This window comes from Triticum aestivum, chromosome 6A, assembly GCF_018294505.1.
Source record: "Triticum aestivum cultivar Chinese Spring chromosome 6A, IWGSC CS RefSeq v2.1, whole genome shotgun sequence".
Classification (NCBI taxonomy): Eukaryota; Viridiplantae; Streptophyta; class Magnoliopsida; order Poales; family Poaceae; genus Triticum; species Triticum aestivum.
This window is the reverse complement of record NC_057809.1, coordinates 214,206,159-214,278,247: the sequence shown is the minus strand read 5'-3', so window position 1 is coordinate 214,278,247 and position 72,089 is coordinate 214,206,159. Positions and strand designations below refer to the sequence as shown.

Genomic DNA, 72,089 nt, shown 5'->3' with positions numbered 1-72,089 from the left:
GAATTTGGTCAGGCTGGGTTGGCTGGCTCCTGTGCTTACCCCTGCGTTCCCGATTGTCCGGCTAGGCGGTAAAGGGAGCACCTCTGTGATTGTTACTATCGGGTCATCCGAATTAGTACCTCAGACTGGGTGAAGCCGAAAGCTAGCGATCTTAAAGGATATAATTGGTCGGCAACGATGGAAGTGAAAATTTTGGTACATTAATACCATAGAGTTTGGGAACTTTCCCTAAACTAAATCCTCAATATCCCCGCCCCACATTGATTGGAGGTGAGGTTTCATGATCATGATCAGCATGACAGCCTAAAGGAAGAAACCGATAGCGGGATTATTTTATTTGGAAGATGTTTCATATCTCTCTGCGTACCTTTGTTTATAGAACCGTATGGCCGGATTGCCTTGTTTTCCATAAATCTTTGACCTTATAACGGCTTTATAAAGTAGGACAAACACTCTGCGGCTTCTGGACGAGGAGGTTGAAGCCGATGGTCGGTCAACAAAGTTTGTACAGTGCGGATCCGAGCATTAATGATGTAAAGTACTTGGATACATAGAATCATTACACATAATTTGTGAATTTACTCTAGATATCAATCCTTAATTCGGCCACCCGTGCCCGCATTAAGGCTCAGGGGCTACTGGGCTTCAGGCTTATCGTTCACTAATATTAAAGGGGCATATCGATCCCCTGATCTGGTATTGCCACCCGACCAGTGTCTCGGGGGCTACTGCATTGCCTATTCAATGCAGAAAATTCAAAGTGCTCAGTGTTCGGCTGGACTGGACTATGCGCAAATGGGTCTTCGGACAACAATAGGTACCATCTGGGACTTATCCGGCATCAAGCTAATATATTACGATGACTTCTCAAAACCCTCTCTCAAGGGCCCGTTCGCCGATCACTATTTCCTCTAATATATTACATCGCGTTTCTATTCCTAAGTATGTTGCCGAGATGGGGATTGATCCTCAGGCTGATTTTACGAATTGACCTGAGTCTCAGGGGCTACTAGGGTCAGCTATTTGATTTTATCGTTCAGGTGCATCTCGGATATTAGGCCAACATGCACCTTGAGGGCTACTGGCTATACATCTCGGCAGATAATACATTCGGAATCAAATTCATAACAATCAGCCCATGCCGGGGTGGTGCACCACCTCGGATATAGTCTGGTGTTGGTGCTCGACCGCAAAAGATACCTCAGAAGCAGTCCGGCATAAAGCTCAGTCGCAAGTGGCTGGCTCCATAGAGGGCATCTCCAGCATTAAGCGCGTTTGAACCCTTTTAACTTTTTTAAGACCAAGGTAATCTATGACACCTCGGATACAGTCCGGCGTTGGAGCTCGGATACATTCTAGCGTTGAAACTCAGAAGCGGTCCGGCATTGGTGCTCAGCAGCAAAAGATGCCTTGAATGCAGTCCGGCGTTGGAGCTCATATGCGAGAGGACACCGCCGCACGGGAAACACTTCAAACCCGAGGTGGGCGTAAAAATAACAAGGCATTGATAACGGCCGATAACTTAAAGGGGCTCCTCGGATACCCAACGTGTAAACTCTTAGGACTCACTTTGGCGATCCTCAAGATCGAAGATGGGAAGATTTGTTGAACCAGTTTTCAAGACCGACGACCGAAGATGAAGAGCAGTTTGGAAGAATCGACGAGCCTTCCCAATTTGAAGACCGGTTCAGGGGGCTACTGACGGTGTCCTAGACTAGGGGATACTCACCACGTCGTCTCCTGGCAAGGTGGATCGGGCCGAGGACCCCCATGGCGGTTTACTCATGGGCCACTTCGGGCAGCCTATGCCGCATTCAAGGAATATTCCACAAGACTTGATGATCAAGACAAGGACTCCTCTCCACCAACGTATTCAACTAGGACTCTTGTTATCCTAGGCCTCCGGTACATTATATAAGCTGAGGACAGGCTAGTCGATAGATTATTATGACATTATTCATCATACCCTCAGGTTTTAGACCATAACATATGATCTCGGGGTAGATCAACTCTGTACTTGATACTCCATGAATATAAACAAGAGGAGGGCGTAGGGTTTTACCTCCATCAAGAGGGCCCAAACCTGGGTAAAACATCGTCTCCTTCATTCTTGTTACCATTGATCCGAGAATCCATAGCTCGGGACCCCCTACCCCGAGATCTTCCGGTTTTGACACCGACAACCACCACACACGCCTAGAATCACAACGGTAAGGCTGCACCACCACCTTGGGTATGAGATAATGACCATGTCCCTGAACTGGTATTAAATATTCTCCTATTTGAAGGTAGATACACTCCTGATGTATATCTTACTTGAGAGTTAGAAATTGAACAACATTTTGCATGCTCACAATATCCCGAGGATAGACGTGTTGCTCATGTTGTTTGTGAATTCACTAGTTTTGCTTCTGTTTGGTGGTCTGAACATTGTAGATTGTATCATGATAATATCCCCACTACTTGGGCTTCTTTGAAAACTTCTATGCGTACTCATTGGGTTCCACTATATTATCAACGTGAACTTGATCATTAAAGGTGCACGTTGCCGCGCCAGTCTAATTTGGCACAATAATGTTAGTGATAGATGAAATTATATTAGAGATATTTTACTCTAACAAAATTGGGATACATATTATGATATAACATGTAACTTAATAATATTTTTACAAAAAGAGAATTTAGTGCTCTATTAGTATCTCGATGCTTGAGCACTTGTGCATCACGATGCCCGTCTATTTTCCGGTAGATTACAAGGAATTTCTTTAAATATATACAATGAAACATATATCAAATGTGTGATGTAAAATGAATCACCAAAGAATGATCATATATAGGTGTGTTCTAGCAATGCCCGTCTATTTTTTTACAAGGAATTTCTTTAAATATATATAATTAAATATATATCAAATGTCTCATGTAAGATAAATCACCAAAGAATGATCATATATAGGTGTGTTCTAACATGCTAGGAGTTTTAGCAAAAACACAGACAACTCTGAAGATGACACATGATCAGCCTTGAATGAACTCTCTTAGCACTAAAACGATAAGCTCATGATCACGTTGCTTAGTTTCTCTTGCTAATTGTCCTTGGTTGTTTGACCTTCTGATTGTAAGGCACACATTTTTCCTTAGTTTTAATGGAGTTTATAAATTGGTGGTTGTGTACAGTGATAAATTCATCATAATCTAGTAGTTTCAATTCTCCTACATCAAACAATTATACTAAGCAACAAAACAATACATATACCAAGGCTAAGTTCAATACTATGATATGTGCTTTGTGCAAATATATGTTAGTACAACTATGAACCGAGACCAAGCAGCCAGCTCACCTCCTCAGCAAACAGCCTGATCTCAAGCGCCATCACATGCATAGTCTACATCACACCTAGAACTCCTAAAGAATTGCTACAAGCAAAACCACATCAAATTCTCGAAATTTCGAATTAATTTATCTAAATTGTTCCTAAAGAATGTATAGAGTGAGACAATACACACCTTGCAGTCTTCGCTAAGTACAGTCAGTAGATCGGGATTGGATTCGCCACCAGCTTCCGTGCTCTCTTCTCAAACCAGCATATCGTGATTGCATTTGCCGCCGCCGCTCCTGCGCCCACTTGTCGATGACTCCTGGAGGACCATGCTGCTCGCTGCGGCTTAACACGATGGCAGCAGTGCCCACTGGCGTCCCCACATAGGAAGGACCTCTTTATCAAAGGGGCATCCACCGCCAGCGGCATCTCCATTACCCATGAGGGTTGTGAGTGCGGTACTACACCTTTGCACTTTCCTTGCAAATCGGTGTCACCTCGCTCAAGGTGGCGGTGCACCAAGGATTCACCCTCGATCTTGAGAAGAGAGGAACCGGAAGGATGGGTGTGGGGATCGATGGAGTTGGTCAAGGCGGCGGCGTTCCCTCTTTCTCCCGTAGCTTGTTCTCCCGAGCAGAGTGCCTGTATTGAATCAATATGTCTACTTTTTTACCTAATTGGGTTTATTCCGCTTGCAGGCCTAATTAACCAGAATACTCGGAATTTGCCGCCGGAGTAGCTGCCCTATAGGACAGAATCTTACAATCAGAAATGACCCATACTCGAAAACAGAAGGCCAAAATAGCTAAGTGCGTGAGAGGGCTCGCATTACGCTCGGTTTTACTATCCTTAATTATTTCAAAAATTACAACACTTAAGATAAGGAAAAAATTCTGTAGAGAAATATTATCAGGAATTACAAACTGACATGATTAGATGTGGTATTATTGAGGATAATGAATCTATGCTTGCATATTTTATGGGTGGGTTAAATAAAGAAATTCAAACCATCTTAGAGTATAAGGATTATAACAATATCATTGGTTTTATTCCATCTTTCTTGCAAAGCTGAACATGAAGTGTACAATCGACAGGCATTGGCGCACCCTATTTTTTCTACAGGTCGATCTTCATCATGCACACCACGTACATCATGTACTTCCACACGTTTTGCTGCAGGGCTGCCTACTTCAGCCACCAGCTCCAACCATGATACAAAAAACATGCACCACCACCATCATCCGCCAAGAGCACACCTTCCGGTCCCGCGCAGAGTTCTTCTTCATCCATGGCATCAACAGGGCAGACACATGATAGCATATGTTAGTGTTGCAAGGGTGGAGGTCACTATGCGAGAGAATGTCCATCCAAGCGTGTGATGATTGCTACTGAGGATGGTGGGTATGAGTCCACTAGAGTGATTATGATGAGGAGACTTTGACTCTTATTGTGAGTGAAGAACAAGGTGGCGATGATTCTGAATAGGAGACACAATACATGGCTACTAAAAACGCTGACAAGTATGAAAGTTTAGTTGCTCAACGTGTTTTGAGTGTGCAGGTAACACAAACTGAGCAAAATCAGAGGCACAATTTGTTCCATACAAAGGGAATTGTGAAGGAACTTTCTGTTTGCATCATCACTGATGGAGGGAGTTGCAACGACTTGGCTAGCATGGAGATGGTGGAGAAGTTGTCTCTCACCACCAGACCACATCCTCATCCTTACTACATGCAATGGTACAACAACATCGACAAGGTTAAGGCAACACCTATTATTCGTGTGCGTTTTAGTATCGCTACATATGTTGATTCTGATGTGGTACCCATGCAAGCATGCTTTTTATTACTTGGTAGATCATGGTAATTCGATAAAAAATATGTACACCATTGTAGAAAAATTTGGTATACTCTTATTCATAAGGATAAACATATTACTTTGCTTCATATGTCTCCTCAACACATTTTGAAAGATGATCTTACTAGAGCTAGTAAAGCAAAACAGGAGCAAAATAAGAGTGAAAAGCATATTCTGGCAAAAGTAAATGAGCAACAAAATAAGCATAACAAACCATAATCTAGTGTTGCCTCTGAAATTAAATTCAAAAGTGGATGTTTACTTGCCACCAAATCTGATATTGATGATCTAGATTTTAGCAAATCTGTTTGCTATGTTTTTGTGTGCAAAGAGGCATTGTTTTTATTTGAGGACGTAGCCTCCCTCTTTGCATCCTGCTATGACTAACATTTTGCAGGAGTTCACTGGCGTATTTTCACAAGACGTGCCACCGGGATTACCACCTATTCAAGAGATTGAGCAACAAATTGACTTAATTCCCGGTGCCTCGCTGCCCAGCCATGCACCATACCGTACCAATCCAGAGGAGATGAAGGAGATTATCCGTCAAGCACAAGAGCTTCTCGACAAAGGTTATATACGTGAATCCCTTAGTCCTTGTGTTGTTCCTATTATTCAAGTGCCAAAAAAGGATGGTACATCGCATATGTGTGTTCATTGTAGAGCCATTAATAATATTACTATTCGATCCTATTCCTAGGTTACATGATATTCTTGATGAATTAAGCAGCTCTACCATATTCTCTGAAGTTGATTTATGTAGTGGATATTGAAGGAAATATGCCCTAGAGGCAATAACAAAGTTGTTATTTATATTTCCTTATATCATGACAAATGTTTATTATTCATGCTAAAATTTCATTAACCGGAAACTTAGTACATGTGTGAATACATAGACAAACAGAGTGTCACTAGTATGCCTCTACTAGACTAGCTCGTTGAATCAATGATGGTTATGTTTCCTAACCATAGACATGAGTTGTCATTTGATTAACGGGATCACATCATTAGAGAATGATGTGATTGACTTGACCCATCCATTAGCTTAGCACGATGATCGTTTAGTTTGTTGCTATTGCTTTCTCCATAACTTATACATGTTCCTAGGACTATGAGATCATGCAACTCCCGAATACCGGAGGAACACTTAGTGTGCTACCAAAAGTCACAACGTAACTGGGTGACTATAAAGATGCTCTACAGGTGTCTCCAATGGTGTTTGTTGAGTTGGCATAGATCGAGATTAGGATTTGTCACTCCGAGTATCAGAGAGGTATCTCTAGGCCCTCACGATAATGCACATCACTATAAGCCTGGCAAGCAATGTGACTAATGAGTTAGTTGCGGGGTGATGCATTACGGGACGAGTAAATAGACTTGCCGGTAACGATATTGAACTAGGTATTGAGATACCGACGATCGAATCTCAGGCAAGTAACATACCGATGACAAAGGGAACAACGTATGTTGTTGTGCGGTTTGACCGATAAAGATCTTCGTAGAATATGTGGGAGCCAATATGAACATCCAGGTTCTGCTATTGGTTATTGACCGGAGACGTGTCTCGGTCATGTCTACATAGTTCTTGAACCCGTAGGGTCCGCACGCTTAATGTTTGGAGACGATCGGTATTATGAGTTTATGTGTTTTGATGTACTGAAGGTAGTTCGGAGTCCCGGATGTGATCATGGACATGACGAGGAGTCTCGAAATGGTCGAGACATAAAGATTGATATATTGGATGACTATGTTTGGACACCGGAAAGGTTTCGAGAGAGTTCGGGCATATACCGGAGTACCGGGGGGTTACCGAAATCCCCCGGGGAGTCAATGGGCCTTAATGGGCCATAGTGTAAAGGAGGAGGAGGAGGAGGCCAAGGTGGGGCGCGCCCCCCAAAGCCCAATCCGAATTGGGAGGGGGTCCGGCCCCTCTTTCCTTCTCTCCTTCTCCCCCTTCCTTCCCTCTCCTACTTCAACTAGGAAAGGAGGAATCCTACTCCCATCGGGAGTAGGACTCCCCCCTTGGGCGCGCCTAGGAGGACGGCCCTCTCCCCCTCCTCCACTCCTTTATATACGGGGGGAGGGGGCACCCCATAGATAGACAAGTTGATCATTGATCCCTTAGCCGTGTGCGGTGCCCCCCTCCACCATAATCCACCTCGGTCATATCGTAGCGGTGCTTAGGCGAAGCCCCGTTCCGGTAGCATCATCATCACCGTCATCACGCCGTCGTGATGACGAAGCTCTCCCTTGACACTCAGCTGGATGGAGAGTTCATGAGACGTCACCGAGCTGAACGTGTGCAGATCGCGGAGGTGCCGTACTTTAGGTACTATGATCGGTCGGATCGTGAAGACGTACGACTACATCAACCGCGTTGTCATAATGCTTCCTCTTACGGTCTATGAAGGTACGTGGACAACACTCTTCCCCTCTCATTGCTATGCATCACCATGATAGATCTTGCATGTGTGTAGGAAATATTTTGAAATTGCTGCATTCCCCAACAGTGGGATCCGAGTCAGGTCTATGCGTAAATGTTATATGCACAAGTAGAACACAAAGGAGTTGTGGGCGTGGGTATATACATATTGCTTGCCGTCACAGTTGTTTCTTGATTCGGCGGTATTGTTGGATGAAGCGGCCCAGTCCGACATTACGCGTACGCTTACGCGAGACTGGTTCTACCGACGTGCTTCGCACACAGGTGGCTGGTGGGTGTCAGTTTCTCCAACTTTAGTTGAATCGGACTCAATGAACAGGGTTCTTTTTGAAGATCAAAAAGCAATCACTATATCGCGTTTTGGTTTTTGATGCGTAGGTAAGAACAGTTCTTACTTAGCCCGTAGCAGCCACGTAAAACTTGCAACAACAAAGTAGAGGACGTCTAACTTGTTTTTGCAGGGCATGTTGTGATGTGATATGGTCAAGACATGATGATAAATTTTATTGTATGAGATGATCATGTTTTGTAACACAGTTATCGGCAACTGGCATGAGCCATATGGTTGTCGCTTTATTGTATGAAATGCAATCGCCATGTAATTGCTTTACTTTATCACTAAGCGGTAGCGATAGTCATAGAAGCAATAGTTGGCGAGACGACAATGATGCTTAGATGGAGATCAAGGTGTCAAGCCAGTGACGATGGTGATCATGATGGTGCTTTGGAGATGGATATCAAAGGCACAAGATGATGATGTTCATATCATATCACTTATATTGATTGCATGTGATGTTTATCCTTTATGCATCTTATTTTGCTTAGTTCGGCAATAGCATTATAAAGTGATCTCTCACTAAATTTCAAGGTATAAGTGTTCTCCCTGAGTATGCACCGTTGCTATAGTTCGTCGCGCCGAGACACCACGTGATGATCGGGTGTGATAAGCTCTGCGTTCACATACAACGGGTGCAAGCCAGTTTTGCACATGCAGAATACCCGGGTTAAACTTGGCGAGCCTAGCATATGCAAATATGGCCTCGGAACACTGAGACCGAAAGGTCGAGCGTGAATCATATAGTAGATATGATCAACATAGTGATGTTCACCATTGAAAACTACTCCATCTCACGTGATAATCGGACATGGTTTAGTTGATATGGATCACGTGATCACTTAGATGATTAGAGATATGTCTATCTAAGTGGGAGTTCTTAAGTAATTTGATTAATTGAACTTTAATTTATCATGAACTTAGTACTTGATAGTATTTTTCATATCTATGTAGTTGTAGATAGATGGCCTGTGTTGTTGTTCCGATGAATTAATGCGTTCCTAGACAAAGCTAAGTTGAAAGATGATGGTAGTAACTAGTGTTGGGTTCTACGGTAGGGTGCTTAGACTGCAAATTAAAATTTCCTAAGCGCAAAGCAACCAAGAACATGCTACGGGAGATGGATCACAGTTCATTACCACTAGACACGCAGTGCCGTGCAACAGAAGGAGAGTTGGGGTAGCGTGTTCGCGTGGATCGTCTCCTCCTCGTCCAATCTCCCTCGTACAGCCGGTCGTCGGTTGCCACGTACAGGTTCGCCGGAGCGGCACAAGTGCACCACCTCTAACGGTATCCACGCGTGCAGGAGGAACGTCATGTGGCGGACTGCTAGGTCCGATCACACAACCGGCAGCGAGTGGAGGTGTCTATTCGCAACACATGCAAACCGTAGTGACAGCGCCGAAGCGATCAATCGCGTGAGTGTGTGGCACCTCCACTTTATATAGGCGTCCGTCGCGGGCTCAAGGCGGGCCTCACACGGACCCTAAAGCCCATAAGTCTACTCGGCCACAATCCGAATACAGCTCGGATCACATCCGACCAGTGTCCTCGGATCCGACCTCGTAGGTTCCTTCCCTTAAACGCACGACCCCTTAGGTTCAAGCCGGCTTGGTCGCAGTTCGGATCACCTCCGAACTACATAGTTGGTAGCGGCCTCTAGCAAGGCATGCCGAACACCAAACAGACTATGAAGTTGGTTAGGCAAACCTGTACATCACACTTCCATTCCTTTTGCCACACGATATATGTTGTCGGGCTCAAGGCGAGTCTGTCATCCTTGTGCTAGCCCGACCTCTTTCTCGTTCCAGTGATGCCGACCACAAACCACATTATCTCATAATACTTGTCGCATGGCCATGCTTATCCTGGTTGGATCACACGAGGGGGCCAGAGTATATCTCTCCTGATCGGAGGGGCAAATCCCATCTTGCTCGACCATATCTCGCAGCATGGGTCTGGACAAGCCCGAAACCTACCTATGTAACTACCCAGTCACGGAGTAGCATTTGGTTGGCCCAAAGCAAGTCTGTTACCATCCCGAGTGCATGCGCCAGCTCAGGTCTTAGGACATAGAACGTATGTTGTAGTAGAGACTCACAGATGACATATCGCTGCTCTCATAGTTGGGTCTGTCCGACTCGGACCTTATCTCAACTCGGATCTGACTATGTCGAATCCGACCAGATCCTTCCAAGTCCATATTATCCGGTTAGCATCCAATGCCCCATGGCTAGTGAGACCAAGCCATCGACCGTGTCATATGCTAGTCTAGATGGATGCGCGTCCACACAACCCTTTCGACTAGGGACCTTTTAGGACTTTCATCATACAATGCATAGTCCCACAAACAAGTCATGTACTTGCTAATACACATCATTGATAATGTCCAAGGACTATCTTTCTTCATAAACACATAGGAAATATCATCATACATGATTGCCTCTAGGGCATATCTCCAACAACTACACAGACTGGATCCGTAACTTGAGGATTATCCTCATTGCTGCACAGAAGAATTACGTCCTGGAAGCACCGCTAGGTGACAAACCCGCTGCAGGAGCAACGCCAGATGTTATGAACACCTGGCAGAGCAAAGCTGATGACTACTCGATAGTTCAGTGTGCCATGCTATATGGCTTAGAACTGGGACTTCAACGATGTTTTGAACGTCATGGAGCATATGAGATGTTCCAGGAGTTGAAGTTAATATTTCAAGCAAATGCCCGGATTGAGAGATATGAAGTCTCCAATAAGTTCTATAGCTGCAAGATGGAGGAGAATAGTTCTGTCAGTGAACATATAATCAGAATGTCTGGGTACCACAACCACTTGACTCAGCTGGGAGTTAATCTTCCTGATGATATTGTCATTGACAGTGTTCTTCAATCACTGCCACCAATCTACAAGAGCTTCATGATGAACTATAATATGCAAGAGATGGATAAGACGATTCCTGAGGTCTTCGCAATGCTAAAGGATGTGGAGGTAGAAATCAAGAAGGAGCATCAAGTGTTGATGGTCAACAAGACCACTAGTTTCAAGAAAAAGGGTAAAGGGAAGAGGGGGAACTTCAAGAAGAACAACAAGTCAGTTGCTGCTCAAGTGAAGAAACCCAAGTCTGGACCTAAGCCTGAGACTAACTGCTTCTACTGCAAAGGGACTGGTCACTGGAAGCGAAACTGCCCCAACTATTTGGCAGAGAAGAAGGATGACAAAGTGAAAGGTATATTTGATATACATGTTATTGATGTGTACCTTACTAATGCTCGCAGTAGTGCATGGGTATTTGATACTGGTATAGTTGCTAACATTTGCAACTTGAAACAAGGGCTACGGATTAAGCGAAGATTGGCTAAGGACGAGGTGATGATGCGCGTAGGAAATGGTTCCAAAGTCGATGTGATTGCCGTCGGCACGCTACCTCTACATCTACCTTCGGGATTAGTTTTAGACCTAAATAATTGTTATTTGGTGCCAGCATTGAGCATGAACATTATATCTGGATCTTGTTTGATGCGAGATAGTTATTCATTTAAATCAGAGAATAATGGGTGTTCTATTTATATGAGTAATATCTTTTATGGTCATTGTTGGTGTCAAAACCGGCGGATCTCGGGTAGGGGGTCTCGAACTGTGCGTCTAAGGCAGATGGTAACAGGAGGCAGGGGACACGATGTTTACCCAGGTTCGGGCCCTCTTGATGGAGGTAATACCCTACGTCTTGCTTGATTGTTCTTGATGATATGAGTATTATAAGAGTTGATCTACCACGAGATCAAAGAGGCTAAACCCCAGAAGCTAGCCTATGGTATGATTGTATCTTGTCCTACGGACTAAACTCTCCGGTTTATATTGACATCGAAGGGGGCTAGGGTTACACAAGGTCGGTTACAAAGGAGGAGATATACATATCCGTATTGCCTAGCTTGCCTTCCACGCCAAGTAGAGTCCCATCCGGACACGGGACGAAGTCTTCAATCTCGCATCTTCATAGTCCAACAGTCCGGCTGTCCGGAGACCCCCTAATCTAGGACTCCCTTAGTAGCCCCTGAACCAGGCTTCAATGACGATGAGTCCGGCGCGCATTATTTTCTTCAGCATTGCAAGGCGGGTTCCTCCTCCGAACACTCCATAGAAGATTTTGAACACTAGAACAGTGTCTAGCTCTGCAAAACAAGTTCCACATACTACTGCAGAGAGAATAATATTTGCACAAATCTAATCTGCTGACGCCTTCTGACAGCACGACGTTATGTCATGGCTCAGTCATTATTCGAACCATTTTTCTCAACCAGCACCGCATATAACATGGGGCGGTTTTCTTGACACGTCTTGTCAAAGCAGAGATCGTGTCCCCCTTATTACGGGATTCTCATCAATACGGACGTGGGTAACCCAACCGCGCCATCAATTATGGCGCCTAGGGAATAAGCGGTTTTACCAGGCAAGTGGGGAGATGCATCGCCGCTTCCGCCCTTATAAAGGGACAAGGATTCACTCTTTTCACCCACGCCTTCTTCCACCTTGCTTACCCATTCCCGCACACTCGAGCTCTAGCGCCCAAGCTCGCGTTCCTCTTCTCAAACCACTCCAAGCATGTCCGGAGCAGGAGGCAAGTGGATGGTCTCCTCCGTCACAGAGGAGAACATCAAAAAGTTATGGGAAGCCGGATATCTAGCCGCGGATATCGCGCACCGGCTGCCAAATGCGGGGCAGATCATCCCAACGCCTGAACCCCATGAGAGGGTAGTTTTTCTTACCCATTTTGTCCGCAGACTGGGATTTCCCCTCCACCTGTTTGTCCACGGGCTCATGTTCTACTATGGGCTGGATTTTCATGATCTGGCCCCCAATTTCATCCTCAACATCTCGGCGTTTATTGTCGTGTGCGAGGCCTTCCTCCGCATCAGGCCCCACTTCGGCCTATGGCTAAAAACCTTCAATGTTAAATCGAAGGTGGTGGGTGTCCAGCAAGCAGAGTGCGGAGGCGCCATGGTGGGCAAGATGCCTAATGTCACCTGGCTCGAGGGAACCTATGTGGATACCATAAACGGGTGGCAATCGGGGTGGTTCTACATCACTGAGTCGCGCGACTCCAACTGGGAGGCGGCCCCCAAATTTTGATCCGGAATCCCCACGCGGCTCACCTCCTGGAAAGAGAAGGGTCTGTCCTGGGGTTCTTCGGTAGAGTTGACCGGACTCCAGACCTGTATCCGGAACATGACGAGCAAGAAAATCAAGCCCATCAACGTGGTCCAGGTCATGCTCTTCTGCCGGATCCTCCCGTGTCAACGACGGGCATTCGATTTGTGGGAGTTCGACTCGGCCAAGCACCAGACATTGCGAGAGCTCTATGACACGACGCACGAGGACGTTTGGAGGGTGCTGTTCAAGGGCCCCGAGATTCCTCCTTCCCTCACCAAGGACCGTGGACTCAGGCAAAACACTGCGCCAATTCGGTAAGTTTTTATATCTCTCAGGGTATTTATTTGCCCCGGTTTAGTCATATGCAGGATGTAAGCTTCTATGCCATTAACAGGACTGGATAAAGACAGCGGAGCAGCTTGATTGCCCAGCCCCCCTGCCCAAAGATCCTGCAGGCGCTCTCCTAACGGAGATGCTGACTCCGGCACAGGTGCCGGTGAAGAAGACCAAGAAGAAGGCCGCGGGGACCCCAAAGGGTCTCCGACGCAAGGTTGTATCGGACTCATCGTCCGATGACTCCGACGCGCACTCCTCCCACGAAGAAGAGGAGGAGGAAAAGGAAAGTTCTCCCCCCCCGGCCGGGGGAAACAAGAAAAGGAAGGTTGACCTATCCGGGGAGGCCGAAGGGTCCAAGTGGGGAAGGACCCTCCCTTCAGACTGCGCCACGACGGCCGCCGACTGCGGCGACGAGTGGCTACCCAGGGTCAAGCCCCTGGCAAAATCGTAAGTGTCCGGGCACCATAGTACTTCATGGTATGTTTTATTACACTGCCTCTCCTCATGCTGAACATGATTATGCAGTCCATCCCGAGCTCGTCTCGATATATCCTCGTCGAGCGGCTCTTTGGACTCGTCGGATATGAACAACGGTTCTCTCCCGACCGCTACCACCCCTCACCCTACGGACAACGCTGAGGTGTTGTCTCAAAAGAAACCGAGCCAAGGGGAGGTGGTCCTGGGGGCGCCTCGAGGCGACTTCCTGGACCCTGGGTACCAAGGGAGCAAGGCTCCTACGGGCTCCGAGTTCGGCCCTCAGCCGAACACTCCGCCGAAACCTTCGATGGTTCCGGACTCCAGCAGGCGGTCCCTCATTAAGGGGGGGCCAACCATCTGTGTCGGTGTCCTCTGTCCAACTAGAGGCACCGGACAACTTGCTGGAAGCGCTTCGCAGCGCTTCCATCGATGAAGAGCACCGCACTATCATGAGTGTGGTGGTTGAGAAGGTTCAGTCCGCCAAAAACGGACTGGCCGAAGCTTGCGCCAGCCTCCTAACAGGCTTTGAGGTAAGCAATCAAAATATAAGAAAATATTATCACATAGATAGTAGCCCCTGATGCTCTGTTCGGCGTTCGCGAAGAAAAGCCTAATAGAGGATCAAATGATAACTCAGGAGTCTAATTAGAGTATGTCTATGTGTATGTGCAGGCTTCACTGTTGGCCGCTGCCGCACGTACTGCGGAGGTCTCTACGCTGAAGCAGGACCTGAAGCGGTCTGAGGACGAGCTCGGCCTTACCAAGAGGCAGCTTGAAGAGAGCAAAGGTAAGAAATACCCCTGTCTATATAGTTAAAAAGAAATTCAGTTGTAAAGTAATAGGATCATCATGGGTTTGCCAGGGGCCATGACCGAAGTGGCGACCCTGAGGAAGGCATTGTCCGAGGCCGAAGACAAAGCGGCCAAGGAGCGCATTGAACGAGATAAGCAAGAAGCCCGAGTAGGCGAGGTGCAGCAAGAGCTCGAGGCTCTCACCAAAAAGCACGAGTCCTTGGAGCTTGACTCTAAGACGCGAGAGTCCGAGCTCGCGCAGGCGCTTGAAAGCATCCGGAGCGCCAAGGCCGAAGCCCACAAGGCCCTCCAGGAGATTGACGCGGTGAAGAAGATAGCAGCGGGTAAGGCATTCATTATGCAAAGCAAGCACGTGAAGGAGACTTTCCTTTTTCTTACCCGAGTTCGGAGCTCTCCAGGAGCGTTTGCAGATCTTCCCCGCGGTGTACTGGATGCCGCGGAGGTTTACCGGGCTGAGGAGGGGAGCTCAACGAAGAAGTTGTTCTGGTCTCAGTATACTGGGACCGAACACCCCGTACCCTTGAGCGACCAGCTGAAGCAGTTGGTCGAGCTTCATAAGGCGGCCGAACAGGCCATGAGGGGCCTTATAGTCTGGATGTGGCCTGGCGAGCCCCTGTCCGGCAGCTACTTCGGTTTGGTGAGGCGGCTTGTGGAAGCCTGCCCACGGCTTGAAGTCATCAAGTGGTCCGTCTGCATCGAGGGTGCACGCAGGGCTTTTGCCCGGGCGAAGGTGCACTGGGCGAAGTTGGACGCCGTGAAGCTGGTGAAGGAGGGGCCGCCGGAGGGCAAGGAGCATCGCTACCCCGAGAATTATTATGAGTGTGCCAAGGATGTAATTTTTGAATGAACATGCTCATGTGATCCTGTAATATGAAACGAGTTCATTTGCGTCATGCAACGCTTTCTTAATTTAAAATATTACCTTTTGTGCGGCCGTTTATAAAATCTGAGAGTTGGCCAGTCATCGGCTTCTGCCCCCATGTAACTAGTACTGGGGTGTTCGGGATAAACCTGAGCACTCTTTACCCCAATTTTGGGTCCTTCAAGGGAGGTGTTCAGTGCAACGAACCAGGCAATCGGACTATAATGTTTTATCACTCTCACATAGCCATAGAAGTCTATAATTTTAAATTTTGGCGAAGCCGCTGGTATTCGGAGGGCCGAATTTGGGGCGCTATACACGCCTAAGCCGGACAAGGCCGACTCCTCGCCCAAAGCGGAAAAAGTCTTTAAGGACTTGAGACCTCTCGAACAGCGACCAGTCTCTCGCCTTATCATGACAGTCAGTTTTTGGCTTTCTCTACTGAGGTGCTCGTCCGGAAGAACCGAGACACAATCGCAATAGTTCTCCCACCACTACCTTAGCTGATATAGCAGAACGTAAGGTACCAAAGCATGGGAGCCGGGCAACCCAACATTTGACCAAAGACATGATTCGGAGCTGATGCATATAATGCTATAAGTTCGGGGTGCCGCACTGTCGAAAGTGTTCGGACTTCTTGCGCCGTATTATGGGGTGAACGAGAACGCCTGGCGAACTGACCGTACCCGAACGTGTGGGTGCAGATTGTCGTAAATGGACATATAAGAGAAAGAGAAAAACTTAAATAATGCGATGACAGATTAATGATATGCATTGTTATTTAAATAATACATCGAAGCGTACTTGGTACAAGTAGTGCAATAAGCATAGAGTAGGACAATTTGAAATGTCCTATCCCAGGGCAAGCTATGCATAAATAATGAAAAGCAGGTATATCAATTATTACTAGAGACTACCTGGCAGTTCCCGTGTTCATCTTAGCTTCTTGCCGCCTTGGTTGTTGCTTCCGGGATGTGTCCGGCAATCGTACTGCCGAAAAGGGCTTCCAGAGAGTTAGGCCCTGAAAGAGAAAATGAATGACAAAGGTATACAGCCCCTAGTGCGGTTAAGCCACAATGCAGGGCGTGTCCTGATCGTGCCCCCGCCTATGTCCATGGTATTTTCAATGTGTAGTTATGTACGCGTGGCATAGATTTCGTTGCTTCACTAGGACTGGGACGGGGGCCGAATTGCTAGGAAAGCTCTGATCATGCCAGGCGATCCTGTTGCGGCTTGTTCTGGACTCGCTTGAAGGTGTCCGGGGGCTGTGATGCCGAATGAGTGGTCTGCCTGAACAGGCTGCTTTGTGCTTCTGCTGCAAGGGCTGCAGTGTGCTCTTCCGTATGGAGCGAGTGTTCTGTGTTTCCATTTACTGTTATGGCCCCGCGAGGTCCTAGCATCTTGAGCTTGAGGTATGCGTAATGCAGCACTGCATTGACTTTTGCAAATGGTGTCCGTCCGAGCAGTGCATGATAGCCACTGCGAAACGGGACGATGTCAAAGATTAACTCTTCGCTTCGGAAGTTGTCCGGTGATCCGAAGACCACTTCCAGTGTGATTGAGCCTGTGCAATGGGCCTCTACACCTGGGATGACGCCTTTAAAGGTGGTTTTGCTGGGTTTGATCCTCGAGAGATCGATACCCATTTTTTGCATTGTATCCTGATAAAGCAGGTTCAGGCTGCTGCCGCCGTCCATAAGGACTCGAGTGAGGTGAAATCCGTCAATGATGGGGTCTAGGACCAGTGCGGCGGATCCGCCATGACAGATGCTAGTGGGGTGGTCCCTGCGATCGAAGGTGATCGAGAAAGCAGACCATGGGTTGAACTTTGGGGCGATGGGCTCCATCACATAGACATCCCTTAGTGCATGCTTCTGCTCCCTCATGGGAATGTGGGTTGCGTATATCATGTTCACTGTCTTCACTTGTGGGGGAAACCCCTTCTGTCCTCCTGTGTTAGGCGGCTGGGGCTCCTCCTCGTCGTCGCTATGCAGCCCCTTGTCCTTGTTTTCGGCATTTAACTTGCCGGCCTGCTTGAACACCCAGCATTCTCTGTTGGTGTGATTGGCTGGCTTGTCGGGGTGCCGTGGATTTGACACGAGCGATCCAGTATGCGATCCAGACTAGATGGAGCCGGAGTATTTCTATTAAATGGTTTTTTCCGCTGACCGGATCTAGAGCCTCTGAATCCGGCATTGACTGGCGTATCTTCGTTGTTATCGCCGTTATTGCGGTGCTTTGGTCTGTTACGACGCTGCCTACCGTTAACATCTTTGGTATCCGAGGTATCCAGATTCCTTGATGTGTTGTTGTTGTGAGCCAGCCAGCTGTCCTCACCCACGCAAAAGCGGGTCATGAGTGTTGTGAGGGCTGCCATAGATTTCGGCTTCTCCTGGCCGAGGTGGCGGGCGAGCCACTCGTCGCGGATGTTATGCTTTAATGCCGCTAGGGCCTCTGCATCCGGACAGTCTACAATTTGGTTTTTCTTAGTCAGGAACCGTGTCCAAAATTGTCTGGCCGATTCCCCTGGCTGCGGGGTTATGTGGCTCTAGTCATCAGTATCCGGTGGCTGCACATAAGTGCCCTGGAAGTTGTCAAGGAATGCGTCTTCCAGAGGACGGAATCTGTTGGCAAGCTGTTCAGCCAATGCCGAGCTGGTCCTTTGAGTTTTAGTGGGAGGTACTTGATGGCATGTAGATCATCACCGCGAGCCATGTGGATGTGAAGGAGGAAATCTGCAATCCATACAGCAGGATCTGTTGTGCCATCGTATGATTCGATATTTACGGGTTTGAAACCCTCCGGGAATTCATGATTCATAACTTCATCAGTGAAGCATAGGGGGTGTGCGGCGCCTCTGTGCCGGGCTATATCCTGGCGCAGTTCGTATGAGTCTTGTCTGCTGTATTCGGCGCGGCTGGATTTACTCTTGGTGTATCCGATGCGACGATCATCGTCCTGTGTTGGCGCGCGTGCCCGTGTCCCGTATATTGACCTTGCGATTTTTGCCTTACTGTCCAATATGTCTCGCGGGTCCTCTGTGTTACCCCGGACCTTGGTATTTTTGATTGAGTGGCGACAAGGTGCGGGCTGAACTTCAGGCTGAAATGCCTCTCTGGCTCGGCCGCGTAGTGGCTGGTCAGCCGCATCGTACACAGGTGAATGAGGTTTCAATGCTTCCTCCTCGAGGTGAGGTAGCAACCTGCGTTTTGGGTAACTCATGGACGGGCGCTCGAGTTCATGCTCCTCGGCCACAAGGACTTCGGTCCACCTGTTTGCTAGCAAGCCTTGATCAGCTTGAAGCTGTTGCTGCTTTTTTTTCAGGCTATTTGTCATGGCCATAAGCTGGCGCTTGAAGTGCTCTTGCTCGATGGGGTCCTCAGGCACGATAAACTCGTCGTCGCCGAGGCTCGCCTCGTCTTCGGAGAGAGGAATGTAATTGTCCTCCTCCGGTTCTCCATCTGCTGCCTGCTCTAGAGGGCTAGCTTGTTCGTCCTCCAGCTCTGCATTGTGCTGGAGGGGATTGTTGTTGTCTTCAGCACTATCCGGAGTGTTATTATCTCCTGTGCCAGTATCACTGCTCTTACTGTGGAGGACTTAGAGCGGCTCCGCTGACATCGGCGCTTGGGTTGCTTCTTGGAGGGGTCATCCTCCGCTCTCTCGTCGCCATTGCCTTCTTTGGGGGTGTCCACCATGTATATATCATATGATGAGGTGGTGGTCTAGCACCCTGAGGGCGGTGGTTCCTGTTCATCTCCGGCTTCGTCGTCCATACCGTCGAAGTCTTCAGAGTCGAAGTCGAGCATGTTGGTTAAGTCGTCGACAGTGGCTACTAAGTGGGTGGTGGGTGGGCAGCGAATTTCTTCATCGTCCGCATCCCATTCTAGCCGGACATAGTTCAGCCAAGGTTCTCCAGACAGGGAGAGAGACCTTAAAGAATTTAGCACGTTGCCGAAGGGAAAGTGCTGAAAGATATCCACGGAGGTGAACTCCATGATCGGTGCCCGGTCGGATTTGACGGGCACGAATGTGAGTGGCTCGGAGTCCGTGGCCGGAGATGAACCCAGTGGTTCGGCGATACGGCTCTCGTAAGGGGTGAAGTCAGTATCTGGCTCTATCGTCATTGAGAGGGCGGCCTCCATGGCGGGGTCTATCCCTCCGCTCTCGGACGGCACGATTTGCTCGAGATTAACGGCTGGAGTAGTTGCGGATGCGATCTCCCGAACACTGTCCGATGGCAGAGTTACGTCCTGCTCGTCATGACTGTGCGGTGTATCCGACATGGGCTCGAATCCGTCGAAGATCAAGTCTCCGTGGATGTCGGCAGTGTAGTTTAAGTTTCCAAACCCGACCTGATGGCCGGGGGCGTAGCTCTCGATCTGCTCCAGATGGCCAAGCGAATTGGCCCGCAGTGCGAAGCCGCCGAATATGAAGATCTGTCCGGGGAGGAAAGCCTCACCCTGGACCGCATCGCTAGTGATGATCGAAGGATCCATCAAGCCTTATGGTGATGACACAGTGGAACTCTCAATGAAAGCACCAATGTCGGTGTCAAAACCGGTGGATCTCGGGTAGGGGGTCCCAAACTGTGCGTCTAAGGCGGATGGTAATAGGAGGCAGGGGACACGATGTTTACCCAGGTTCGGGCCCTCTTGATGGAGGTAATACCCTACATCCTGCTTGATTGTTCTTGATGATATGAGTATTACAAGAGTTGATCTACCACGAGATCAAAGAGGCTAAACCCTAGAAGCTAGCTGATACGTCTCCAACGTATCTATAATTTTTGATTGCTCCATGCTATATTATCTACTGTTTTGGACATTATTGGGTTTTATTATCCACTTTTATATTATTTTTGGGACTAACCTATTAACCGGAGGCCCAGCCCAGAATTGTTGTTTTTTGCCTGTTTTAGGGTTCCGAAGAAAAGGAATATCAAACGGAGTCCAAACGGAATGAAACCTTCGGGAACGTGATTTTCTCAACGAACAAGACCCGGGAGACTTGGACCCTACGCCAAGAAAGAAAAGAGGAGGCCACGAGGTAGGGGGCGCGCCTACCCCCCCCCCCCCAGGCGCGCCCTCCACCCTCGTGGGCCCATGTTGCTCCACCAACATACTCCTTCCTCCTATATACACCTATGTACCCCCAAACAATCAGATACAGAGCCAAAACCCTAATTCCACCGTCGTAACTATTTGTATCCACGAGATCCCATCTTGGGGCCTATTCTGGAGCTCCGCCGCAGGGGACATCGATCACTGAGGGCTTCTACATCAACACCATAGCCCCTCCGATGAAGTGTGAGTAGTTTACCTCAGACCTACGGGTCCATAGTTAGTAGCTAGATGGCTTCTTCTCTCTTTTTGGATCTCAATACAATGTTCTCCCCCTCTCTTGTGGAGAACTATTCGATGTAATCTTCTTTTTGCGGTGTGTTTGTTGAGACCGATGAATTGTGGGTTTATGATCAAGTCTATCTATGAATAATATTTGAATCTTCTCTGAATTCTTTTATGTATGATTGGTTATCTTTGCAAGTCTCTTCGAATTATCAGTTTGGTTTGGCCTACTAGATTGATCTTTCTTGCAATGGGAGAAGTGCTTAGCTTTGGGTTCAATCTTGCGGTGTCCTTTCCCAGTGACAGTAGGGGCAGCAAGGCACGTATTGTATTGTTGCCATCGAGGATAACAAGATGGGGTTTTCTTCATATTGCATGAGTCTATCCCTCTACATCATGTCATCTTGCTTAAGGCGTTACTCTGTTTTTAACTTAATACTCTAGATGCATGCTGGATAGCGGTCGATGAGTGGAGTAATAGTAGTAGATGCAGGCAGGAGTCGGTCTACTTGTCTCGGACGTGATGCCTATATACATGATCATACCTAGATATTCTCATAACTATGCTCAATTCTGTCAATTGCTCAATAGTAATTTGTTCACCCACCGTAGAATACTTATGCTCTCGAGAGAAGCCACTAGTGAAACCTATGGCCCCCGGGTCTATCTTTATCATATTAATCTCCTACTACTTAGTTATTTCCTTTGTTATTTACTTTGCCTTTATTTCACTTTGCATATTTATCACAAAAATACCAAAAATATTATCTTATCATATCTATCAGATCTCACTCTCGTAAGTGGCCTTATAGGGATTGACAACCCCTATTTGCGTTGGTTGCGAGGATTTATTTGTTTTGTGCAGGTACGAGGGACTCGCGCGTAGCCTCCTACTGGATTGATACCTTGGTTCTCAAAAACTGAGGGAAATACTTACGCTACTTTGCTGCATCATCCCTTCCTCTTCGGGGAAAACCAACGCAGTGCTCAAGAGGTAGCAAGAAGGATTTTTGGCGCCGTTGCCGGGGAGGTCTACGCAAAAGTCAACATACCAAGTACCCATCACATACCCTTATCTCCCGCATTACATTATTTGCCATTTGCCTCTCGTTTTCCTCTCCCCCACTTCACCCTTGCCGTTTTATTCGCCCTCTCTCTCTATCCTCCCTCTCTTTCTCTATTTGCCTCTTTTTGCCCGCTTGCTTTTTGTTTGCTTGTGTGTTAGTTTGCTTGCTTGTCACGATGGCTCAAGATAATACTAAATTGTGTGACTTCACCAATACCAACAACAATGATTTTATTAGCACTCCGATTGCTCCTCTTACCGATGCTGAATCTTGTGAAATTAATACTGCTTTGCTGAATCTTGTCATGAAAGATCCGTTTTCCGGCCTTCCTAGTGAAGATGCCGCTACCCATCTAAATAGCTTCGTTGATTTGTGTGACATGCAAAAGAAGAAAGATGTGGATAATGATATTGTTAAATTGAAGCTATTTCCTTTTTCGCTTAGAGATCGTGCTAAAGCTTGGTTTTCGTCTTTGCCTAAAAATAGTATTGATTCATGGAATAAGTGCAAAGATGCTTTTATCTCTAAGTATTTTCCTCCCGCTAAGATCATCTCTCTTAGAAACGATATTATGAATTTTAAGCAACTTGATCATGAACATGTTGCACAAGCTTGGGAGAGAATGAAACTAATGATACGTAATTGCCCTACTCATGGTTTAAATTTGTGGATGATTATACAAAAATTTTATGCCGGATTGAATTTTGCTTCTAGAAATCTTTTAGATTCGGCCGCGGGAGGCACTTTTATGGAAATCACTTTAGGAGAAGCTACTAAACTCCTAGATAATATTATGGTTAATTATTCTCAATGGCATACTGAAAGATCTACTAATAAAAAGGTGCATGCGATAGAAGAAATTAATGTTTTGAGTGGAAAGATGGATGAACTTATGAAATTATTTGCTAATAAGAGTGTTTCTTCTGATCCTAATGATATGCCCTTGTCTACTTTGATTGAGAATAATAATGAATCTATGGATGTGAATTTTGTTGGTAGGAACAATTTTGGTAACAACGCGTATAGAGGAAATTTCAACCCTAGGCCTTATCCTAGTAATCCCTCTAATAATTATGGTAATTCCTACAACAATTCTTATGGAAATTATAATAAGATGCCCTCTGATTTTGAATCTAATATTAAAGAATTTATTACTTCGCAAAAGAATTTTAATGCTTTGATTGAAGAAAAATTGCTTAAGATTGATGATTTGGCTAGGAACGTTGATAGAATTTCTCTTGATGTTGATTCTTTGAAACTTAGATCTATTCCACCTAAGCATGATATCAATGAGTCTCTCAAAGCCATGAGAATTTCCATTGATGAGTGCAAAGAAAGAACCGCTAGGATGCGTGCTAAGAAAGATGCCTTTATAAGAGCGTGTTCTTCTAGTTCCTATGAAAATAAAGATGAAGATCTAAAAGTTATTGATGTGTCCCCTATTAAATCTTTGTTTTGCAATATGAATCTTGATAATGATGGGACTGAATATGATCCACCTTTACCTAGAAGGCGTTCCAAGAATTCGGAATTTGTTGATCTTGATGCTAAAATTGATAAAAGTGGGATTGAAGAAATTAAAACCCTAGATGTTGCTAAACCCACTATTATGGATTTCAAGGAATTTAACTATGAAAATTGCTCTTTGATTGATTGTATTTCCTTGTTGCAATCCGTGCTAAATTCTCCTCATGCTTATAGTCAAAATAAAGCGTTTACTAAACATATCGTTGATGCCTTGATGCAATCTTATGAAGAAAAACTTGAATTGGAAGTTTCTATCCCTAGAAAACTTTATGATGAGTGGGAACCAACTATTAAAATTAAAATTAAAGATCATGAATGCTATGCTTTATGTGATTTGGGTGCTAGTGTTTCCACGATTCCAAAGACTTTGTGTGATTTGTTAGGTTTCCGTGATTTTGATGATTGCTCTCTAAACTTGCACCTTGCGGATTCCACTATTAAGAAACCTATGGGAAGAATTAATGATGTTCTTATTGTTGCAAATAGGAATTATGTGCCCGTAGATTTTATTGTTCTTGACATAGATTGCAATCCTTCATGTCCTATTATTCTTGGTAGACCTTTCCTTAGAACGATTGGTGCAATTATTGATATGAAGGAAGGAAATATTAGATTCCAATTTCCATTAAGGAAAGGCATGGAACACTTTCCTAGAAAGAAAATTAAATTACCTTATGAATCTATTATGAGAGCCACTTATGGATTGCCTACCAAAGATGGCAATACCTAGATCTATTCTTGCTTGTTATGCCTAGCTAGGGGCGTTAAACGATAGCGCTTGTTGGGAGGCAACCCAATTTTATTTTTATTCCTTGCTTTTTGCTCCTGTTTAGTAATAAATAATTTATCTAGCCTCTGTTTTGGTTGTGTTTTTTGTGTTTAATTAGTGTTTGTGCCAAGTAGAACCGTTGGGAAGACTTGGGGAAAGTCTTGTTGAACTTGCTGTAAAAAACAGAAACTTTAGCGCTCACGAGAACTGCTGCCATTTTTATTTGGAAAGTGATATTTAGTTAATTATTTTTGAAGCTGATTAATAGATAAATTCCTCACGTCCAGAAATTTATTTTAGAATTTTTGGGGTTCCAGATCTTGCGCTAGCTACAGATTACTACAGACTGTTCTGTTTTTGACAGATTCTGTTTTTCGTGTGTTGTTTGCTTATTTTGATGAATCTATGGCTAGTAAAATAGTTTATAAACCATAGAGAAGTTGGAATACAGTAGGTATAACACCAATATAAATAAATAATGAGTTCATTACAGTACCTTGAAGTGGTCTTTTATTTTCTTTCGCTAACGGAGCTCACGAGATTTTCTACTTTAAGTTTTGTGTTGTGAAGTTTTCAAGTTTTGGGTAAAGATTTGATGGATTATGGAACAAGGAGTGGCAAGAGCCTAAGCTTGGGGATGCCCATGGCACCCCCAAGATAATCTAAGGACACCTAAAAGCCAAAGCTTGGGGATGCCCCGGAAGGCATCCCCTCTTTCGTCTACTTCTATCGGTAACTTTACTTGGAGCTATATTTTTATTCGCCACATGATATGTGTTTTGCTTGGAGCGTCTTGTATGATTTGAGTCTTTGCTTTTAGTTTACCACAATCATCCTTGCTGTACACACCTTTTGAGAGAGCCATACATGATTTGGAATTTGTTAGAATACTCTATGTGCTTCGCTTATATCTTTTGAGTTATATAGTTTTGCTCTAGTACTTCACTTATATCTTTTAGAGCACGGTGGTGGATTTGTTTTATAGAAACTATTGATCTCTCATGCTTCACTTAGATTATTTTGAGAGTCTTAATAGCATGGTAATTTGCTTAAAATCCTAATATGCTAGGTATTCAAAGTTAGTAAAATTTTCTTAAGAGTGTTTTGAATACTAAGAGAAGTTTGATGCTTGATGATTGTTTTGAGATATGGAGGTAATAATATCAAAGTCGTGCTAGTTGAGTAGTTGTGAAATTGAGAAATACTTGTGTTGAAGTTTGCAAGTCCCGTAGCATGCACGTATGGTAAACGTTATGCAACAAATTTGAAACATGAGGTGTTATTTGATTGTCTTCCTTATGAGTGGCGGTCGGGGACGAGCGATGGTCTTTTCCTACCAATCTATCCCCCTAGGAGCATGCGCGTAGTACCGAGGTTTTTGATGACTTGTAGATTTTTGCAATAAGTATGTGAGTTCTTTATGACTAATGTTGAGTCCATGGATTATACGCACTCTCACCCTTCCATCCTTGCTAGCCTCTTCGGTACCGTGCATTGCCCTTTCTCACATTGAGAGTTGGCGCAAACTTCGCCGGTGCATCCAAACCCCGTGATATGATACGCTCTTTCACACATAAACCTCCTTATATCTTCCTCAAAACAGCCACCATACCTACCTATTATGGCATTTCCATAGCCATTCCGAGATATATTGCCATGCAACTTTCCATCATTCCGTTCATCATGACACATTCATTATTGTCATATTGCTTAGCATGATCATGTAGTTGACATAGTATTTGTGGCAAAGCCACCGTTCATAATTCTTTCATACATGTCACTCTTGGTCCATTGCATATCCCGGTACACCGCCGGAGGCATTCATATAGAGTCATCTTTTGTTCTAGTATCGAGTTGTAATCATTGAGTTGTAAATAAATAGAAGTGTGATGATCATCATTTTCTAGAGCATTGTCCCAAGTGAGGAAAAAAAGAGAAAAGGCCATAGAAAGGAGAAGGCCCAAAAAAAAAGAAAAAAAAAGAGAAAGGCCATAAAAAAGAGAAGGCCCAAAAAAATATAATGAGAGAAAAAGAGAGAAGGGACAATGTTACTATCCTTTGCCACACTTGTGCTTCAAAGTAGCACCTTAATCTTCATGTTAGAGAGTCTCTTGTTTTGTCACTTTCATATACTAGTGGGAATTTTTCATTATAGAACTTGGCTTGTATATTCCAACAATGGGCCTCCTCAAGTGCCCTAGGTCTTCGTGAGCAAGCAAGTTGGATGCACACCCACTAGTTTCTTTTGTTGAGCTTTCATACATTTATAGCTCTAGTGCATCCGTTGCATGGCAATCCCTACTCCTTGCATTAACATCAATCGGTGGGCATCTCCATAGCCCATTGATTAGCCTCGTTGATGTGAGACTTTCTCCTTTTTGTCTTCTCCACATAACCCCCTCATTATATTCTATTCCACCCATAGTGCTATGTCCATGGCTCGCGCTCATATATTGCGTGAAAGTTTATAGGTTTGAGATTACTAAAGTATGAAACAATTGCTTGGCTTGTCATCGGGGTTGTGCATGATGAGAGCATTCTTGTGTGACGAAAATGAAACATGACTAAACCATATGATTTTGTAGGGATGAACTTTCTTTGGCCATGTTATTTTGAGAAGACATAATTGCTTAGTTAGTATGCTTGAAGTATTATTATTTTTATGTCAATATGAACTTTTGTCTTGAATCTTTCGGATCTGAATATTCATACCACAATTAAGAAGAATTACATTAAAATTATGCCAAGTAGCACTCCGCATCAAAAATTCTGTTTTTATCATTTACCTACTCGAGGACGAGCAGGAATTAAGCTTGGGGATGCTTGATACGTCTCCAACGTATCTATAATTTTTGATTGCTCCATGCTATATTATCTACTGTTTTGGACATTATTGGGCTTTATTATCCACTTTTATATTATTTTTGGGACTAACCTATTAACCGGAGGCCCAGCCCAGAATTGCTGTTTTTTGCCTGTTTTAGGGTTTCGAAGAAAAGGAATATCAAACGGAGTCCAAACGGAATGAAACCTTCGGGAACGTGATTTTCTCAACGAACAAGACCCAGGAGACTTGGACCCTATGTCAAGAAAGAAAAGAGGAGGCCACGAGGTAGGGGCGCGCCTACCCCCCCAGGCGCGCCCTCCACCCTCGTGGGCCCATGTTGCTCCACCGACGTACTCCTTCCTCCTATATATACCTACGTACCCCCAAACGATCAGATACAGAGCCAAAACCCTAATTCCACCGCCGTAACTTTCTGTATCCATGAGATCCCATCTTGGGGCCTGTTCCAGAGCTCCGCCGGAGGGGGCATCGATCACGGAGGGCTTCTACATCAACACCATAGCCCCTCCGATGAAGTGTGAGTAGTTTACCTCAGACCTACGGGTCCATAGTTAGTAGCTAGATGGCTTCTTCTCTCTTTTTGGATCTCAATACAATGTTCTCCCCCTCTCTTGTGGAGAACTATTTGATGTAATCTTCTTTTTGCGGTGTGTTTGTTGAGACCGATGAATTGTGGGTTTATGATCGAGTCTATCTATGAATAATATTTGAATCTTCTCTGAATTCTTTTATGTATGATTGGTTATCTTTGCAAGTCTCTTCGAATTATCAGTTTGGTTTGGCCTACTAGATTGATCTTTCTTGCAATGGGAGAAGTGCTTAGCTTTGGGTTCAATCTTGCGGTGTCCTTTCCCAGTGACTGTAGGGGCAGCAAGGCACGTATTGTATTGTTGCCATCGAGTATAACAAGATGGGGTTTTCTTCATATTGCATGAGTCTATCCCTCTACATCATGTCATCCTGCTTAAGGCGTTACTCTGTTTTTAACTTAATACTCTAGATGCATGTTGGATAGCGGTCGATGAGTGGAGTAATAGTAGTAGATGCAGGCAGGAGTCGGTCTACTTCTCTCGGACGTGATGCCTATATACATGATCATACCTAGATATTCTCATAACTATGCTCAATTCTGTCAATTGCTCAATAGTAATTTGTTCACCCACCGTAGAATACTTATGCTCTCGAGAGAAGCCACTAGTGAAACCTATGGCCCTCGGGTCTATCTTTATCATATTAATCTCCTACTACTTAGTTATTTTATTTGTTATTTACTTTGCCTTTATTTTACTTTGCATCTTTATCACAAAAATACCAAAAATATTATCTTTATCATATCTATCAGATCTCACTCTCGTAAGTGGCCTTATAGGGATTGACAACCCCTATTTGCGTTGGTTGCGAGGATTTATTTGTTTTGTGCAGGTACGAGGGACTCGCGCGTAGCCTCCTACTAGATTGATACCTTGGTTGTCAAAAACTGAGGGAAATACTTACGCTATTTTGCTGCATCATCCCTTCCTCTTCGGGGAAAACCAACGCAGTGCTCAAGAGGTAGCAGTAGCCTATGGTATGATTGTATCTTGTCCTACGGACTAAACCCTCCGGTTTATATAGACACCGGAGGGGCCGAGGGTTACACAAGTTCGGTTACAAAGGAGGAGATATACATATCCGTATTTCCTAGCTTGCCTTCCACGCCAAGTAGAGTCCCATTCGGACACGGGACGAAGTCTTCAATCTCGCATCTTGATAGTCCAACAGTCCGGCCAAAGGATGTAGTCTGGCTGTCCGGAGACCCCCTAATCCAGGACTCCCTCAGTCATGCACCCTTGATGAGTGGTCTATTTTTACTAAATCTTGATAGTAGTGATACACAGGTTCATAGTATTGAAGCCAAAAGATGCAGAGTTGATAATGATAGTGCAACTTATTTGTGGCACTGCCGTTTGGGTCATATTGGTGTAAAGCGCATGAAGAAACTCCATTCTGATGGACTTCTGGAATCACTTGATTATGAATCACTTGATACTTGCGAACCATGCCTCATGAGCAAGATGACTAAAACTCCATTCTCCAGAACAATGGAGCGAGCAACAGAGTTATTGGAAACCATACATACTGATGTATGTGGTCCAATGAACATTGAGGCTCGCGGAGGATATCATTATTTTCTCACCTTCACGGATGATTTGAGCAGATATGGGTATATCTACTTAATGAAATATAAGTCTGAAACATTTGAAAAGTTCAAAGAATTTCATAATGAAGTGGAAAATCATCATAACAAGAAATAAAAGTTTCTAGGATCTGATCGTGGAGGATAATATTTGAGTTACGAGTTTGTTCTTCATTTGAAACAATGCGGAATAGTTTCGCAACTCATGCCACCCGGAACACCATAGCGTAATGGTGTGTCCGAACGTCGTAATTGTACTTTACTAGATATGGTGCGATCTATGATGTCTCTTACTGATGTACCGCTATCGTTATGGGGTTATGCTTTAGAGATGGCTGCATTCACGTTAAATAGGGCACCATCTAAATCCGTTGAGACGACACCTTATGAACCGTGGTTTGGCAAGAAACCCAAGTTGTCATTTCTTAAAGTTTGGGGTTGCGATGCTTATGTGAAAAAGCTTCAACCTGCTAAGCTCAAACCCAAATCAGAGAAATGTGTCTTTATAGGATACCCAAAGGAGACGGTTGGGTACACCTTCTATCACATATCCAAAGACAAGATATTCGTTGCTAAGAATGGATCTTTTCCACAGAAGGAGTTTCTCTCGAAAGAAGTGAGTGGGAGGAAAGTAGAAATCGATGAGGTAATTGTACCTGCTCCCTTGTTGGAAAGTAGTTCATCACTGAAATCAGTTCCAGTGAGGAAGCTAATGATGATGATCATGAAGCTTCTGATCAAGTTACTGCTGAACCTCGTAGGTCAACCAGAGTAAGATCCGCGCCAGAGTGGTATGGTAATCCTATTCTGGAGGTCATGTTACTTGACCATGATGAACCTATGAACTATGAGGAAGCGATGATGAGCCCAGATTCCGCAAAATGGCTTGAGGCCATGAAATCTGAGATGGGATCCATGTATGAGAACAAAGTGTGGACTTTGGTTGACTTGCCCGATGATCAGCAGGCGATAGAGAATAAATGGATCTTCAAGAAGAAGACTGACGCTGACGGTAATGTTACTGTCTACAAAGCTTGACTTGTTGCAAAAAGTTTTCGACAACTTCAAGGAGTTGACTACGATGAGACCTTCTCACCCGTAGCGATGCTTAAGTCCGTCCGAATCATGTTAGCAATTGCCGCATTTTATGATTATGAAATTTGGCAAATGGATGTCAAAACTGCATTCCTTAATGGATATCTTAAAGAAGAGTTGTATATGATGCAACCAGAAGGTTTTGTCGATCCAAAAGGTGCTAACAAAGTGTGCAAGCTCCAGCGATCCATTTATGGACTGGTGCAAGCCTCTCGGAGTTGGAATATACGCTTTGATAGTGTGATCAAAGCATATGGTTTTATACGGACTTTTGGAGAAGCATGTATTTACAAGAAAGTGAGTGGGAGCTCCATAGCATTTCTGATATTATATGTAGATGACATATTATTGATCGGAAATGATACTGAATTTCTAAATAGCATAAAAGGATACTTGAATAAGATTTTTTCAATGAAAGACCTCGGTGAAGTTGCTTATATATTGGGCATCAAGATCTATAGAGATAGATCAAGATGCTTAATTGGACTTTCACAAAGCACATACCTTGATAAAGTTTTGAAGAAGTTCAAAATGGATCAGGCAAAGAAAGGGTTTTTGCCTGTGTTACAAGGTGTGAAGTTGAGTCAGACTCAATGCCCGACCACTGCAGAAGATAGAGAGAAAATGAAAGTCATTCCCTATGCTTCAGCCATAGGTTCTATCATGTATGCAATGACGTGTACCAGACCTGATGTGTGCCTTGCTATTAGTTTAGTAGGGAGGTACCAAAGTAATCCAAGAGTGGATCACTGGACATCGGTCAAGAACATCCTAAAATACCTGAAAAGGACTAAGGATATGTTTCTCGTTTATGGAGGTGATAAAGAGCTTGTCCTAAACGGTTACGTTGATGCAAGCTTTGACACTGATCCAGATGACTCTAAGTCACAAACCGAATACGTATTTTTATTAAATGGTGGAGATGTCAGTTGGTGCAGTTCCAAGCAGAGCGTCGTGGCGGGATCTACGTATGAAGCGGAGTACATAGCTGCTTCGGAAGCAGCAAATGAAGGAGTCTGGATGAAGGAGTTCATATCCGACCTAGGTGTCATACCTAGTGCATCAGGTCCAATGAAAATCTTTTGTGACAATACTGGTGCAATTGCCTTGGCAAAGGAATCCAGATTTCACAAGAGAACCAAGCACATCAAGAGACGCTTCAATTCCATCCGCGATCAAGTCAAGGAGGGAGACATAGAGATTTGCAAGATACATACGGATCTGAATGTTGCAGACCCGTTGACTAAGCCTCTCTCATGAGCAAAACATGATCAGCAAAAAAACTCCATGGGTGTTAGAATCATTACAATGTAATCTAGATTATTGACTCTAGTGCAAGTGGGAGACTGAAGGAAATATGCCCTAGAGGCAATAACAAAGTTGTTGTTTATATTTCCTTATATCATGATAAATGTTTATTATTCATGCTAGAATTGTATTAACCGGAAACTTAGTACATGTGTGAATACACAGACAAACAGAGTGTCACTAGTATGCCTCTACTTGACTAGCTCGTTGAATCAATGATGGTTATGTTTCCTAACCATAGGCATGAGTTGTCATTTGATTAACGGGATCACCTCATTAGAGAATGATGTGATTGACTTGACCCATCCGTTAGCTTAGCACGATGATCGTTTAGTTTGTTGCTATTGCTTTCTCCATAACTTATACATGTTCCTATGACTATGAGATCATGCAACTCCCGAATACTGGAGGAACACTTAGTGTGCTACACAACATCACAACATAACTGGGTTACTATAAAGATGCTCTACATGTGTCTCCGATGGTGTTTGTTGAGTTGGCATAGATCGAGATTAGGATTTGTCACTCCGAGTATCGGAGAGGTATCTCTGGGCCCTCTCGGTAATGCACATCACTATAAGCCTTGCAAGAAATGTGACTAATGAGTTAGTTGCGGGATGATGCATTACGGAACGAGTAAAGAGACTTTCTGGTAACGAGATTGAACTAGGTATTGAGATACCGACGATCGAATCTCAGGCAAGTAACATACCGATGACAAAGGGAACAACATATGTTGTTATGCGGTTTGACCGATAAAGATCTTTGTAGAATATGTGGGAGCCAATATGAACATCCAGGTTCTGCTATTGGTTATTGATCAGAGACGTGTCTCGGTCATGTCTACATAGTTCTCGAACCCGTAGGATCCGCACGCTTAACGTTCGGTGATGATCGGTATTATGAGTTTATGTGTTTTGATGTACCAAAGGTAGTTCGGAGTCCCGGATGTGATCACGGACATGACGAGGAGTCTCAGAATGGTCGAGACATAAAGAACGATATATTGGATGACTATGTTTGGACATCAGAAAGGTTTCGAGAGAGTTCGGGCATATACCGGAGTACCAGGGGGTTACCGGAACCCCCTGGGGAGTCAATGGGCCTTAATGGGCCATAGTGGAAAGGAGGAGGAGGCGGCCAAGGTGGGGGCACCCCCCTCCCAAGCCCAATCCGAATTGGGAGGGGGGCCGGCCCCCCTTTCCTTCTTTCCTTCTCCCCCTTCCTTCCCTCTCCTACTCCAACTAGGGAAGGGGGAATCCTACTCCCACCGGGAGTAGGACTCCCCCCTTGGGCACGCCTAGGAGGCCAGCCCTCCCCCCTCCTCCACTCCTATATATACAGGGGGAGGGGGCACCCCATAGATAGACAAGTTGATCATTGATCCCTTAGCCATGTGCGGTGCCCCCCTCCACCATAATCCACCTCGGTCATATCGTAGCGGTGCTTAGGCGAAGCCCCATTCCGGTAGCATCATCATCACCGCCATCACGCCGTTGTGCTGACAAAGCTCTCCCTCGACACTCAGCTGGATCGAGAGTTCGTGGGACGTCACCGAGCTGAACGTGTGCAGATCGCGGAGGTGCCGTACTTTCGGTACTAGGATCGGTCGGCTCATGAAGACATTCGACTACATCAACCGTGTTGTCATAACGCTTCCGCTTACGGTCTACGAGGGTACATGGACAACACTCTTCCCCTCTCGTTGCTATGCATCACGAGAGGGGGGAGTGTGGCTACGTACCCTCGTAGACCGAAAGTGGAAGCGTTTGACAACGCAGTTGATGTAGTCAAACTTCTTCTTGTTCCGACCGATCAAGCACCGACCGTACGGCACCTCCGAGTTCTGCACACGTTCAGCTCGATGACGTCCCTCGAACTCTTGATCCAACAAAGTGTCAAGGAAGTAGATGAGTCCCGTCAGGACGATGGCATGGTGACGGTGATGGTGATGTGATCCGCGCATGGCTTCGCCTAAGCACTATGAGAATATGACCGAGGGTGTAATTTGTGAAGGGAGGCGCCGCACATGGCTAACAGATGTTGATGTGTGTTCTAGGCGCCTCCCCCTCATATATATAGGTGGGAGGGAGAGGGAGCAGCCAAGGGGGCGCCCCAAGTAGGAGGAATCCTACTTGGGGCTCTTGTCCAATTCGCCCCCCCCCTGTCCTTTTTCACCGGACGGGGAAGGAAAGAGGAGGGAGGAGGGAAGGAAGGGGGAGGCCGAATCCCTCCCCTTCCTTCTCTCTCCCCCTTTTCCTTCCCCTCTGGTGCGGCCCATATGAGGGGCGCAACAGCCCCTGTTGGCTGTTGCGTTTCCCCTCTTGGCCCATTAGGCCCATATCTTTGCCGGTGGTGCCCGGAACCCCTTTCAGATGACCCGATATGTACCCGGTACCCCCGGAACACTTCCGGTGTCCGAATACCATCGTCCTATATATCAATCTTTACCTCTTGACCATTTCGAGACTCCTTGTCATGTCTCTCATGCGGGACTCCGAACAACATTCGGACACCAAAATACATAACTCATATAACACAAAATCGTCATCGAATGTTAAGCGTGCGGGCCCTACGGGTTTGAGAACTATGTAGACATGACCGGGACACCTCTCCGGTCAATAACCAATAGCAGAACCTGGATGCTCATATTGGCTCCTACATATTCTAGAAGATCTTTATCGGTCGAACCGTTATGACAATATATGTTATTCCCTTTGTCCATCGGTATGTTACTTGCCCGAGATTCGATCGTCGGTATCTTCATACCTAGTTCAATCTCATTACCGGCAAGTCTCTTTACTCATTCTGTAATACATCATCTTGTAACTAACTCATTAGTTACTTTGCTTGCAAGAATTCTTATGATGTGCATTACCGAGAGGGCCCAGAGATACCTCTTCGATACTCGGAGTGACAAATCCTAATCTCGACCTATGCCAACCCAACAAACACCTTCAGAGATACCTGTGGAGCATCTTTATAATCACCTAGTTACGTTGTCACGTTTGATAGCACACAAGGCATTCCTCCGGTATCCGGGAGTTGCATAATCTCATAGTCGAAGGAATATGTATTTGGCATGAAGAAAGCAATAGCAATAAAAACTGAACGATCAATATACTAAGCTAACGGATGGGTCATGTCGATCACATCATTTTCCTAATGATGTGATCCCGTTATCAAATGACAACTCATGTCCATGGTTAGTAAAGCTTAACCATCTTTGATCAATGAGCTAGTCAAGTAGAGGCTCACTAGGGACTCAGTGTTTGTCTATGTATTCACACATGTATTAAGGTTTCTGGTCAATACAATTCTAGCATGAATAATAAACATTTATCATGAATAAAGAAATATAAAATAATAATTTTATTATTGCCTCTAGAGCATATTTCCTTCATGAAGAGCCACGAGGGAGCGACAAGCTCGGGGGGCGCACCCCCTAGGATTTTGGGCCCCTCAGGGCACCTCTTGACCTAATTCCGCCTCTATAAATTCTCAAATATTCCACTGACATCAGAGAGTCACCCGAAATACTTTTTCTGCTGCCGCAAGTTTCTGTTCCCACAAGATCCCATCTGGAGGCCTTCTTCGGTACTCTGCCGGAGGGGGAATCGATCACGGAGGGGATCTACATCAACCTTGCTGCCCTTCCGATGATGCGTGAGTAGCTTACCTCAGACATATGGGTCCATAGCTAGTAGCTAGATGGCTTCTTCTCTCTCTTTGATCTTCAATACAATGTTATCCTCGATGTTTTTGGAGATCTATTCGATGTAATGACTTTTTGTGGTGTGTTTGTTGGGATCCGATGAATTGTGAGTTTATGATCAGATTTATCCATGAATATTATTTGAGTTTTCTCTGAACACTTTTATGCTTGATTGTTATAGCTTTGTATTTCTCTCCAATCTATTGATTTGGTTTGGCCAACTAGATTGATTTTTTCTTGCAATGAGAGAGGTGGTTTGTGATGGGTTCAATCTTGCGGTGCTCAATCCTAGTGACAGAAGGGGACATGACACGTATTTATATCATTGCCATTAAGGATAAAAAGATGTGGTTTATTCATACGTGACTTTTCTTTCTCTAAATCATGTCATCTTGCTTAAGGCGTTACTCCGTTCTTTATGAACTTAATACTCTAGATGCATGCTGGATAGAGGCCGATGTGTGGAGTAATAGTAGTAGATGTAAAATTGTTTCGCGGTCTACTTGTCTCAGACGTGGTGCCTATATACATGATCATTTCCTTGGATATCGTCATGATTATTTGTTTTTCTATCAATTGCCCAACAGTAGTTTGTTTACCCACCGTATGTTATTTTCAAGAGAGAATCCTCTAGTGAAAACTATGGCCCTCGGGTCTATTTTCTATCATGTATTAAAACCAAAAATACCTTGCTACAATTTTCTTTCTTTATTTATTTTATATTTTTGTTCGATCTATCTATCTATCACCATACAATTTAATCTTGCAAGTAGCCTCGAGAGATTGACAACCCCTTGTTCACATTGGGTGCAAGGATTTGTTATCTTGTGTGTAGTTACTACTAACGAGGTGTTGTGTGGTTCTCCTACAGGATTGATAACCTTGATTCTTAACTAAGGGAAATACTTATCTCTATTGTACTGCATCATCCTCTCCTCTTCGAGGAAATCCCAACGCAGCTCACAAGTAGCAGGATACCGTCAAATTCGTATGAAATTGGGAGATGAATGAAAAACAACATTTAAAACTAATTTTAGATTATATGAGTGGTTAGTCATGCCATTTGGGTTAACTAATGCACCTAGCATTTTCATGAGATTAATGAACGAAGTTTTACATGCTTTCATTGGACGATTTTTGGTAGTATATTTTGATGATATACTGATTTATAGCAGATTTTTGGAGGAATATTTGAAACATTTACGTGTTGTTTTCATTGCTTTACGTGATACACATTTGTTTGGTAACCTTTGGAAGTGCACCTTTTGCACCGACCGAGTATCTTTTCTTGGCTATGTTGTTACTCCACGGGGAATTGAAGTTGATAAAGTCATGATTGAAGCTATTGAGAGTTGGCCGCAGCCCAAAACGATCACACAAGTAGAGAGTTTTCTTTGCCTCGCTAGTTTCTATAGGCATTTTTGAGAGATTTCGGCACCATTGTTGCACATCTCAGTGAGCTTACAAAGAAGGATGTGCCCTTTCTTTGGGGCACCGCACAGGAAGAAGTCTTCACGATATTGAAAGATAAGTTGACACATACTCCTTTACTCCAACTTCCTGATTTTAATAAGATTTTTGAGATTAAATGTGATGCTAGTGGAATTGGATTAGGACGTGTGTTATTACAAGATGGTAAACATGTTGCATACTTCTCTGAAAATTTGAGTGGGCTTAGTCTAAACTATTCTACTTATGATAAAGAATTATATGCTCTTGTTCGGACTTTAGAAACACAACAACATTATTTATGACCCAAAGAATTTGTTATACATTCTGATCATAAATCTTCGAAACATATTAAAAGTCAAGTAAAATTGAACCGTAGACATGCTAAATGGTTGAATTCATTGAGACTTTCCCTTATGTCATTAAACACAAGAAGGGTAAAGAAAATGTTATTGTTGATGCATTGTCTTATCGCTATACTATGCTTTCACAACTTGACTTTAAAATGTTTGGTTTGGGGACCATCAAAGATCAATATGTGCATGATGATGAATTTAAAGATGTAATGCAGAATTGTAAAGAAGAAAGAACATGGAGAAAGTTCATCATTAATGATTGATTTGTGTTTCGTGCTAACAAGCTATGCATTCCAGCTAGCTCCGTTCATTTTTTGTTGTTGCAGGAGGCGCATGAAGGAGGATTAATGGGACACTTTAGCGTGAAGAAGACAAGAATGTACTTGCTACACATTTCTTTTGGCCAAAGATGAGACGGGATGTTGAACCTTTTGTTTCTCGCTACACCACATGCCAAAAAGCTAAGTCACGAGTCAATCCTCATGGTTTATATATGCCTTTGCCTGTTCATAGTGTTCCATGGGAGGACATATCTATAAACTTTGTTTTATGATTGCCTCGAATAAAGAAGGGGAGGGTAGCATATTTGTTGTTGTGGATATATTTTTGAAAATGGCACATTTCATACCATGTCATAAAAGTGATGATGATGCTAATGTTGTTGATTTGTTCATTCGTGAAATTATTCACTTGCATGGTGTGCCAAATACTATTGATTCAGATCGTGATACTAAATTTTTTAGCCACTTTTGGAGATGATTATGAGCTAAGTTGGGGGCGAAATTGCTTTTTAGTATTACATGTCACCCCAAACTGATGGACAAACTGAAGTAGTCAATAGAACATTGTCTACTATGCTTAGGGTTGTTTAGAATAACCTAAAAATATGGGAGGAATGCTTGCCTCATATTGAATTTCCTAAAAATCGTTCATTGCATTCTACTACTAAGGTGTGCCCTTTTGAAATTGTTTATGGTTTCCTACCTCGTGCACGTATTGACTTGTTGCCTCTTCCATCCTCGGAGAAGGTTAATTTTGATGATAAACAACGTGTTGAATTGATCTTGAAAATGCATGAGTTAACAAAAGAAAACGTTGAGCATATGAATGCTAAATACAAACTTGCTGGAGATAAGGGCAAAAACATGTTGTCTTTGCACCTGGAGATCTTGTTTGGTTACATTTACGCAAAGATAGGTTTCCTGATTTAGCAAGTCAAAGCTGATGCCACGTGATGATGGTCCTTTTAAGGTGTTAGAGAAAATAATGATAATGCATACAAATTTGAGCTACCTTTCAAATTCTGGGGTTAGTCCCACTTTTAACATTGCAGATTTGAAGCCTTATGTGGGTGAGGAATATGAGCTTCCATCGAAGATGACTTTAATTCAAGAAGGGGAGATGATGAGGGCATCAATAATACAGTTAAACCCACAACCCCCGCTGCTACATATACTAGATCAATTACAAGAGCTCGAGCATGTCAATTAAATTACTAGGTAATTTAGTTTCTTGGTAATGATTCTAATGTTCATGAGAATATGATGATGCCTAAATTGGATACATTTGCTTTGCTTAGAAATGAAGGGCCAAGCATGGTCAAGAAGGATGAACATTGGAGCATGATCAAGCATGGAGGAGATGGCGCGCGCAAGGGGAACAAAAACGGAGTTTCCAGCGGAGTTTTTAGCACTTTGGAGCCACCATGATGACATACAAGGACATGGACGAAATATACAAGATGGTCTTTCATAAATTTTGCCCATAGCTTAATATAGGTGCTACACCACCTTATTTTTGGGTCAGGCCCATGTATTTTTGAAATACACTTAATAGGTTGTTTTTAGAGTCTGTATTAATAGGGAAGACGATTTAGGACAGAATTTAGTCCCACCTTGCCAAGGGTGGACCAAATTCCCCTCTGTCTCCCTATTAATACAACCCTTAGAGCATCGTTTTAGACTTGGATTTTGTTTAGATTAAAGTTTGCTATAGTGCAAAACGCGTATTTCGTTTGTGTCCAATGACCAGGCCAAGACGTTTCAGAACCCCACTTTGATCATAAAGCTTTTCTCTTAAGTTTGCAATATCCATATTGCAATCTCAGTTTCTCCTTGTTCTTCATTTGCAATACCCCACTTTGTTCTAGAAATTTGCGAACAGTTTCCGTAGGTGACACCGAAGTGTGAAAAGTGCTTAGATCAGCACTACTCAGAGCAACTGATCCGTTTTCATCCGGAGTGACCGAAGTATCTAAAGTTCAAACTTTTTGCATAGTTCAGTTTGACCGAGTGTTTTCATCCCGTCTCACTGACATGTGTAAAAAGGACATGATGGGAGTTCAGTTGGCTTCTCGTTGGATCGAACAGGTGCTAGCAATTCAGTCAGGCGGATGCGAAGTTTGTACTCTGGGGATAGGGAGCTGGTTCTCATGGAATTAAACCCAAACTAAAACAGGGCTGCAGATTTGTTATACTAGCAAAATGTGCATAGGAGATTCAGAAAGGAAATTTAGGCCTCCTTTGATTTGAAGGAATTATGTAGAAATTTCATAGGATAGGATTTCTATAGGAAAATTTTCTTTAAACCCATTTGGTTTGTAGGAATAGAATTCTATTCCTATGAAAAGATTCTTCCTATCCTCCATATATCATAGGAAAATAAACATTAGCCTAAACTAAACGTAAAAACTCCTATGATGTGAACCAAAGAACATCTCCTTTCATATTTCTATTTATAGGATTTGAGATACATGTCATCTTATTTTCAATGACTTTTCTATTCCTATAATTTTTCTACACTATAAACCAAACCAAAGGAGGCCTTTAAAGGAAACTCAGCTAAACCAAAGGAGGCCTTTAAAGGAAACTCAGCTAGCGCCTGGCGACACCCCTGTCTGTCACCTGCCGCTATTCTTAGAAACAAGCAGAAAGGTGGCATTGAACATGTGTCCTCCCGCCTACACCCCTTGCTTAAGAAGCGGGGAAACAGGAGCCACAGAAAATTAAGAAAATCCTCACGACCACACTGCGTCCAAACTTGGCAAAAAACAAACACAAGCTCCCTAAAACAACATCGCGGTTTCGGCCGGGTTCGGTCGCGACAGCAAGGGACGAGGAGACCCCGGCCAGGCAGGGTAGGAGAGATAAGCAAAGGGGGAGGAGGGACAAAATTCCCCTTTTGTCTCTCTCTCCCTCCCGTCGGTCGCTCGCTCGCTTCGTTGGTTGGTCGGAGAGCTGAGAAATGTACCTCTCGGCATTCTCCACAGCGTCGCACAGCGGGGAGCCCGAGGCCGGGAAGGACATCTCGACCATCGTGGCCGTCGACCGGGACAAGAACAGCCAGCAAGCGGCAAAATGGGCGGTGGATCGGCTCATGGCCAGGGGGAGCACCCTCCAGTTGGTCCATGTCAGGATCAACCAAAGTACACAGACCGGTCTCGCTCTTTATGGTAAGAGGTATCTGCATGAAAAAAGAAATGAAAATCAGAAGAGACCTTTTCCTACATCTGAACGCCGTCAAAATCAGGCTGGCTGAAGTTATGATTGCTAGGGTCTTCAGTTTCCACCTGTATTTTCGTAATCTGTTCACCATCACAGTAGACCAATTTACCTAAAATAGCAGGTTTGGCGATGAGGTAGCAATAACTTTATAGATGACAAACAAAACGTCCAATTTCCAAGATCGGCGTTATTCTGTGACAATGTTATGTGCATAATGTCATCATGTGATGAACAGATAATGCTACACTATCACATTCTACAGCTATTTTGTACGAAAATATACCAGACACGAGAAAAGGCGCATCGCCTAGTAGGATGATTGAGATTGTGTTGTTCCAAAATGAATTTAACTTACTGCGTAGTTGTAACACTTGTTCATATTCACTAGTCCCTGCAGCTATTGATTACTCCCTCCGTCCGAAAATACTTGTCATCAAAATGGATAAAAAGAAATGTATCTAAAACTAAAATACGTCTAGATACATCCCCTTTTATCCATTTTGATGACAAGTATTTCCGGAGGGAGGGAGTACATATTAGGCGACTGGTAAAGATTTTATTCTCCTATTTAACATGGTTTAACTTTTCAACACTTGCTCTAATTTATTTTGGTATGGCCACATTAACAGGGGAAGCAGGCCGCGGAGTTGACACAGATGCAGAGATGTCACAACTGTTTATCTCATACAGAGGCTACTGTGCTCGTAAAGGGGTGAGTGTCAATTGAGTGCTAGAACACTGCCTTCTCGCATATTGGTAGATGTTAGCTCAAATTGGCATACCGCTATAGCAGAGCAGACATAAAAAAACATTAGGGTGAGATATCTATAAGAGCTGAGACATACCAAGGATTCTTGAAATAAAAATGTTTTGGTACTACGACAGGAGGAGGTGGAGGATAATAATAATAATAATAATAATAATAACAATAATAATAATAATAATAATAATAATAATAATAATAACAAGACGAAGCAAATAGAATCAAATAACACAAGTAATACTGACATACTGCCACTGCAAATCGCAGATGCATCTAAATGAGGTTATCTTGGATGGCAATGATATCTCCAAAGCAATAATTGATTATGCTACTGGTCATGCCATCACCGATATCGTAGTTGGAGCATCCACTAGGAACACATTCATCAGGTACCTACCCATCCATACTCCATGATTATGCACCATTACATACCTTTGATATATACCTATACTGAACACAGGCATGGACTTTACACCATGCAGAAGGTTTAGAAATCCTGATGTGCCAACATGCTTGATGAAGATGGCGCCTGATTATTGCACAGTGCATGTAATACATAAAGGGAAGGCCATCCAAGTGAAGGCAGCCAAAGCTCCGGCACCCTTTACTACTCTCCCTCCGAAGCAAAACTCCCAACCAAACATCGAACCCGATGCATTCCCAAGGTAAGTTTGTGAAGAAGATACATAGCACTTCGATAAAATACAAAGCATGTTCCTGAAGCTAAATGGTCAGCAGAAATTCACTTATACGGTTAAAAAATAACTTACTCATTAGATGGTCAGTTGGTCGCTATGCTTACCTTCAGCAGTTAGCATCCATATGTTTAATTAAATGCCTAGGCAATGTGGATGTAAGAAATATCTCATTTTGTATAATAGATCATCAAGAGAATGGAGAAAGTTTTCTAACCCATCGTCACCGAGGACAAGTAGAACATCGGTAGACCGGTTATCTGGCTATGCAAAGGTCCCGACAAAAGATAGGAATCTCCTCTCTGGAAGGCAAGCACCTCAAAAGGATTTCGACGACTACATCGACTTCATTGCACCACCAAGGCCCTCCGTGACTCGCAGCTCCTTTTCAGATGACGTTGATTTTCCCATGAGCATGGATTTAAATTCTCTGGACTATGGTGAATCTCTGGAGCTATCATCATATGCATCCTTGGAAAGCCTAAGTTCAGCCGGGGTAAGAGCATTGTAACCATTAAGTTGCTACAGTGGATCAAAAGTTTGCAAGCTGGACATTGATTTGAAGTTGTTAGGTACTGGATCATAAATTCTCATATTTTGTTTCACATGAATGCAGAAGGATGTAGAAGCTGAAATGAGACGACTGAGACTAGAGCTGAAGCAGACAATGGAAATGTATAACTCCGCATGTAAGGAGGCAATTGACGCGAAACAGAAGGTAATGTTTATACATGAAAATAGATGGACCTGAGTATAACGTCAAGCAGTTCCTAAACCGACCAAACTCTGTTGATATAATGAAATAAATAATAACTGCAGGCGGCTCAGCTGTCCCAGATGAAGGTGGAAGAGTCTAAATTGTACCAAGAACTAAGGAGTTCAGAAGAAGAAGCTCTTGCGCTTGTTGAAATGGAGAAGGCAAAGTGCAAAGCTGCGCTGGAGGCGGCAGAAGCTGCCCAAAAAATTGCAGAGCTCGAGGCGCAGAAGAGACTGAGAGCAGAATGCAAGGCAAAGCGCGAGTTCGAGGAGAGAAGGAGAGCATCGGACACGGATCCCCGGTACAGGAGGTATTCCATTGATGATATAGAAGCCGCCACGCATAAGTTTGACAGGGCACTCAAGATAGGCGAAGGTGGATATGGACCAGTATATAAAGCTGTATTGGATCATACTAATGTCGCTATTAAAATCCTAAGACCAGACGCATCACAGGGGAGGAGACAGTTTCAGCAAGAGGTAAATACAATACAGCATTACAAATCATAAGACCTTCATAGTTATGCAGTTACAGTTTCATTATTTGTCAGTCTATTCAGGGCTGCTTTCAGTATTTGCATATTACTAGAGCCATATAAACACCATGCATATTCCTTCTCTTTTACTGGCAATAAATATATGTTCGGCATCAGGAAGCAGGTTTCTTTTATTTGTTTCAGGATAACTAATTTACCGACTGACTCCTTAGCTGCATTTTACTTTATGCAAATGAAGCCATGATCAACCTCATGCTAATCAATACTTTGCAGATTGAAATACTTAGCAGCATGCGGCATCCAAACATGGTCCTGTTGCTCGGAGCATGCCCGGAGTATGGCTGCCTGGTCTACGAGTACATGGATTACGGAAGCCTAGAGGACCGGCTCTGCAGAAGAGGCAACACCAAACCAATCCCATGGAACATCCGCTTCAGGATCGCCGCAGACATCGCTACCGGCCTTCTCTTCCTCCACCAGGCGAAGCCAGAACCACTTGTCCACCGAGACCTGAAGCCCGGAAACATCCTCCTCGACCACAACTTCGTCAGCAAGATCAGTGACGTCGGCCTCGCGAGGCTGGTGCCACAGTCCATAGCTGAAGTCACACAGTACAGGATGACGTCCACAGCCGGCACATTCTGCTACATAGACCCTGAGTACCAGCAGACGGGCATGCTGACCACCAAGTCCGACATATACTCGTTCGGAATCCTGCTGCTCCAGATCATCACAGCCAGGTCCCCCATGGGCCTCACGCACCAAGTCGAGCATGCCATAGAGAAAGGAGCCTTCCAGGAGGTACTTGACCCGACGGTGACAGACTGGCCAGTAGAAGAGGCCTTGGCGTTCGCGCGGCTGGCTTTGAAATGTGCGGAGCTACGGAAGAAGGACCGGCCAGATCTCGGAAAAGAAATCTTGCCAGAGTTGAACAGGCTGCGGACTCTTGGACAGGAGTATGAAGCTGCCCAGGTCAGCAACACGAGCTACTCGAGCGCCACTTCATACAGTTTCAACAATGATGATGTATCGTCGCCATAAGAATGAATCTTCCATGGTTGTAATCTGGAAAGTCAAGCATGTACATACAGACAGACAGGAGAGCTGCCTTCCAAGCCTTGGAAAAAAGGCACTGCTGCCTTTGCTCTGCTCATATCCTGACTGAGATGATATGAACATGGATTGCATTGCAGCAGGCAATGAAGAGGCCAACATAGTCTCGGACTTTTGGAAAACCAGAAGAGGTTATTAGCATGTAGGAGAAGAGGAGCGTGTAAAGGAAACTCGAGGCAATGCTTGTGTGTAACATACAAAAAATAACAAGTTGTAAAAGCAGCCTCAAGTTTTCAACTATGTTTTGCCTCTATTTTTCATCGATCACCAGGTCACCACACAAGGTCCTTGAGAAAATTTCTCACCACAATCAACAGCATGACGAAGAGTTAGCGGTTATGACGTAATCAAACCAATTGAACAAAGTTGTTTAGTTAGCAGTTATGACGTAATCCAAAGCAATTGAACAAAGTTGTTTAATTACTTCTTCTGGTGCATACTGTTGGGTATGTAAACGAGATATGCATAAGGTCTCAAAATATTGTGGAAGAAAAGTGGGGCATGTTGAATGATGAAAGTGGATTGCCCATTGTCGCCAAAGCAGGAGCTAGCAGAGCTGATTAAATGTGAAAGAAAATGTAACACCGTGTAAATCCAGTTGCCCATGAACAAATAGAGACCGAAGACCACAGAACCATGGCCTCTGCACCGGTGGAGTGGAACCATGCGCTCACTTCCCCCACCCCCAACCCAGACCTATGGTGGCGCCAAGGCCTGGCCAGGCCACACCGCAGCGCCCGACGAAACCAAGGCTAACGGGTCAGAGGGGAAAGGATTGAATGCTAGTAGGCCAAGGGAAAGGGGGGCGCGAGTGGGTGGGGGGTGACCTACCGGAAGGATCCAGGCGAGCGGCGGCCGAGCGCCTGGCCATGGCTCCCGCGAGGCGGGGCGAAGACTCTTTGGGTCCACCGGTTTCAGGCTTTCAGCCAACAGTAGGACCGCAAGAAAAGCTCGAGACTCACGAGCTGCTCGAGATCGACTCAGTTTTTTTTAGCTCAATTTAAGATTGATTGACTCGAAAATAAACGAGCTGAGTTTGAATACTTTATGTAGCTCGATCGAGAAATGAGCCGATCTTAAGCCAATACTAGTTCACTCAATTTTAGCTGAATGGCTCAACATAATATCATTATGTTAAATGATCATGTCATATATTAAATGGAAATAAGATAATTTATTATCATCTATGTTTTTCATTATTTTTTTCATTTTATTTACTAGCAAACATGAAAACTTAATTAAGTGCAGAGAAGATTTAGGCCTTTATGATCTTTGACCGATAATTTGTTTTTTCAATTATATGATTATTTTGATACTAGATTTACGGTTATGAGAGAATAAGTCAAACTACTTTGACGAAATTTATATCGTCATCGTCATGATTGGAATAATATTTCTTTAGTGCTTTCATACCCCGTGTTGAACCTTATCTAGTTGGAATAATCAACATAAAAGTTATAGTTTTTACCATCTCATTTAACTCGAAACTAGCTCGAGATCAACTCGAGATTATTACAAGCTGAGCACGAGTTATGCTCCACGGCTCGGTCTTGAGCTTCACTTAGTTTGAAATCGCTCGACTTTTAATATGAGTTGAGCTGACCCAACTCCAACTCGCTCGAACTCGACTCGTTTGCAGCCCTAATTGCTTATATTCACATAGAAGTTATATTGTCATGGATCCTGTAACATGTGGTGCTTTGCTTAGGATCTTTTGCTAGCCAAAATTCTCACTAACTAGAGATACTACTTGTGCATCCAAAATTCTTAAACCCAGTCTTTTGTCATGAAAGTCCATTATATCTATCTATGAATTGAATAAGATTCTTCAAGTAAGTTGTCATCGGTGCATAAAATAATAAAAAACTGCTCCTAAATATGTATGATCTTTTATTAGAAGAATAAGCTATGTACGAATTTGTGATGATAAAGAAATAAAAACGACGGACTGCATGATAAAGGTTGCTATGATAAGTGGCAATATAAAGTGACATTCCTTTTCATTACGAGTTTACACATCCAAAAGTAAAAAGCGCATGACAATATCTGGTTCCCTCTGCGAAGGGTCTATCTTTTACTTTTCTATATTTACCTTTATGCAAGAGTCAATAATGTTCATCCCGGGTTCCGCTCTATTTATTCTCTAGTTGGCAAGCATCATGTGGTGGAAAAGATCGAGACATATATATATATATATATATATATATATATATATATATATATATATATATATATATATATATATATATATATATATATATATATGTATGTATGTATATATATATCCAGTTGGATGTAGGTGATCATGAGTTATTATTGTTGACATTATCCTTGAGATAAATAAGTTGAGCGATGAAAACTATAACCCCCATCTTCCTATGTATTTTGACTAAAACTTTTGCTCTATAAATATGTTGTGACTATCAGCAATCATATAAGACTAAATGATAGTTGAGTATGTGAACTTGCTAAACAAAGCTCTCACATAGACTCTTTCAGAAAATATGATGGATTGTAATTTTTTCAATGACTGAGATCATAATTTGTTAGTTCCCAACAAAGTTTATGGTTCATACTTTAGCATGTGGATTAACTGTTACTTTAGCATGATAAGTTTTATGATGATATATTGCTGCTATAATAATGATCATGATGCTTTCATGTCTGTAGTTTATTTTTGTCGACACCTCTCTCTCTAAACATGTGGTCATGATTATCGATTTTGGCTTTCTCTTAAGAACAAGCGAGGTCTAAGCTTGGGGGAGTTGATACATCCATTTTGCATCATATTTTTTACTGTTATTTATTATGTTTTGAATGCTATTTCACTTTATGATGCAATTTTAATGCCTTTTCTCTCTTACTGTACAAGTTTCACATGGAGAGGGAGATTGCCGACAGCTGGAATTCTGGACCTGAAAAGGCTACAACAAGGATAGTTATTCTGCACAACTTCAAATGACCTGAAAATTTACGAAGAATTATTTTGAAATATATAAAAATACTCGAAGAAGAATTACCAAAAGGCGGTCCACCATGGAGCCATGAGCTCAGGGGGCGCACCCCACCCCTGGGTGCGCCATGTGAGCTCGTGGGACCCCTGGCAGGCCTTTGGTACCCATCTTATGCTATATGAAGCCATTTTCCCTAGAAAAATAAGGAGGAGACTTTCGGGACGAAGCGCCGCCGTCTCGAGGCGGAACCTGGGCAGGAGCACTTTTGCTCTCCGGCAGAGCGATTCCACCAGGGAAACTTCCCTCCGGGAGGGGGAAATTGAAGCCATCGACATCACAAACGATCCCCTCATCGTGGGAGGACCAATCTTTATCAGCACCATCTCATCTCAAACCCTAATTCATGTCTTGTATTCAATCTTTGTCCGAAAACCTCAGATTGGTACCTATGTGTTGCTAGTAGTGTCGATTACATCTTGTGGTTGATGCTAGTTGGTTTATTTGGTGGAAGATTAAATGTTCAGATCCTCAAGCATATTCAATACACCTCTGATCTTGAACATGATATTATTTTTGAGTAGTTACTTTTGTTCTTAATGACATGGGAGAAGTCTTGTTATAAGTAATCATGTGAAGTTGGTATTCGTTCGACATTTTGATGATATGTATGTTGTTGCTTCCTTTAGTGGTGTCATGTGAACGTCGACTATATGACACTTCACCATACTTGGGCCTAAGGGAAGGCATTGTGGAGTAATAAGTAGATGATGGGTTGCTAGAGTGACAAAATATTAAACCCTGCTAGTTTATGCGTTATTCCGTAAGGGGCTGATTTGGATCCATATGTTTCATGATGTGGTTAGATCTATCTTAATTCTTATTTCATAGCTGCAGATGCTTGCGAGAGGGGGTAATCATAAGTGGGATGCTTGTTCAAGTAAGGACAACACCCAAGCACCGGTCCACCCACATATCAAATTATCAAAGTAGTGAATGCTAATCAACTAACATGATGAACGTGACTAGACGATAATTCCCATGTGTCCTCGAGAACGCTTTGCTTGCTATAAGAGAACGTTCTGGTTTATCCTTTGCTATAAAAAGGATTGGACCACCTTGCTACATCTTTGTTACTATTTCTACTTGTTATTTGTTACGAATTTCATTGCTACCAAACTATCTGGTACTGCTGCTTTCAGTACTTGCAGAGAATACCTTGCTGACAACCGCTTATCATTTCCTTCTGCTCCTCCTTGGATTCGACACTCTTACTGAATGAAAGGACTATTATTGATCCACTATACTTGTGGTTCGTCACCCACATATGCATCGTATGCATGATTGAGGTTTTTATGCTCAGAAGAGTTGTTTCTTCTAGTCTTTTGCTATACAAAATTTGCGCATGCGTCCAAAATCATTCAACCAAAGTTTATGCCATAAAGTGCCCGCTATACATACCTATCATGACCATAGTTTAAAAAACAGAACCGGACTGGCGGCCGGACCGGAAAAGACCAGAACCAGCGACCCCAGCCATTTTTTAAGCATTGAGGACCGTTCGAGCAATCGAACCGATCGGTTTTTTGTAAAAACCAGTGAAGCCAACAGTTTTTGCAAAACTGGGCGGTTCAATGTCATTTCCAGAAAAGCTCATGAACCCACTACTTTTTTATGAACAAGCTAGGGGTAGAAAGGGAAAAGAGGGGAAAACCCTCCTTTGTAGGGTTTCGACCAAAATCCACTACTTAGTGCGCTCATCTTCCCCCTATCCCTCGGGCACCGCCGCTGCTTCCACCTCCACCCTTTCTCAGAATGACGTCGCTTCCCTGCCGCCCTACCTGGGTGAACCACCACGGTCGCCGTTCCAGCTATCCCTCACCGGTCGCCATCCTATATTGTTGTTCCTGCCACCTGTCGTCCTACGCCCGGGGCCGCCGCCGCATGGTCCCTTCCATCGAGTCCCTTTGTCTATCACCTTTGGTCTTCCTTTGCTCCAGTCTCTAGCTATCCGAGAGGCCTGACATTAGACCAGTCGACCAGGACTCCCGAGGCCTGACGGTCACCTCCCTTCGCTCCAAACCAGGATGCTCGACCGACGCTAGTAAGATCTCTTCTCTTCTCTGCCTCCCCATTCTTCTATGTTCTATCCAAAATCCATATATGAATTGTGAACTGGTTCTGGGGTGCTCGTATGTTCCTCGCAAAAAAATTGGCGCCGGTATGTACTAAGCTACTGAAGTGTGTTATTTTTTTCCTTCTTGATGAGAAAAGTTGGAATATAATTAGAGCAGTAGCTTGTTATTTGTTAATCGCACGGAAGTTTGATTCTTTCGTATTTCCTTGGAAAATTGCAGGCTCACAATAGTGGTATGGGTTTGTCCAAAGACGCCAATGGTGGCAGCAATTCATCCTTTGAGCAAAACATCTTTTATATCATAAGACTCTGTAGTAGTGGCGGGAGGAGCAATAGGAGTACTAATAAAATCATTGTTATTAGTACTTGAGAAATCACAAAGCTTGGTATTTTCAGGAGTAGACATGATGGCAATTCAAGCAAAGATAGCGGCAACAAGTTATTTTTGAGTTTTTGAGAGTAGAATGGGAAGGCAAATAAAAAGGCAAAATGCAAAATGCAAGAATAAAAACAAGAAAAAAGGAAAGTGTTTGTGCAAAGGCACCTGATTTGTATGATGAAGCCTCCCCAGCAACGGCACCAAAAATTCTTTTGCTACTCCTACAGGAGTTGTTGAATTTCCCCTAAGAGGAAGGGTGATGTAGCACACTAGCAGAAAGTATTTCCCTCGGTTTAGAACCAAGGTTTATTGAACCAGTAGGAGGCAACACACGTACAACATTGGGAGCACCTCCACACAAACAAAATAATTGCTTGCACCTAACAAAGGCAAGGGGTCGTCACTCCCCTTGTTCTTGCTAGCCACGAGGTTAAAAGAAAATAATAGTAAGGATAACAAAGGATGGTAGTAACTAGAATAATGATAGTAGATTGATAAAAATAGGAACCTGTAAATATATGAAGAATGGACCCCCGGGGACATAGGTTCACTAGAGGCATCTCTCTTGAAAGCAGAATAGCGAAGAAAACATATTATTGTTGGGCAATTGACATAATTGTGCATAGTTATGAAGATCATCCAAGGCATAATCATTATATAGGCATTACATTCATGACAAGTAGACGTTTAAACTTACTAACGTCTACTACTATTACTCCACCCCAAAACCGCTATCTAGCATGCATCTCAAAGTATTAAGTTCATAATAGAGTAACGCATTAAGCAAGATGACATAATGTAGACAAAATAAGATCAATCAATATGACCAAACCCCATCATTTTATTCTTAGTAGCAACAATACAAATACATGCCCTTGTCCTTTCTGTCACTTGACATGGTCACCGCAAAATTGAACCTACTACAGAGCACCTCTCCCATTGAAGATAAATTAATCAAACTTGGCCAAAGTAGACTAATAGATTTTAGAGAATTACAAAGCTATAAAATTACACAATAATGAAGGCTCGAGAAATCAAAATAGATCAATAAATAATCAGATCATAAACCCACAATTCATCGGATCTCAACAAACACATCACAAAAGATTACATCGGATTGATCTCATAGGAGATCATTGTATTTAAGATCAAGAGAGAGAGAGAGAAAGCCATCTAGCTACTGCTATGGACCCGTAGGTCATGTAGGAACTACTCACACATCATCATGTAGGTAGAAAGGTTGATGGAGATGGCCTACTCAATGGTTTCCCCCTCCTGCAGAGTACCGACAAAGGGCTCCATATGGGATCGCAGTAGAATAGAGGCCTGTGGTAGCGGAATAATTATTTCGTGTCTCACCTCGAGGGTTTTGGAATATTGGGAATTTATAGGCCATAAATTAGGGAAAACAGAGCATCAGGGGGTCCATGAGCTCACCAGGCGCGCCTACCCCCCAGGGCGCGCCACCAGGGCTTGTGGCCCCCTCGTGTGCCTTCTGGTCTCTCCACGTTTTATGGTCTCTTATGTTTCAGAAAAAATCACTGTAAAGTTTCATCGTGTTTGGAATTCGATAGGTATGGTTTTTTTGCGAAACAAAAAACATGCAAAAAAATAGGATCTGACACTAGGCACTAAGTTAATAGGTTAGTCTGTAAAAAAATATAAAATGGCATATAAAGCATACAAAAGCGATAATATAATAGTATGAAACAATAAAAAAATTATAGATACGTTGAAGGCATATCAACGATCGGGGCATGAAGATAAACTCAAAGAAGAAGCACAGTCATCTGTCCGACACCGGGATTCCACTCTCTACCACCGGCTGTTGGAGCAGGAGGTAGAGGGGAGGCGAATCCATGGACTACACGGCGAAGCTTGGAGGGTTTTGCCCTATCCGCCTAGATTTGGGGAAGGAAAACGAGAGGAAGTCACATACAAACTCTCCTATGATCCTTTGTTTCCTTCCTTTACCATATCACCTTCAAGATAGTACTAGTGTGCTAAGAATATGCGCATGGTTTGGTGTAGAGACGGACCTTCAACAGTGCCTCACCAACATAGCGAGATTAAAGTAATTGACATACCTAAATCCCATGTCACATTTCTTCTTTGGCACACACATCCTCCACCAAAAGAACCAATGCATACAATTATGAGTATCATCGCTTCCCACTATAATTGTGCCATTGTATGGGACGCGGAGGAATTGATCACGAGCACACAGGCTCTTGGAATCTGTCCCGCTGAATATGTCGTCGTGATTCGTTTTAGCAGACACACGTGACCATTTCTGGGCCCAGTTGACGATGTGGAATAGAAAAGGAAATGGAGGAATTCTCCTAGACGGTGGGCCTGAATGGGATGTCCATTCAGGCCATCGCGATTTGACTTCAGAGTCATCGCTCGACTCGTCAGAGGATTTCTGATCCATGGATCAGTTCTGGTAACGACGTCATTACGGTGGAGTAAATGCAAAAATGGGTAGGTGGGTAAAGCTCCTACCTCCACTAGTTGGTTGCCTGCTAGTAGATCCAAAGATGAGCTTTGGAATACGCTCACGACAAATTTCAGCCCACCGTCAGAGGTGGATCCAAATAACAATTCAACAACTGGAAGAAAAGATTGAACAAAAAAATTGTCTTGAAAGAGAAGACTCCAACATTCACCGGTAAATATGAGAAGATAAAAGATTATTGGCCCGCATTTGTGGCATGCAAGACATCGGGAAAGGGAAGAAAAGGTCATTGATAAATAATAAAAATGCTGCAAAGAAGGAATATCACCATGTTACGGGGTCAGGTGGCTACAAGGTTGCCCAGCCTACGTGGGACAAAGCTGAGAATGACCTTCTTGCTAAAGGGATCCATCTAGCGACATTGAACTGGCCTAAACGGGCAAGGACTTGGTTCTTCGGGCATGGGGAACTTTAGACCCAGAAACAGGGAAGTGTGTTTATATGGAAGCTCAACTTGCAACACCCATCAAAAAGATTCAGGAAGCAATCCAGGCCATGCAAGAAGGGAAGTTACATCCTAGCAGAGAGAAGGACGAGTTGTCACGCGCCCTCGGGAATCCTGAACACCCTGGACGAACACGAGGCACATCAGGCTTCGTTCCGTGGAAGGTTGGGTTTCCCCATAGAAGTGCCACTTATAGAAGCCGAGGGAGAAAGAAGAAAGCAGAAGCAGACTGGATGCAGAAGGTAGTAGAAAGATTAGTGTTGCATGAGAAGAAAATAGAGGCACTTACCGGTCAGCAAGTGATACATCCATTTTGCATCATGTTACCTACTGTTATTTATAATGTTTTTATGCATAATAATGCTTTATGGAGTAGTTCTAATGCCTTTTCTCTCATAATATGGACCTGAAAAAGCTATGTCAGAGTTACCTATTCTGCACATCTCCAAATGAGCTGAAACTTCACAGAGATTCTTTATGGAATATTTAAGAATTATTGGAGCAAATAACTACCAGAGGGGGCCCACCAGGTGGGCACAACCCACTTGGGTGCGCCAGGGCCCCCAAGCATGCCCTGCCCGGTTGTGCCCTCCTCGGCCCACCTCTGGTGCCCATCTTCTGGTATATAAGTCATTTTGACCTAGAAAAAAAATAAGGAGAGGACTTTCAGGATGGAGCGCCGCTGTCTCGAGGCAGAATTTGGACATGAGCACTTTTGCCCTTCGGTGGAGTGATTCCGCTGGGGGAACTTCCCTCCCAGAGGGGGAAATCATCGTCATCGTCATCACCAACAACTCTCCCATCTTTGGGAGGGCAATCTCCATCACATCTTCAACAACACCATCTCCTCTCAAACCCTATTTCATCTCTTGTATTCAATCTTTGTACCAGAACCTCAGATTGGTTCTTGTGGGTGATTAGTAGTGTTGATTACATCTTGTAATTGATTACTATATGGTTTATTTGGTGGAAGATTATATGTTCAGATCCATTATGCTATTTAATACCCCTCTGACCTTGAGCATGATTATCATTTGTGAGTAGTTAATTTTGTTCTTGAGGTCACGGGAGAAATCTTGTTGCAAGTAATCATGTGAACTTGATATGTGTTAGATATTTTGATGATATGTATGTTGTGATTCCCTTAGTGGTGTCATGTGAACATCGACTACATGACACTTCACTATATTTGGGCCTGAGGGAATGCATTGTGGAGTAGTTATTAGATGGTGGTTTGCTAGAGTGACAGAAGCTTAAACCGTAGTTTATGCTCTACTTCATAAGGTACTGATTTGGATCCAAAAGTTTAATGCTATGGTTAGATTTTATCTTAATACTTTTCTCATAGTTGCGGATGCTTGCGAGGAGGTCAATCAAAAGTAGGAGGTTTGTTCAAGTAAGAACAACACCTAAGCATTGGTCCACACACATATCAAATTACAAAGTAGCGAACACGAACCAAACCAACATGATGAAAGTGACTAGATGAAATTCCCATGTACCCTCAAGAACGCTTTGCTTATCATAAGAGATTGTTTTGTCCCGTCCTTTGCTACAAAAGGATTGGGATACCTTGCTGCACTTTATTTACTATCACCGTTACTTGCTCATTACAAATTATCTTGCTATCAAACTACTCGTTACTTATAATTTCAGTTCTTGCAGAGAATACCTTGCTGAAAACCACTTGTCATTTCCTTCTGCTCCTCGTTGGGTTCGACACTCTTACTTATTGAAAGGACTATGATGGATCATCTATACTTGTGGGTCATCAAGGCTCTTTTCTGGTGCCATTGCCGGGGAGTGAAGCGCTCTTGGCAAGTGGAAATTGGTAAGGAAAAATTATTACTACATGCTGAAATTTATTGTCACTTGTTACTATGGAGAACAATCCTTTGAGGGGTTTGTTCGGGGTATCTTCACCTCGACCGGAACCACAATTTGTTGCCCCTCAACCTACTGCATCTATTGAAAATATTGGTTATGAAATTCCTCTGGGTATGATATAACAACTGCTAGCTAATCCTTATGCAGGAGATGGAACTAAACATCCTAATATGCACTTGATATATGTAGATGAAATTTGTGGATTATTTAAGCTTGCAGGTTTGCCCGAAGATGAAGTAAAGAAGAAGGTTTTCCCTTTATCTTTGAAGGGAAAAGCATTGACATGGTATAGGTTATGCGATGATATTGGATCTTGGAACTGGAATCGGTTGAAATTGCAATTTCACCAAAAAAATATACTATGCATCTAATTCATCATGACCGGAATTATAGATATAATTTTTGGCCTCGTGAAGGAGAAATTATCATTCATAATTTCTATGCTCGGCTTTCTCGTGATGATCAATCCATGCTCGATACTTCTTGTACTGGTTCTTTTATGAAGAAGACTATTGAATTCAGGTGGGATCTTTTAGAAAAAATTAAACGCAACTCTGATGATTGGGAACTCGACGAAGGTAAAGAGTCAAGTATTAAGCTTGAGTTTGATTGTGGTAAATATTTTATGAATACTGATACTTTCCAAAACTTTAGTACAAAATATGGACTTGACTCTGAGATAGTAGCATCTTTCTGTGAATCATTTGCTACCCATGTTGATCTCCCTAAGGAGAAGTGGTTTAAATATCAACCCCCTATTAAAGAGGAAATTAAAGAATCGGTAATTGCTAAAGATGAAACTATTATTTATAATGTTGATCCAGTTGTCCCTACTTCTTATATTGAAAAACCACCTTAACTGTTAGGATAAAGGAACATGCTAAGGTTTCAATTGTGGTTCGCAAAAGTAATATTAGAGCACCTAAACCTGCTGAACAAATTAAAGTAGAACCTAGTGTTGCTATGGTTAAAGATCTCTTGGTAGAAAATATAGATGGGCATGTTATTTACTTCTGTGATGAAGCTACTAGAATTGCCAAACCTGATGAGAAAGATAAACATAGACCTCTTGTTGGCATGCCTGTTGTCTCAGTTAAAATAGGAGATCATTGTTATCATGGTTTATGTGACTTAGGTGCTAGCATGAGTGCTATCTCTTTTACCTTATATCAAGAAATTATGGATGACATAGCACCCACTGAAATAAAGGACATAGATGTTACTATTAAACTTGCTAATAGAGACACCATCACACCACTTGGGATTGTTAGAGATGTTGAAGTCTTGTGTGGGAAAATAAAATATCCTACTGATTTTCTTGTCCTTGGTTCCCCACAAGATTACTTTTGTCCCATCATCTTTGGTAGACCTTTCTTGAACACTCTCAATGCCACCATAGATTTTCATAAACAAACCATCAGTGTTAGTTTTGGTGATGAGTCTCATGAATTTAATTTCTCCAAGTTTAATAGACAACCTCATAAGAAAGAATTGCCTAGTAAGGATGAAAGACGTCTTACTTCTTTTGTCGTGCCTCCTACTAATCCACTAGAACAATATTTGTGATGGAAATATGCTCTAGAGGCAATAATAAAATGGTTATTATTATATTTCCTAAATCATGATAAAAGGTTTATTATTCATGCTAGAATTGTATTGATCAAAAACTTAAATACATGTGTGAATACATAAACAAATACCGTGTCCCTAGTAAGCCTCTACTAGACTATCTCGTTGATCAAAGATGGTTAAGGTTTCCTAAGCATAGACATGTGTTGTCATTTGATAACGGGGTCACATCATTAGGAGAATGATGTGAAGGACAAGACCCATTCGTTAGCTTAGCATAATGATCATTCAGTTTATTGCTATTGTTTTCTTCATGTGAAATACATATTCCTCAGACTATGAGATTATGCAACTCCCGGATACCAGAGGAATACCTTGTGTGCTATCAAACGCCACAACATAACTGGGTGATCATAAAGATGCTATACAGGTATCTCCGAAGGTGTTTGTTGAGTTTGCATAGATCAAGATTAGGATTTGTCACTCCGAGTATCAGAGAGGTATCTCTGGGCACTCTCGGTAATACACATCACAAGATTGCAAGAAAATGAGTAAGGAGTTATTTACAAGCTGATGTATTACGGAACAAGTAAAGAGACTTGCCGGTAACGAGATTGAACTAGGTATGAAGATACCGACGATCGAATCTTGGGCAAGTAACATACCAATGGACAAAGGGAATTGTGTATGTTGGCATAACGGTTCGACCAATAAAGATCTTCGTAGAAGAGTCTTAGAATGCTCAAGAGGTCAAGATTGACATATAGGACGATGGTATTCGGACACTAGAAGAGTTTCGGGATGCACCGGGTATCCATCGGGTCATCGGAAGGGGTTCCGTACACCCCCGGTAGGTGTTATGGGCTTAATGGGCCAAGGGAGGGACAGACCAGCCCACAGGGGGCTGGTGCGCCCCTCTCCCTGGCCGCCCGGCCCAAGGGGAGGAAAGGGGGAGGGCTGGCCCCTCCCGCCTTTCCCTCTCATGGGAGAAAGGAAAGGGGGGGCACACTCACTTGCCTTTCCCCCTGCACCTATATAAGCCAGGGGGCGCGGCTTGGGAGAGACTCCAAGTAGGATTCCTCCTACTTGGGCTCCTCCTTTGGCTGTTCCTCCCTCCCTCCCACCTATATATATGTTGGAGGGGGTTGCCTAGCACACAACAGACAATTTCCTAGCCATGTGCGGTGCCCCCCTCGACTGTTTACACCCCCGGTCCTATTTTCGTAGTCCTTAGGTGAAGCCCTACGGAGATCACTTCACTATCACCGTCACCACGCCGTCGTGCTGCCGGAACTAATCCACTATCTCACCGTCTTGCTGGATCAAGAAGGCGAAGGATGTCACCAAACTGAACGTGTGCAGAACGCGGAGGTGCCATACATTCGGTATTTGGTCGGTTGAAGCGCGAAGAAGTTCGACTACATCAACTGCGTTAACAAACGCTTCCACTTACGGTCCACGAGGGTACGTAGACACACTCTCCCCCTCCCATTGCGATGCATCTCCATGGATAGATCTTGCATGTGCGTAGAATTTTTTTTGTTTTCCATGCAACGTTTCCCAATGGTGGCATCTAAGCCAGGTCTATGCGTAGATGATATGCACAAGTAGAAAACAAAGAGTTGTGGGCGGTGATAGTCCTATTTCTTACCACCAACGTCTTATTTTGATTCGGCGGTATTGTGGGATGAAGCGGCCTGGACCAACCTTACATGTCCACGCATACGAGACCGGTTCCGCCGACTGACATGCAACTAGTTTTGCATAAAAGGTGGCTGGTGGGTGTCTTTTACTCCTACTTTAGTTGAATCGAATTTGACTATGGCCGGTCCTTGAAGAAGGTTAAAACAACAAACTTGATGAATCACCATTGTGGTTTTTGCGTAGTTAAGAACGGTTCTTGCTAGAAGCCCGTAGCAACCATGTAAAACTTGCAACAACAAAGTAGAGGACGTCTAAATTGTTTTTGCAGGGCATGTTGGGATGTGATATGGTCAAGATATGATGTGATATATGTTGACGTATGGGATGATCATGTTTTGTAATATCGACAACTGGCAGGAGCCTTAGGGTTGTCTCTTTATTGTATGAAGTGCAAGTGCCATGTAATTGCTTTACTTTATTACTATGCGTTAGTGATAATTGTAGAAGCAATAGTTGGCGTGACGACCTCGACGCAACGACGCTATGATGCGGATCAAGGTGTGAAGCCGGTGACGATGGAGATCATGACGATGCTTTGGAGATGTAGATCAAAAGCACAAGATGATAATGGCCATATATTGTCACATATTTTGATCATGTGATGTTTATCCTTTATGCATCTTATTTTTCTTAGAACAACGGTAGCATTATAATATGATCCCTTCACTTAATTTCAAGATAAAAGTGTTCTCCTTGAGTATGCACCATTGCTACAGTTCGTTGTTTCGAGAAACCACGTTATGATCGGGTGTGATAAACTATACTTTCACATACAATGGGTGTAAGATAGTTTGGCACATGCAAAAAACTTGGGTTAAACTTGACAAGCCTAGCATGTACAGACATGGTCTCAGAACATTGGAGACCAAAAGGTCGAACATGAGTCATATAGTAGATATGATCAACATAGAGATGTTCACCGTTGATGACTACCCCATCTCACGTGATGATCGGACATGGGTTAGTTGATTTGGATCATGTATCACTTAGATAAACTTGAGGGATGTTTATTTAAGTGGGAATTCTTTAGTAATTCGATTAATTGAACTTAAATTTATCATGAACATAGTCTTAATAGTTTTGCATATCTATGGTGTAGATCAATAGCTCGCGATTTAGCTCCCCTATTTTTTGATATGTTCCTAGAGAAAACGAAGTTGAAAGATGATAGTAGCAATAATGCGGACTAGGTCTGTGATTTGAGGTTTATCCTCATTGCTGCACAGAAGATTTATGTCCTTGACGCACCCCTAGGTGACAGACCTATTGCAGGAGCAAATGCAGACGTTATGAACACTTGGTAAGCTCGATATGATGACTACTTAATAGTTTAGTGCGCCATGTTTTATGGCTTAGAACCGGGACTTAAAAAATGTTCTGAATGCCACGAAGCATATGAGATGTTCCAAGAGCTGAAATTGGTATATCAGACTCATGCCCATGTCGAGAGTTATGAGACCTTTGACAAGTAATTTGCCTACAAGATGGAGGAGAATAGCTCAACTAGTGAGCATGTTCTCAGAATGTCTAGGTACTACAATCACTTGAATCAAGTGGGAGTTAATCTTCCAGATAAGATAGTGATTGAAAATTTTCTCTAGTCACTATCACCAAGCTACTAGAACTTGGTGATGAACTATAATATGCAAGGGATGACGGGAAAAAAATCCCGAGCTCTTCGCGATGCTGAAATCGGCGAAGGTAGAAATCAAGAAAGAGCATCAAGTGTTGATGGTTAACAAGACCACTAGTTTCAAGAAAAAGGGCAAGGGAAAGAAAGGCAACTTCAAGAAGAATGGCAAGAAAGTTGTCAATCCCATGAAGAAGCCCAAAGCTGGACCTAAGTGTCGGTGTACAAAAGTAGGGGCCTTTCTGTATCCTTTACTTGTGCACGGGCAGTCATAGCCGCACCTGCGGCCATGCTTGGCGGAGCAGAGGAAGCAAAGGTACAAGGCTGCCAAGGCAGCGCTCAAACCAGAAGCATGAAGAGAGAAGGGACAAGGTGAGCTTTCCCCGACAAGACCCTTGCCGGGGCAGCCTATTTTGCCCTGGCAAGAGCCTTGCCGGGACAATTTGCCCAACGCCAGCAAGGCCGCCACCCTTGAGCCTGAGAGTTATGATGCCATCGACAACGTCAAGACCAAGGTTCGGGAGAGCCTACATGGTGGCATGCAGATCGTTGTGAAAACCGAAGGCCTGCAAGCCTAGATGAGAACCAGGAGACAAAGACCCCCGGCAAGATCTTGCCAGGGACGACATCTAGACCCCTGGCAAGACCCTTGCCGGGGATGCTCGCAAGCACCCGGCAAGACCCTTGCCGGGGACGGCCACGAGACACTGGCAAGACCCTTGCCAGGGGCATCTACGGAGCCAAGGCCAGGCCCGCACTTGCCAGAGCTTCGCTGCCCCGCGCCCATTCCAACATGGCAACCAGCCTGCCAACTAGGCACGCACCTGCGTGGCAGCATGCAGCTTCTAGGCCAACTAGCCAAGCACCTACATGGTGGCATGCAGATCTTTGTGAAGACCCTGCCACTGCACCAACTCAACAGCCAGCCAGCGTGGCGCTGCATGCCTTGTCAGCTTGGATGTGCGTCAGAGCGAGGCGAGGCAGGGATGGACGGGATGAGCTTCTTTGATGTCCCCAATAAAGCAAAAGGGCACGTCAGCAATGCATTAAATGTGTTTTTCCTACGGTGCCAGGCGATAGACTTGTACACTGTACATACTTTCCACCTCCTGTGTGCCACTGTGGCAACCTCTTTGGCATATAAAAGGACGCCCGAGGCATACTGAGTGGGGATTCAGACTTTTTGGACTAGGCACACACTGCAGCTAGTTCAAGAGCTCAAGAACACTAAATACACAAAAAGCAGGACTAGGATTTTACGCATCATTTGCGGCCCGAACCTGGGTAAAAATCCCCCCGTATTGATCTTCTAGACCCGCTCTTTGCGCAGCCCCACACCCCGCCAACCGTAGAAGGGACTCCCCGAGGGATCCCATAGGTGTTGTTCGCGAGACCCCAGCATCTTTGGCGCGCCAGGTAGGGGCGCTGAGGCTGTGAAAATCTGGTTTTGAAGTCAACTCATCGAGTCCTTTGTCGCGATGGCTCGAGAGAAGAGGGTGATGTCGATCAACCATGCTCTGGTGCCATCAGCTAGGCGAGGCGGTGCTATCCGCAGCCGCAACAACCATCCGCGTGGCGACGGAAAAGCTAAGTCACGCAAAAACTTGAGCAATTTTCCTTTTTATAAGGTTATCTTCCTCGAAAGATCTTGCTCCTTGTATGGAAAACTTGCACGCAAGGGAACCCTTCCACTATTGGCAACGCCCTTGTTCTGTTTCGAGTCCGCTCAACAGTTCAAGCGGCTGCGCTGAGAACAACAAGGTGGCTTGTCCGGCAGCAAGCGCCCCCCGGCAGGCTGCTAAGGATCCGTTCCTCAAAGCGCCACAACATGGGTTTACGCGCCGGCAAACCTATCCAACTAGGCGTAGGGTGTGTACATACAAGGAAAGATTGAACAGGAAGATAGCATGCTTCATTTCAAAGTACTGCAGAGTTATATTACATCAGTGATTGCCGCGGTTCTAACTTAAGATAAATTGTCTTGGGCATGAACTCGCATCAGCAAAGAGAAACGGGGTGGCTAGTCCCGGCGCTGGCCCTCCACCCTCTTGATTCCGTTGACGCAGCTGATGATGGGCTCGATGCGCTCTTTGAGTGCCATGAGGTCCGCATCCTCCGGCAAGCTCTCAAGCACGTTGGCGAAGTCGACGCTGGGGTTCCAGAATGCCACCTTGGTGAGCACCTTGGTCAGGGCACCCCGGCAAAGCCTCCGGGACTCATTGGCCAGGTAGGTCACTCGATTGGAGCGGAGCTACTCCAGGATGTCGAGGACGTGCTCGAAGAACAAGGTCAGCCTGGCATTGGGGCTCACGTTCACCTCCTGGGAGTACCTAAAATCCAGCATGCCCATGACGGCTAGCTGCATGGTGAGCTTCTCAGCGACGCCGATGAGATGGCTGATCCAGAGATTTACGCTACCCACATAATCCTTATGGGAGGCGGCGTCATTGCTCTGCAGCTGCTTTTCGATCTCGAGGGCCTTGTTCAGGGTCTCCTCCCGGGCCGTGACCTCTGAAAGCATCCCCTCCAAGGCGCCTAGTTGCAACTTCAGATCATCAATGGAGCTGTTGGCCTCGGAGAGCAGCTTGATCTAGTCGGAGACGGTGACCTGTGAATCCGCTAGAGTGCGGTTGGTTGTGTCCCTCTCCTCCATCAGCTTTGAGACCTCCCTCTTCAGCTCCTCCCGCTCCAGCTCCAGCTTCCCCACCTTGCTGGTGTGGTCCAGGGCCAAAGAATCAAGTGCGTCCTTGTGCTTCTGCTCCATCTCCTGGGTCCGTTGTGCGACGATCTTCCTGATCTCCTCCTCCTTGTCGCGGAGCGTGGCAGCAAGCGCCTGCTCGCGGGCAATGAGTTCTTCCTCCTGGGTGTCTAGAAGATCCTGCTACTACGCCCAGGCGTCTTCCTCCTTGGCGGCATGTTCCTTCGCCGCCTCTTGGGCCTTCTCATGTCGACCTGCTTCAGCATGAGCTCTCGCTTGCGCTCATCCAGCTCACCCTGGGCAGTCCTTAGTTCCTCCCAGGCCTCGCCAAACCAGACCTGCGTCTGAGCGACGCGCCCCTCAAAATCCGCCTCCGCCTTGTCCACCGCCGCCATCCTGGATTTCACTTTGTCTTGGCGGGCATGGCGGAGCGCCTGGAGCTTCTGGAAGTTGGCGCTCATGGCTCAGAGAAGCTGCTCCTCTTGGGAACCGCCACCGCTGGTGCTCAGTTCGTCAACAACCTGGAGCCCGGTGGTGGCGAGCGCCTCATCATCAAACATCTCCCCTTCGGCTGGCGCCCTAGTGCTTGCCGTCTCCGGGAGGCGGATGAACATGTCGTCGCCCACCTTCAGGTACTTGCCCGGGGCAGGGGCTGCAGGGGAGGAAGGTTGATCGTTGGCCACCTCCTCCTCGATGGGCTCCTTGGCGGCGTCTTCAGCAGCAGCCTTGCCGGCCTCCCCAACAGCGGTCTCACCGGTCTCCCCGGCAGGCCCCTTGCTAGCCTTCTCAGCAGCAGACTTGGTGGCTTCGTCAGCCGTGATCCTAGTGGCCTCAGCTTTAGCATCCCTAGCGACCTCCTCGATGACGGCATCGACGTCCACCTGGTCCGTCGAAGGAGGATCTGGAAACTAGAAAGGAGGACGAAGCAGGGCCAATGTCAAAGTTCAGAACAAAGAAACAAGAGAGGAAATTGCATGGCAGAGATAGCACGGGACGGGAGGCAGGCCGCTTACCTGTGCCGAGCTGAGCAGAAGTGGTTCCCTCCCCGCCAATGTTCGTTGCCGGGACGGAGCCACTAGTGCCCATGCTTGCCTCCTCCTCCTCCTCCATGCGCGTGGGCTCGGCGGAAGGTGCCCTAGCCGGTGACGCCCCTCTGGGTGGCGTGTCGGGGGTGGCCCTCAGTGGCTCCTCCTATTGCCGCTCCCCTCCTGCAAACTCGGCAAGGTCAGCACCAAGGATTCATGCCCCAACGCCCGTCTGTGAGGAGTGAGTAATGAGCTCATGCTAGGGCTGAAGCGAGGGCTGCATCAAGGGCTGTTGTCCGGGCTGATCTCCACCAACACCAGCGTGCGCGGAGTGCTCGCCGGTGGCTTGACGCCCCTCTAAGCCCTGGCCCTCTTCGCCGCCCTCTAGGCTAGTGTCTCCGTGTCGCTGCAAGGATAAGATCAAGTCAAGGAAGATGGCACAGGCTGAGGGCCGGAAATGATGAAGGGCGAGATGCTTACTCGTCCTCCTCTGCTGGCCTCCTCTTCCTCTTCGGGCTAAAGGACCCAAGATCGAAGTCGGCCTTCGGGGCGGCGTCTGCAGAGGGGAAGGCAAAGGCGTCCTGCGCCGCTTGGATGAGGAAGAAGTGGCGGCCATGGCCTTCTTCACTGCCGCAACCCTCGTCTCGCGGCTTGTTGCCGCTGCGTGGTCCTGCCGGGCCGGTCCGGCTCGCTGGAGCTAGCCCGCCGCAGGACACGTTTTCTCCCCGAGGCCGGGGAGTCATCCCCCTCGATCTCCTCTTCGGCCGACTCCTCGACCACGTCTTCGACAAGGGGGACCCCAGTGTCGGCGCCGCTGGACCCCCCAACAGCTCACGTCCACTCGGCGAACTTTTTCTCCTCTGCGGCGACGTAGGCCTCATCCTCCATGGTGCCGAGACTGCCGGCCTCCTCGGCAAGCGCTACCTCCTTCGCCCGGGCGGTGATGTACACTAGCTTCTCCTTGGTGGTGTCGCGGATGAGTTGCGGCTCGTCGCAAACATACCTCTCCGACAAGTTGTCGAAGAATTCCTACACCGGCTCTGCTTCTGGCTCGGCCCAAGTTGGGTCGAGGCCGTGCACATTGAATACTGGCATCATGGCGATGATGGTGGTCTGGCAAGAGTTGTTGCTCAGCGGGACCACCTCCGCCGGCAACCCGAACATAGAGTTGTTGGCCTTGCCAGCCTTGCCGGTCTTCTCGACCTTGCTGGTCCTCTCGGCCCTGCTGACCTCGTCAACCTTGAGCTAAAAAGCCTCTAGCAGAGGTGGGCATTCTACTACACCCTGAAGTTTTGATTCAGACCAGGGCGGAGCCTCATGATGTCGGCCGCGTTCCTGAAGTCCCGGGCCGGCCTCCCCGTATTGTGTAGCGCGGCAATCCGGCGACGGATGAAATCGACCCCAATCATCTCGAGAGTGAGCCCGGCTGAGGTGAGGCGATGGATCCTGGTGGTGGCGACCGTGAGCTTCTTGTCATTGGCATCGACATCACCCTAGTCCTTCCTGCGGACTGGAGGCTCTCGACGGACCCGGCAGAACTCCCGCAGATCCTCCTCCACAATCCAGCACCACCGGCCCCGCCACTCTTCCCACCTCTCCTTCTGGGCACCCTCCGGGTATGTGCCCCTACTCTGGGTCCTTGGGATCCAGGTGATGCAGCCAGAGATGGCGCCCCCTGGCTGGATGCGAGGGGTGAAGTAGTGCTGGAAGAGTGTCGTGCTGGGGTGCACTCCGGCGAAGCCCTCGTGGTGATGGGAAAAGAAGGCCATGCACGCCACGACATTCGGCGTAAAATCCAGAAGGTGGAAGTCGTAGGTGTGCATGATGTCGTTGAAGAAATTAGATAAAGGGGGCATAGCCCGCAGGAGAAGTAATCGACAAAGAAGGGGTACCAATTTGGGCCGGCCTTGGCAATGGAGGAGGGGATGATACGCGTGGTGGGGTGCCCCGATGTCTCCGTCCCCCACAGGGGCCTGAACTTCTCCTTGAGGGTGAGCGCGTCGACCGTTGAGGTGAAGAGGGCGCATTCCGTCCGCATCTCCACCAACTTGCTCTCCGGTGCCTCTTTCTAGCCAGCGTCCTTGGCCACTCCCTTACCCTTGCCTGTCTTGGGCGCCATGGCGGCTGAGAGGAAGTAAGGGATCGAGAGCAATGGGGGCGCGGAGGCGGCGGTGGCGAGCAGAGGTGAGAGCTTCGATTTGTGCTTGAGGAATAAAGGAACGACGGTTCCGAGATTGGAAAAGGCACGAAGGGTAAATGAGCAGCGCCCCTACGATTTCCTCTTTTTTATGGGGAAGACGCGGGTCGCCTCTTTACTGTTCACCGCGAGGTGACGCAAGCATGATGCGACCGCCCCACGCACGACCCCCACATCATGCACTCAATGCGGGTTGTGGGGAAGCGCAACTGGCAAGGGAGTTACTGATACATCTCCAACGTATCTATAATTTTTGATTGTTCCATGCTATTATATTATCCATCTAGGATGTTTTATATACATTTATATGTTATTTTATATGATTTTTGTGACTAACCTATTAACCTAGAGCCTAGTGCCAGTTTCTGTTTTTTCCTTGTTTTTGAGTATTGCAGAAAAGGAAAACCAAACAGAGTCCAATTGACCTGAAAATTCACGAAGATAATTTTTGGACCATAAGAAGCCCACGGAGTACCGGAGATGGGCCAGAAGAGTCTCGAGTCACCCACGAGGGTGGAGGCGCGCCCTACCCCTGGGCGCGCCCCCTACCTCGTGGCCGCCTTGGGGACCCCCTGACTTGTTCCCGACTCCAACACCTCTTATATATACCCAAACTTCCAGAAAGAAACCTAGATCGGGAGTTTCGCCGCCGCAAGCCTCTATAGCCAATGTAAACCAATCTAGACCCGTTCCAGCACCCTATCGGAGGGGGGAATCCCTCTCCGGTGGCCATCTTCATCATCCCAGCGCTCTCCATGACGAGGAGGGAGTAGTTCACCCTCGAGGCTGAGGGTATGTACCAGTAGCTATGTGTTTGATCTCTCTCTCTCTCTCTCTCTCGTGTTCTTGATTTGGCACGACCTTGATGTATCGTGAGCTTTGCTATTATAGTTTGATCTTATGATGTTTCTCCTCCTCTACTCTCTTGTGATGAATTGAGTTTTCCCTTTGAAGTTATCTTATCGGATTGAGTCTTTAAGGATTTGAGAACACTTGATGTATGTCTTGCATGTGCTTATCTGTGGTGACAATGGGATATTCACGTGATCCACTTGATGTATGTTTTGGTGATCAACTTGCGAGTTCCGTGACCTCGTGAACTTATGCATAGGGGTTGGCACACGTTTTCATCTTTACTCTCCGGTAAAAACTTTGGGGCACTCTTTGAAGTTCTTTGTGTTGGTTGAATAGATGAATCTGAGATTGTGTGATGCATATCATATAATCATACCCACGGATACTTGAGGTGACATTGGAGTATCTAGGTGGCATTAGGGTTTTGGTTGATTTGTGTCTTAAGGTGTTATTCTAGTACGAACTCTAGGATAGATCGAACGGAAAGAATAGTTACGTGTTATTTTACTACGGACTCTTGAATAGATCGATTAGAAAGGATAACTTGATCAGAAAGGATAACTGCTGTTGCCACCCTTTGACAGTCTCCACGAAGGTACCTTTGGGCCATGTGACATTGGGCAGCTTGCTCATCATGGCGCCTCTGCACTCTGCATGTTGGCCATGCACCACCTTCGGCTTCACGTTGAAGATCTTCAACCACAGTCCGAAGTGGGGTGGGATATAGAGGAAGGCCTCACACATGACAATAAATGCTGAGATATAGAGGAAGGAGTTGGGGTCCGGATCATGGAAATCCAGCTCGTAGTAGAACATAAGTCCGCAGACGAATGGGTGGAGAGGAAATCCCAGCCCGCGAACGAAGTGGGGGATGAACAGGACCCTCTCATGGGGCTCTGGGGTGGGGACGATCTGTCCCTTGGCCGGAAGGCGGTGGGCAATTTCCTTGGCTAGGTACCTGGCCTCCCGGAGCCTGGTGATGTCCTTCTCCTTGATGGAGGAAACCATCCACTTGCCTTGCGCTCCAGATCCGGACATGGCTGGAGTGCTATTTGGAGGCGAAAAGGATGGAGGCTTGGGCGCTGGAGCTTGAGAATGGATGGGCAGAGAGGAAGAGGGCGTGGGTGAAAGACATGAATCCTTATCCCTTTATAAAGGCAGTGAATATCAAGTGCCTCCCCACTCGCCTTAAAACTCGCCTATTCCCCAAGGGTCTTGTAGGCAGCGCGGTTGGATTACCCATGCCCGTACTAATGAGAATCCCGCAATAAGGGGACATGATATTTGCTTTGACAAGACGTGCCAATAAAACCGCATCTTGAAACATGGAGCGGGAGGCTACAAAAAGGTTTGAAATAATGACCGGGCTATGACATGATGTCACGCTACAAAAAGTTGTCAGTGGATTGGACTCATAAAATATTATACTCTTTGTGGATATATGTGGCGTTTTTTTACAGAGCCGGACACGTTCTCTGTGTTCGATAGCTATTTTGGAGTATTCGGAAGAGGAACCCGTCTTGCAATGCCAAAGACAATCTGCATGACGGACACCTCGTCATTGGAGCCTAGTTCAGGGGCTACTGAGGGAGTCCTGTATTAAGGGGTCCTCGGGCGCCCGGCCTTTGTGACATGGGCCGGACTAATGGGCTATGAAGATACAAGACAGAAGAACTCTCTCCCGTGTCCGGATGGGACTCTCCTTGGCGTGGATGGCAAGCCTGGCATTTGGATATGAAGATTCCTTTCTCTGTAACCGACTTTGTACAACCCTATCCCCCTCCGGTGTCTATATAAACTGGAGGGTTTAGTCCGTAGAGGCAATCATAATCTGACAGGCTAGACTTCTAGGGTTTTAGCCATTACGATCTCGTGGTAGATCAACTCTTGTAATCCTCATACTCATCAATATCAATCAAGCATGACGTAGGGTATTACCTCCATCGAGAGGGACCGAACCTGGGTAAAACTTCGTGTCCCCTGTCTCCTGTTACCATCAACCTTAGACACATAGTTCGGGACCCCTACCCGAGATCCGTCGGTTTTGACACCGACAGGGTGGACCGGTGCTTAGGTGTTGTTCTTACTTGAACAAACACCCCACTTATGATTAACCCTCCCGCAAGCATCCACAACTACGAGAAAAGTGTTAAGAATAAATTTTAACCATAGCATTAAACTTTTGGATCCAATCGGTCCCTTACGAAATAGCGCATAAACTGGGGTTTAAGCTTTTGTCACTCTCGCAAACCACCATCTAATTGCTACTAATGCATTCCCTTAGGCCCAAATATGGTGAAGTGTCATGTAGTCGATGGTCACATGACACCACTAAGGGAATAAAAACATACATACTATCAAAATATCAAACACATATCAAGTTCACATGATTACTTGCAACATGATTTCTCCCGTGACCTCAAGAACAAAAGTAACTACTCACAAATGATAAACATGTTCATGATCAGAGGAGTATTAAATAGCATAATGGATCTGAACATATAATCTTCCACCAAATAAACCATATAGTCATCAACTACAAGGTGTAATCAACACTACTAGTCACCCACAAGTACCAATCTATAGTTCCGGTAACAAGATTGAACACAAGAGATGAACTAGGGTTTGAGAGGAGATGGTGTTGTTGAAGATGTTGATGGATATTTCCCTCCCCAAGATGGGAGAGTTGTTGGTGATGATGATGATGATGATTTCCCCCTCCGGGAGGGAAGTTCCCCCGGCGGAATCACTCCGCCGGAGGGCAAAAGTGCTCCTGCCCAAGTTCCACCTCGAGGCGGCGGCGCTTCGTCCTGAAAATCTTCCTCTTATTTTTCTAGGTCAAAATGACTTATATACCAAAAGATGGGCACCGGAGGTGGGCCGAGGAGGCCACAACCCACCAGGGCACGCCTGGGGGGCCTGGCGCGCCCAGGTGGGTTGTGCCCACCTGGTGGCCCCCTCTGGTGTTTATTGGCTCTAGTATTTCTTATATATTCCATAAAAATCCCCATGAAGTTTCAGCTTATTTGGAGTTGTGCAAAATAGGTGGCCTGATGTAGCTTTTCCAGGTCCAGATTTCCAGTTGTCGGAATTCTCCCTCTTGGTGTGTTCCTTGCAAATTATGTGAGAATATGCATTAGAATTACTCCAAAAGCATTATTATGGATAAAGACATTATAAATAACATTAATAAAACATGATGCAGAATGGACGTATCAACTCCCCCAAGCTTATACCTTGCCTGTCCTCAAGCGAAAACCGAAATCGAAAAACATGTCCACATGCTTTGAGAGAGAGGTGTCGATAAAAACAAAATACAGACATAGAAGCATCATGTTGATTATTATAACAGCAAAAATATTAAACATAGGACTTTTATCATAGAACTTTTATCATATACTTCTCATGAATAAGTCATAGTTCATCACACAATCGAAGTATAAAGCAAAAACTCTATTAGAAACCAACAAACTATGTTCTCGGTCAACTTTGCAACTACAATTCATCATCTTTTCAAGAAGGGTCACATGTGGGAGACTTTAGGAAAGTCCACATACTCAACCATCATATAGTCTTCTATGATTGCTAACACTCACCTCGTACCCATGAACAAAACATCTCAACCGGACACATAGAAAGATAGGGGCTTATAGTTCCGCCTCCCAACATACTCACCTCAAGGGTGATGTCAACAATAATAACTCATGCTATCTATATTCAACTGGACATATGTGCCTAGATCTTTCCTCACCACATGATGCTTGCCAAAAGGGAAAAATAAAAGGAATAGAGAGAAAAACTTTGACTCTTTGCATAAAAGTAAAAGATAGGCCATTCGCAGAGGGAAGCAGAGGTTGTCATGCGCTTATTTGTTTGTATGCTCAATCCCTTAGTGCAAGAGAACGTCACGTTGTATTGCCCCTTAAGATGAGAACCTTTATTATGTAGTCTGTCACTTTTATTCTTTGTCATCCAAGTTCGTACAATGCTTAGTTTTCTCTTACACAAAATGATCTCACACTTTTAGAAGCAATTTTTATTGCCTTTTTGCACCGATGACAACTTACTTGAGGGATCTTGCTCAATCCCTAGGTAGGTATGGTGGACACTTGGAAAAGGTTTGGGTTTAAGGCTTTTTGGATGCACAAGTAGTATCTCTACTTAGTACGGAATTTTTGGCTAGCAAAGATAGGGGGCAAGCATCACATGTTAAAGGATCTATGACAATATGACTTCTATGTGAATATAAACAAACATAAACCATTAAGTTGTCTTCCTTGTCCAACGTCAACAATTTTGGTATATAATATTTTGATGAGGGCTCACAATCACAAAAGATTTCTAGGATAGTATATCTATATGTGAATCTTCTCTTCCCTTATTAATTCTTTCATCAGTTGCATCATTGACTAATGCTATGTTTGTCAATCTCTAATAAAATTTTCTACTTATACTTTTCCTTATGTGGTGCCATCACCTACCATAGGATTAGTATATAATCTTATTGATTTATTTCCTTTCTTCATTTATTTTCTTTATCTTTTTCTTTCTTTGTTTGCAACATGAAAGTAAAGAAAGCAAAAACTCAAACTAACTTTATTATATAACTTGCACACGATTACAAGGATAGATCACTAAGCAAACTCTCAAAGAAGAAAGGATCGAACTAAACTTTATTTCATCTAAAAGCAAATGATCGAACTAAAATAAGTGAAAGAAAAAAAAGATAGTGGGATGATACGATACTGGGGCACCTCCTCGAAGCTTGGCGGAAGCCAAGGGGAGTGCCCATACCCGATACTCAATTTTCTTTTGGTGGTGAAGAAGATGATGGTGGTGGTGATAAATGTGCCTTCAACTTTTTCATATAGTAGTTGAGGAGAGCAATTTCCTCTTTTAAATCATCGACCTCCAACTCCAGCTTCAAGATCTTGTCACATAAATCTCCTTTGCTTTTCTGCTGAAAATGAGAAGGAATAGATCGGTTATTAGACCGGTTAGCTCTTGTTCTTGCCTCCTATGTTCCACTTTGTTCGGCTAGGTGTGCAAAGGGAGAACCACTGCGATTGTGCTTCCAGCTCGAATGGTTAAGCACCTCAGTGGAGAAAGACGAAAACTGACTGTCACAATGGGCGTAAACTGGTCAGTGATCCGATGACGGTGTCAAACTATAGATCGATACCGATTACTCCATGTTAAACGATGGGCCTTTCATAACATTGGCCGAAGTGTTAATGGCTAGACTTCAGTCGGTGCCGAACACTAACCGGGGGCTCATATCTAGCTTCCCCAGTTTAAAGCTCCTATGACTAAGTGAAAGTTATAAAGCCCGCATATCTGATTGCCTCGTTTCCGCTAACACAACCGCCTTCGGGCAACGAGACATTGGCTAAGGGTTGTTTTGTTATTGCAGAAACACCCTACGTGGCATCTACAAGGGGGTGGAAGCCGATGATGGGCCACTTTCAACTGATAAACAGTCGCAACGGAGTCAAAATAAACATATCATCGGTGTTTGTATTTAAT

At 44.8% G+C, this 72,089-nt stretch overlaps 1 protein-coding gene and 1 long non-coding RNA gene across 2 annotated transcripts; one reads left to right on the top strand and one right to left on the bottom strand.

The window, feature by feature from the left end:
• Nucleotides 1-39,942: 39,942 nt before the first annotated feature.
• Nucleotides 39,943-45,535, bottom strand: LOC123127299 (uncharacterized). The gene is made up of 2 exons (XR_006462261.1): nt 45,400-45,535; nt 39,943-40,703 (listed from the first exon to the last, which is right to left on the bottom strand). It is a non-coding gene; the product is annotated as an uncharacterized lncRNA (long non-coding RNA).
• On the top strand, nt 40,485-44,738 carry LOC123127298 (U-box domain-containing protein 52). Its single transcript, XM_044546946.1, has 8 exons — nt 40,485-40,692; nt 41,374-41,456; nt 41,775-41,896; nt 41,990-42,172; nt 42,389-42,698; nt 42,819-42,920; nt 43,022-43,438; nt 43,729-44,738. The coding sequence occupies exons 1-8, from the start codon at nt 40,485-40,487 to the stop codon at nt 44,494-44,496; spliced, it is 2,193 nt and encodes a 730-aa protein (XP_044402881.1). The 3' UTR covers nt 44,497-44,738.
• Nucleotides 45,536-72,089: the final 26,554 nt, after the last annotated feature.

Coding starts and splice junctions, on each gene's coding strand:
- LOC123127298 (XM_044546946.1), top strand. CDS start 40,485: ATGTACCTCTCGGCATTCTCCACAGCGTCGCACAGCGGGGAGCCCGAG. Junction 41,897..41,989: donor ACTAGGAACACATTCATCAG/GTACCTACCCAT, acceptor TACACCATGCAG/AAGGTTTAGAAATCCTGATG. Junction 42,921..43,021: donor CAATTGACGCGAAACAGAAG/GTAATGTTTATA, acceptor TAATAACTGCAG/GCGGCTCAGCTGTCCCAGAT.